At 37.5% G+C, this 56,954-nt stretch overlaps 1 protein-coding gene across 1 annotated transcript; it reads left to right on the top strand.

Moving 5' to 3' along the window:
* Window positions 1-2,671: 2,671 nt before the first annotated feature.
* On the top strand, window positions 2,672-56,342 carry KLHL2 (kelch like family member 2). Its single transcript, XM_014878553.2, has 15 exons — window positions 2,672-2,848; window positions 5,807-5,932; window positions 10,111-10,217; window positions 14,690-14,811; window positions 36,770-36,932; window positions 43,429-43,538; window positions 44,914-45,030; window positions 46,018-46,167; window positions 47,055-47,172; window positions 47,771-47,968; window positions 48,727-48,828; window positions 49,744-49,872; window positions 54,174-54,314; window positions 54,461-54,604; window positions 55,230-56,342. The coding sequence occupies exons 1-15, from the start codon at window positions 2,826-2,828 to the stop codon at window positions 55,256-55,258; spliced, it is 1,779 nt and encodes a 592-aa protein (XP_014734039.1). The 5' UTR covers window positions 2,672-2,825; the 3' UTR covers window positions 55,259-56,342.
* Window positions 56,343-56,954: the final 612 nt, after the last annotated feature.

The raw sequence follows: 56,954 nt of genomic DNA, 5'->3' as shown, positions 1-56,954 counted from the left end.
CTACTTTCAACACTGCAAGAAAATGAGAGAAGTCACAGGTTGGAAATGCTTAATGTTCACTTAAGAATAAATGTTTGTGCTGGTTTTGGCTGGGGTGGAGTTAATTTTCTTCACAGTGGCTGGTATGGAGCTGTGTTTTGGATTTGTGCTGAACACAGTGGTGAAAACATAGAGATGTTCTTGTTATTGCTGAGCAGGGCTTACACAGAGCCAAGGCCATTTCTGCTTTTCATATGGCCAGGCTGGTGAGGAGACTGGGGGTACACGGGAGACTGGGAGGAGACACAGCCAGGACAGGTGACCCTGGCTGAATGTCCCAAAGGGACATTCCCACACCATGTGACATCATGCTCCGTGTATAAAGTGGGGGGAAGGAAAAAGGGGAGGATATATGGAATGATGGTGTTTGTCTGCCCAAGTAACCCTTGCATGTGATGGGGCCCTGTTCTCCTGGAGATGGCTGAACACCTGCCTGCCCATGGGAAGCAGGGAATTAATTCCTTGATTTGCTTTGCTTGTGTGTCTTAATCTCAATCCACAAGTTCTCTACCTTTTAGCCTTCTGATTTTGTCCCCAGTCCTACTGTTAGGGGAGTGAGTGAGTGGTTGCCTGGAGCTTGGCTGCTGGCTGGGGTTAAACCACAACAGCAACATTGCTAAACAGTTCTGCTGTGTTAGCATGGAGCAGAATCTGCAGCTGCCTATCTACTTGTAGGATCTATATGCAAAGAGGTACAACTCTTACAGCTTCCAAACTAGCTCACAAGTTTACAATGGTCTCGTGTGGACCCTTAAACACAAAGCAGTAGAATTCACTCAGGTGTTACGGATCAGTAGAAGTTGGGATCCTTGTCTTACAAAGTGACATGTCCAGGAGTTTATTCTAAACTATAGAAACCTGGAAGTGTGATTTGACAGTCATCATCCACTCTCGGATCTACCCAGGCCACATCTGCTTATGAACTCAGACCTCCGTCATTCTATGCTACACGGAGCCAGCTGAATTTTAAACCTCCATTTCAGAGAACATTATTTCTGGCTGGCTCCTTTGCAGCCGACTTCCCAGCAAGCAGGCTTTGTTGTGTATTTAAACCTTTAGCAAGTACCTTGTCTTCTCCAATACAACCCAGAGGCAAATCTAGTTGTCTCTTGAGAAGAGACAAATTCAGTAGTTACAAAGCACAGACTTCATAAAAACAGGCACTGCCAATTGTGATTATTTAATTTAGAAAAACCTCCAGTGGTAACTTACTGAAAAAATTTTTGAAGTGTTCCCAAATCAAACATCACTGTAGTGAAAGAGGATTGGTAAACTGAGAAAACTAAAATGGCATTTTCCAAGTGAGAAGTATTATAGGAGATTAGCAAAAATGAAAATAACAGATTAAAATACATTTAATTTTAGTAGCCCGTGATTCTATTAAAAACACTGGTGAAAGCTTTCAGTATTCATCTTTAACAGTCTTCATCCAAAACACACCTGCCATTTTGTTTTGTGTCTTACTTGAAATATGCTGCCCTCAAACTCTTCTCACTCTGAGAAAAATAGTGTTGGTCAGATATTAGTAGAATTATTAGTTTAGACATACTATTCCAATTTAAAACATTTTACTCCAGTGAAGAAGCATTTTCATTTTACAGACACAATCAGATTTAAATACCTGAATTGTATTCAGCCTGCTAAACCCATTTTCCACTACACAATCTTCAGTGATTTGGAAGTAATTTGCAGAGGTTTAAATACAGTGAATTCTTTAGTGCCCCAAGTCAGAAGTTGCTAAATGTAGTATTCTTGATCATTACTTGAATTAGTGTTGCTTTCAAAGACACGTTTGAAATAGATCCCTGTTCGTTTTACTTTTTGCTATTTTGCATCATAGAGGTTACGTCAGCAAACATTAAAACACAACTCAAGGACTTAATGAATCAGGAACGTCTGCAAAACACAGGAGGCCAGCTGTTTTCAGCGGCAGTGTTCCTGCTGGACAAATAAAAACGGATGAGATCCAGCAGGTCACAGCGAGCTAGAGCCTGTTCAACTCCTCCGTCCCGACGCACTTTTGCTCTTCCCTTCGGCCCCTGCTCGAGCAGAAACCACCTGCATGAGCGGGTGTCGGGCCAGCTCCTCGGCTGGCCTGCCAAGAACATGCCCATGTACATCATGGCGTGTACGTGCTGGTGGATTTTCTCACTAAAGAGACCTAGGACCGCTTTCATTTATTTTTCTTCCCCGTGGGACAGAGCACCTGTGTGTCCCCACGCGATCGCCCCAAGCCATCCTCAGTGGTGCTGAGGACACGCTGACCCGGGCGCTCCGGGACGTGTGGCTGCCCAGAGCAGCTCCGGGTGTCGCTCTCTGGCCCTGCCCTGAGCCGCCACTTTCCTGGGAAGCGGGAGACGCGCACTTGGGGGGCGAGACTCTGGCTCATCCCACTCGGAGGCCACGCTTCTTTCACCAAAGACAGCGGCGTCTCCGCCTCCTCTTCCTAAAGTCCGAGGGCCGAGGCTGTCCCACCTCCATGGGGGAATGGTCCGGCGAAGCAGCCCCTGTCCACCGCAGGTCCCGCAGCCCGGGCCGCCACCGCAGGACACACCGCACGGGCCGGGCCCCGCCGCGCCTGCGCAGAGCGGCCCGGCCCCGCCGCGCCCTCCCGCGGGCGGGCACCCGGAAGCGGCTGCGCCGGCGGCTCCCGGCGGCGGCGGCGGGGGCTCGGCCGGGCGGGCGCAGCCGCTCCCCGCACCAGCGGCGGGGCAGCGCAGCTGGCATGGTGCTGGCGGCAGCTCGCCGCGCCCGCGTTGCACGGAGGAAGCCCGAGCGGAACCGCGATGGAGATGCTGCTGCCGCCCGTGTGAGTGCGGCGGCGGCGGCGGCGGCGGCGGCGGCGGCGGCGGGGCGGGCGGGGAGGCAGCCGTGCGCCTGGAGCCCGCCGGGACGGCGGTGCGGAGCGCAGCGCTGTGCGGTCCGTGGGCTGGGGCGGCGGGGCGGGCCCGGCCGCGCAGCAGCGAACGGAGGTGCCGCGGCGCTCCGCAGCCCGGCCGGCCCCGCCGGGCCCCTCGGCACCGGGGAGAGCGGTGCCTGCGCACGGAGGACACTCGGAACCGGCCGCGGGGCAGCGCCGGCGGGAGGGTCGTGGCGGTGACCTGGTGGCGGAATCGGTGCCCGGCGGGCCGGCGCTCCCCTGGGCAGCGCGGCCGCCCGGCTCGGAGATGCCCGGTTGTGCTGGTGTGGGTGCCGGCCGCGGGCACCGTGTGGCGGGGGGAGCGGGCGGGGGCTCCCGCGGGCGGGCAGCACTGCCGGCACCCCCGCCCCGCCGCCTTCCCGTGTGCCTTCCAGCTTGTGGGGACAGGCGGGATTTTTCTCCCTCCTCCCCCTCACTCCTTCTGCTTCCTCCATATGTGGTCCCAAATTACTCCTTGTTTGACTCAGCAGTCGTGCTTATCTCACTCCCGGTTTTCTGGTTATTTAGTTAAGCATCTTTTTTAGTGCCAGTGCCCAGGCAATGCACTCCAGGCAACCATCTCCAGCTGCACCTCAGCTGGCCTCCTCAGTCCTTTCACAGGCTCCGGTTCGGTTCTACTTCATCCTGGGCCTTCGGTAGGTAGATTTCAGGCACGTGTGGGTGAGGTTCTTGAGAACAAACCGAAGGAAACCAGTTGCAGAGCGCTCTGACCCAACTGGTGAAATGGTAAGAGCGAGCCAGTACTTCAGGCAGACTGGCACTTGCCAAAACAGAGGCATATGACTGATGGTTTTGTAGGGTTCATTACCTTAAAACAAAGTCACCCTTTGTGACAAACTAATTCAGCAAATTAATTTGCACTTCATGTGAATTCCCCCATCTAATCCAGGTTGCTTGGCAGCTCTTTATGGACAACTTGATGATCACTTTTTTCCTTTCATAGCTGTATTTGATGTGTACATAGCCTGTATACGTATGCAGATAAATCAGACAGCAGTAAATAAGACATCAGTATCTGATGCATTGCTTTGGGGTGTAGAAAGTTGCAATGAAAGTGTTCTGTCTTGGACTTGATAGATCAGTAGTATAATTAAAAGCTGGGTCTCTTCCTTATAGGTCTTTGGTGTTTTGAATGCTTTCTGCAGTTATTGATTTCTTTCTATAATTTTTTGGAATTCTGATCACAACATATGCCACATAATGTAGAAAAGTAACCTTTAGTCTAAAGGAGTTTGCTAGATAGAATGTCTTTTTTTTTTTTTTTTTTTAACCTCTAAGAAGTAGCATATGTATGTGCTGAATAGCATATAACTTGTTTGTGGTTTTTTTTGATTGATACAGAATTCCTGTCTGTTATTTGTCCTTTCTCAGCAATGAATTGTATAATTTTCAAAATTGAACAGGAAACTTTTAATTCATACCAGTTTCATGGTACACTGTAGTAAGCTGGTAGTAGTTAGTGTTCTTTGGATGAATGTTACCTGGTTAGATTTATGGAGACTTCTTACATTCCTTTGTTGCTTGATACAAATTTGTGTTGCTTTGCTCCAAAATTTTGTAGCGAGGTTTGGGATAATGAAAAATAAAGCCATCTTCTTGGCTTTGCACTATTGTAGTACACAGAACTCAGAGTTCTAGGTTAAAGTCTTAAATTATTGTTGGATTTTTCTTTTAGGCTTTATTAGACGTGCCCAATTAAAAAGTTTCAGGTATAGTAGAAGAGAGGTTGCAATTATGTGAGTCACGGAGTATATTCAGTTTGACTGTGCTTACCTAATGGTTGAATTTTCATTTGAAATCAAGTTGTTGATGTATCAGGGTTTGTGGCCCCACCAAATGACTTCAGTGCCTTCGCTTATTTCCAGCTTAGAGGTTCAGGAACACAGTTACAATACTGTAGAATAAAGCATCACTGATGCTAAGCAGTTTCTAAGTGCTATAGCAACACAGTTTGCTTTGCAAGAACAACATTGTGACTGTCAACAGGAAGCTCATTGATTTGGTTTGGCATGAAATATCAGCTTGCTGTTTGGACAGTCTGAGTGGCTGAGGAGTGTATATGATAATTTTTTACAGAAGTTAGTGTCTGTAGAACTTGGGTATGTCCTACTGAAAGAATTAATTATAGCTAGAAGTAATGATTTTTCACACTGCCTAGTTCTTCTCTTGCTATTTGGAGTGGGGTTTTGAGAGTGAGAAAAATTAGAGGCTGGTCACTTATGTACGTTATGGTTTTCAAAACATTGAGTGAATCTACAAAACTAGACAATTTTTCTGTCACTTGTGTCTTATGCTGCAGCTAGGGAAAGCCTGGATAATTACAGTAGTCACTGTACACTCCTTCCTGTCAGAGCAGAACTAGGAGCTGTGTGAAACAGTAACTAAGGTCTGGTAGAAGTGCAGAGAGGAGCTCTTACCTGACAGAGAGTAAAGGCATTAAGAGACTGGGGTGACGGTTGCTGCATTCTGCCATTGATCTGTATGAGCACTAGGTGAAAAGTTCCCAAAACTCTAATTCTGCCCTCGCTTTGGAGCTTATTGGAAATGTTCTAGAATATTTCTCCACTAAATAAAACAATATTCACAAAGCGTCTTCATGTTTTCTGTAGTGGAGGTTATTGTTAGCCTCTGTCAATGTAACTAGCATTAGTCACCAGCTTACTACTTCCACAGGAATTCTACCTATTCCTCTACACCTTTGGTAATAGGGAAACCAAAATTGCTTGGAGTAAAGAAGTTTCAAGGGCAAATCTTCTTCTCCCCAAGATGAAGGTGAACGAAATAAGAAGTGAGAGCACTGGAGATTAGACAGAAGTATTAACTTTATTTTTTCCTCTTTCTTTCCAGATGTACCAAACTTTGCCATCAGAAGCCCTTGGATCTGAAAGATGATAACACTGAAATTCACTGTCCTATTACAGTAAATCCATGGCACATGAAGAAAGCTTTTAAAGTTATGAATGAATTAAGAAGGTATTACTTCACTGTATACACCTGCCTGGAGTTCATAGTTTTTACTTTCATTTGCATTTGTTAAGTTAATAATAATAGTTTGTTTATTAAGAACATGCAATTTCAGAAGTATAACTGAGAAGGATTAAATATACTGTGAAGTGATAGCTGAATGATAGCCATGTGAGGATAGCTGTAATGTATGCAGTGTGTTTTTGTGCCTCATAAGTTAGTCAAAACTAGTTTTATGAGACTTGAAAAATATGTACCAGTTGTACTTAAGGAGTTACAGCTACTGATCCACTCTTGTACGTATCCTGGATAGATGAAAAATAACTCTGGTTGAGCCTTAGGCTCTTTGTGTGCCTGTTGTTGATTTTCATGATAGGCTGTGAACCAGAAAAATGTTAAAATTTTTTAGTCTGGAGGCATAGGTCACAGTATAAACCAACTGACTGTACAATTTCTTAGTTATCATTTGCTTGTCCCCCGAGAGAAATTGATGAATTCCCAAATAAAATGTTGAAAGTAACTTTTCTCAATAAAGTTTCATAAGACTTTTAGGGATAATACCATCAGTTTCAGTGAAACTGGGAGGTTGGTGCTAATGGTGTTCTTAGCATCCATATTGATTTGTATTTTACATATGAGTAGGTGAAGTGATGTTGAAAACTGTGACAGCTGGTAATTAGAGCTCACAACTGAGCTGTGGAAATCAGGACTCATAGCTATCACTGATAGTAATTTAGTGCTATAACTTACAGCAACAATGGAGAAATTAAATAAATAAAAATACTTCTCTAGCAGAGACAGTACTGGAGGCTGTGAAAAGCCTGTAGTTCTTTGTTATTTCCCATATAAAATGGAAAATTGGAGTGGCTTCACCAAAAAGAAACACAGCAACTGATACCTTTTTAAAATATGCCGCTGCCTTTGACCTTTGCTGTTCCATATAGGTAAATCTTTAAAACTGTGTGCTGGATAGACTGACACTTGTTGCTTCACCTAAGTTATGCCCTTGGCTTTTTCAAGCGTCCCAGTAACCAGATGCTGTGTCTCAAGGAGCATAATAGTGCCTGGCTAGAGCCAGTAGCAATGACTTCCTAAGGATGAGCAAGAGTTTACGTGGAGTAAGTTTCCCAGAATTAATCTTAACAATAGTTTCAGAAGTCAGAAATAGTCAGAAGTCAGAAACCTGCATTTTGCTGTGTTGCAAGTAAAAGATTCACCGTCTTCCAGCAGAGTGCATTTTTGAAACCCATGGATTATTTTCAGAATATACTTTAGTTTCCATGGTTACCTAAATTCAAATTGCTGTAGAAGCAATTTGAGCAATTTTGCCTTGCATACATAAATACTTAAAGTTTGAACAGGAGCTGTGCCATATAACCTTAACTAGTTCTCATTTAATAAGGTAGTTGATACAACAATATTTACAATTTAAGCTGAGTACATTAAGATGGTAAGTGGTAATTAAATAAAATTATAACCATTTCTAGTTGCATTCATTTGTTTGAAATAATCAGAAAATCTTAAAATGTTTCAGACTCCATTGCTCTAAATGAAGATCTAATATTAATCCAGTAAATGATATTTTTCCTTTGGAAGCAACTTTAAAAATGTAGTGATTCTCAGTGCTTTTCATTAGTGTAGCACAAACAGGTATTTGCCAGAGGTATACTTTCCAGGAAGTGAATAGCTAGTGAAAAAATCATTTGCTTAAGCATCTAAATACATTTGGTTTTGAATGCTTAAGTCTGTGTGTTTATGTTAAATTTTTGGCTGCTGCCAAGTTGTCTGGCTCTAGTAGCTTGTTAATGAGTTATGTGCCTTCAAATTTTGACAAATTTTAGCAATTTTGTCCTTTGTATTTTTTGTCATTTCATTGCTCACCATCACATCAACACTGAGTAGAAAGATCATTAGGATAGCTAATTAGTTCTTGACATATGACAAAATTACACTCTGATGCCTGTCTTTTCACTTTATTGTAATTTGCTTTTATCACAATGGAATTTGATGTTACCTGTATTTATTAAAATTCTCATTCTTACAAACAAGACTTTATCAACATCTTTTGAAGGTGGGGGTAATGAACTTTGTATGAACCAATGAAGAATAGCCTGCAAGCTGGTACTTGCTCAGTTATTCTTAAATGTATACTTTCTTACCTCTTTTTCTCATTTTCTCTACCATTATGGCGTATCCCCCACAATTCTGTTCATTCAGTCACTCTATGTAAGCAAACTGGTACAATACCACTTCAGAACACAACCTTTTCTAAAATAAATTGATGTGCCCTCATGAAATGAAGATGCTGAGTTGCTGTGGAAGCCACAAGATGCTTGCAGCAGAGTACATGATTAAGTTTTCAAGCTCGTTTGTTTAGCTTGTCAGCTCTGTAGTAATGCAGAGCGTATTCATTCACCTGATGCAGTTCCAGACTAGAGGTGTTACTGTGTCTGTGTACGTGCAGTGTAATTAGTTAACCCTAGTCATGTATTGATGTAATTCTGTTGCTTCTGGCTTCATTGTTATCTTTAGTATTTCTGTGCAACTAAGTATAAAACTTTTTGTTCCAGTTACCAGGAACAATGGAGGTGTCTGATAAAGCTGGGTACCTGATGCCCTTTTATGTGTAGCTTCTGTTTCCGTTTTTTAAATAATAAATGTAATGGTTGTTTCAAGGTCCTGTGAATTGTGTGTTTCATCTGGTACAGTCATTACCTTACATTGTACGTATTATTTGATAATAACCATATTGCAAGCTAAACTTAGGAGATTTACATAATTGCTGTAGGTATTAAGAGCTGAAATCAGAAAGATAATGTTATACTAGGATTGCAGTATTGCCCCAAAGGTTAATTGTGGCCACCAAAAGTTTTGGTGTGTGACTTCTGCAAAGCCACCTTACTTGAGTTTGGGCTCAATAAAAACCAGATGATTGCAGAACTGAGAGATCACAGAATTTTCTCTTGGACTGAGGTGAATATCTGAGCAGTTTGACTGAGAGCTCTAGTTCTGTCCAAGCAAAATGCCAACTGCTCACCTGTCTTTGCTACAACTCAGTGTGGTAGTTGTAAACTATCTAAAAACCTTTAATATGTAATCAGGAATCGTAAAAAAATATGTTTTTGAAAGTACTGAGACTAGAAATCACTGGATTGTTGTACAGCTCTATCTCCATCCCTAAAGAATATGTTCTTTTAAGTCATACTTTCCTCTCTTACCTCGGTTGCCGTGGCTGAGTTTTGTGGATTCCGTACTACCTCCACAGGGACAGTACTAGCATGAACAGGAAATAAAAGGCGACTGTAACTAGGGCTATTTAGATGCTGTGAAATTGCGGCCTTGTGGTGTTGTGATGTGTTTCCTTCCCCCCCCTTCAGTCTAGAAAATTGGATTATAAAGAGTACACAGGGTACAGATTTAAGAGGTATAGCCGATAGCTGTAAACTGTGTTAGAAACACCTGTGTTAGGAATAGTTATAAATGACATGTTACTTTATTGCAACTGAGCAGGGAGGAAGTATGTTACAATCACAAAGGACAAGGATGCAAATGGCTGTAATGAAGATACAAAGTCAGTCAAGATATGAAGCTAACCATAATAAATTCTAAACTGCTCAGGCTGGAAAAAATAATTGCTGTTGTGTGCATGGGCTGAATATGAAAAAATACTTGGAAAACAGTAAATATAGCGAAGATTGAGTAGTGGATTTGAACAATTAAGTAGGCATGAGTTTCCAGTATAATGTCACAGAGGCATCTCAGTTGAAGTTTGGATTTTTGTTGTCTGTAAAGCCTTGTTTCTTACGTAATTTTTTTTTTTTTAGTGCTTGTGTATATTAAATTCTGTTTTTTTCTATCATGGTTGTTCAAAGGGGCCCAGACTTCCAGAGAGAATGTTTATAAATTGGGCTGGTAAAAAATATGGTCATTCAATGCAGAAAACTCTATGCAATGAATCACAATTCAGTTGTTTGATTTTTAGATAGCTTTGTGTACCCAAGAACCATCCGTAATCTGATTGAGTAACAGCCATGTGGTTGTGTAACACATTTAAAAACAATACTTCATCAACATTGTCTGCCTGCCTCTTTTGATGGCATGGGAAAAGAAATTGTGTGTGATATCATATATACTTTTCTGTTGTAGTTCACTTATGTGAAATTGCCTTCTCTGATATTTCTAAATAGTCAAAACTTGCTGTGTGATGTGACGATTGTAGCTGAAGACATGGAAATTGCAGCGCATAGAGTTGTGTTAGCCGCCTGCAGCCCCTACTTCCATGCCATGTTTACAGGTACCAAATATTTCAATACTTACTATATTGTAATCCAGTCTAACTGTATAAAGAATAAAATTGCATTGCTTTTGCTTTTTAGGATCTAATTTGATTTAGAGCATTTTGGATTCTTAATGACTTTTTTTTGCAGTCTAAGTGCATACTGTCAACTTAGGCTTTGTTAGCATGATGAATGCTTAAAAAAGTCTCCTTAACTGAAAAACAAATTAGATGTTAAGTAAGCCAGCAATAGCCAAGCTGTTATACGCTTTAAGCCTCTAGTAATCTCACTTGTCCAAAAGAAGGTTACAATAACTTCCATGTGAATTTTGGAGTAAATTATGTCCTATAGCAGCTACTGCTGCTACATTCTTCAGCCCATGAGTGCTCTGGGCTGCTAGTAGATATGAAAGCTTTCTGTGGCTTTGGCAGCCTATAGCTGGAGTGCATGTTTCAGTTTTTTAGGGTAATTCTTCATGACATATGTACTTTGCATCATTGCCACTACTCTTCTATACAGGCTTGATTCTACTTCTGCTCACTCCATGCTGTCCAAGTTACTACTTTACAGCTAGAGCAGAAATGCAGAGGGCTTGCAAGGCTAAGATAGGTTCAGGTTCATAGGAGCCTCCAGCTGAAATTCCTGTGCTGTGGGTTTAATTTCATCATGGTTATAAATCTTATTGAAATAATGTGAAATTCAGTGCCAAAGTAAAAATGCTACTAAATACATGTTAAAATTAACTTCTGATGTTTTCTCTGTTCCTCTTCAAGTCTTATGCAAGCTTTGTAGTTAATGTCAACTGTCTGAAATTAAAAGATTTCTCTGTAATCCATTGCTTCTGATCACCAGCTCAGATGGAGGTAGAAATGTGACTCTTGGCCTGCCCATTTACAAATAGATTGGTGTTTTAATAATTTTAATTGTATGCAACAAGATGGATGAAATTTGAAATTGAACGGTTGTGTTCTGGGAAAACAGCTGATCATTCTTGATTTTATAGGCAAATATTTTGACATATTCAAGGCCAGAAGTGAAGTAGCTTCTACAACAATATTTTAAAGTTGCTTGTAGAATTAAATATCTCTTCCTCAAGCAGTTCTTTAAGTTTGCATTTGTGGTTGAGACAAACATTCTGGGTGACTGATAAATTCCTTCTTAATTTTTCCTGCTGTCTATAAAATTAGAATTGAAAAAGCTGCTTCTACAGTTCCTTTTTATCACCTTAGTAGCAGAGAAATGCAAGCCTCTTATGTTAGTTCTGTATTGAAGATTAACTGTTGTTGACTATCACATTGAAAATACTCTTTACTCAGAGTATAGCTTTTTATTATGTTTTCTGTGATTAAGACATTTCTGCTTGCCCTGACTGCCCTTTCTGTGAAGAAGTTTATTACCCATTCAGAGTGCCAGTGCAGCAGCATCTGTAGCTGCTCTCCAGGTAGAATTACTGAAATCTTCTCTTCCCTTGCTTCAGTCCCTTTTAAATTTTTTCTTGCTTTATGTCTTTAAATATTGGGGTCCTTTAGCCCAGTGGTGCAGGAGGTGGGAATGCTCACTTGAGTAATGGGTGTGAAGTGTTTAACTAATAGATCTGTGGCAAGGTTTGTGTAGTTGGTGAGCCAAATAGGTAGGAGCTTTAATAGAATTCAGCTGTGGCTTTAAGAGTTAATAACAGATTTTATGCTAGGCTTATAGGTTGCTTACAGCATGGCCCAGCTGTGGTATTGGTGCATTTCAGCCATGCCCCACACAAAAAATCCTAAAGTTAATTGTGATTGTTCTCTCCATGATTCCTGAAATCCATACTTCTTTGGTGGATTTTTATTCTCATCCAGTAATCCACAAGTTCAAATAAGCAAATTTGATCTCCTAACCAGGCACAACCAAAGTGTCTTCCTCCATACAGAATAAAACACAGACTGAAAAGACAGTAAAAAAATTGCACTCTTATGCTTTAGTGTTGCTTCTTGATTAGAAATTAGAAGCTTATATTTAGACACGTGTATTCAGGTTGATTCCATCATTCTCTGAGTCATTAAATATTACTGCAGTGCAGGCTGGGATATAGTATTAACTGGGTTCAAACTCTGCTTTTTTTTTTTCCATTTATACATGTAATGGTAGCCTAATAATTATCAGGAAAGAAAAAGTTACTGTCTTTTAAAGTTAAAAAATATAGTAAGTTAATAAGTAAGTTAGTAATCCAATGAGGAGAGGAGAGAACAAAGTCCCTGCTATTTAATCTATGTTATTAGGAATATTTCTTTCTTCTTATACAGCGGAATGATTTAGAAATATGATTTAAATCTACTTAAATGTTTAGAGGAATTGATTATAAAACATTGGAGAAGGGACTCTTCAGTGGCTGTAGATCGTGACTTCAGACAAGGGTGACCTGAGTTTAATTTACTTTTCTGCTATGGCAGTTACCCTTAGGGATTTACCTGCTCTCTTCACTTCCATTCTCTTGGATTACAAAAGAAGAAAAAAGCCGTCTGTGCATTATTTTGTGAGGATCCATGTAAGCTTTTCAGGTAGCCCCTTTAGTATCTTCAACTCAACTGGTGCTTTGCTGCTGCTTGGGAGGTTGGATCAGTTCAGTGCTTTCTTTCTGTTCACAATATCCTTTCCTGTCATTAAGAACTCTGTGGAGACATGATGGTGCTGCTTCTCAGTCATAAACTGAGTTCTTCAGCAGGTTGAATTCTAGACTGCCACTGCCTGCTGAAAGCATCTCTGGTTTCCTCTATCAAACAGATATGGGTTGATCTAGAATTGTAGTAAGATTGCACGTCTGGTTCATGTGAAAGTTGGAAGCAGGTATTTTATGGGTTAATTTTGTTGGGTGTTTTGTTATTGTTGTTTGGGTGTGGGGTGTTTTTTTTGTTGTTGGTTTTTTTTCTTGTTTAAGTTTTTTTTTATATTCGGGGCCTGATTTTTAAACAGAGAAGGTGCCTATCTATGATTCTAAAAGCCTTGACACAAAATCCGAAAACAAATCTAATGTGCTTGCAGAATATCAAAATCTGCTCTCCCACACACACAATTTTCCCAAAGGACCACCTCCACAGCAGCTTGCATAATAAATAAGTTGCAGCTTACATGCTCTGAAGATCAATAGGTTTAATCTGTGTCAATCTAGAAGTAGAAACTTGAAATACAGGGCCCTGCAGGGAAGGTGCTCCAGTCATCATTCAAAGGTGTAGGGGAATGTTTCAGAATCACAAGTGAAAGGATAAAGTTCTGTGGGGCCTGGATTTTGCTGGTTTTTATGTGGGTAGATGGTCTTTTGAACCACCTGCCACTTAAAGGGTTGATTTGCAGTGCCATTCTTTACCCTTCAGCTCAAAAAAAGGTATGGTGCCATGAATAGTGGTAACAGATTTCTCAGTGATGATCCCTTTTCTGAAAGCACTGGGTAAAATGCATTGTTTGACACTAACCCTGGAGATCAGAGGGTAACAAGCAATGAAAATATGTATGACTTCATAAGAAAATATCAGCAATGGCTAGCATGTTCTTGTTCACTTCTCCATCCTGTCTGCTTTTCTTGTTGTATACATTAAATTTATTATATCACCAATACCCTTATCTCTAGGAAAAGAAATTATGTCCAACATAGAAGATTAAGAAAATAATGTACTCAGAGATTAGGATATACTCATCCAAATTAAAATTTTATATATCTTCCAACTCAACTTTTGTAGTTCATGTTTTGTTCCTCAGTAAAAGTCAGTGCAAGAGGTTTTAAAGGTCTGAAATGACCTGGTCTGGAAGTCATGAAGAAGGTTTTAGTCATTACTTCAAAATATACATTTGGAAAATTATTTCACCCATAAAGAAAATACTGCACTTTGAGAAACATCATGCTTTGGAAGGTGGAAATTATTTTGCAGGCCTTTCTATGAAGATTGGTTGTGGCATATGGCCAACATGTCAGCCTCCACAAAATGAGATCCAACAAGTTTTCCCTTGCTTACCATTTTGTCTTAGCTTGAGTTTGAGCTGTTAAATTGGATCTGTAAAAGAGGTGAAATCACTTAGGGAATAATAAGTAGGCAAGCAAAGAAATATGTATGTTAATTCTTCTGTGGAGATATAACTTTTCTTACTTAAATAAATTTATTCCAGACTGTGATATGGTCTTACAATTAAGAAGTTAATAAACTAGAGTATTTTAATATCTTGCTTTCCCAGCAAAATGTTTTTGTATGCATTTGAAGTGTCTTATTTAAGTCTGATAGCAATATTTTCCTGCTACTGTACCTGCACTAGAAGTATTAACCCAGGTAGCATTTGCATGATGGTAACAAAAAAATCTTCTTTCCTCACTGGAGGAAGGAAGGAAAGAAAGAAATTAAATTATTAGTATTGAAGTTTTTCTACTATCACAACTATTCATACACAAGATTGCTGCTGCTATTAAACTTCTACATTTATGCTGTATTTCCATCTTATTTACTTGACTAATAAACTGTGTTTGTAGGTGAGATGAGTGAAAGCCGAGCAAAAAAAGTACGAATAAAGGAAGTTGATGGCTGGACTCTAAGGATGCTTATTGATTATATTTACACTGCTGAAATTCAAGTTACAGAAGAAAATGTGCAGGTAAGAGTGAGAATATTTTCTGCAACAAATGAGATGCAATGTGCAGAGTCATTTATTTTGTCATTGTGGTTCAGCTTTGACATGGGAAATCTCATCTGTAAACTGGAACATTTCAGACCTTGTGCTTACAAAGCAAGTAGTCATGCTGCTCAAATTCTGGGTCAAATTCAAAGACAATTCAAGTAAATGAAGAGTTAGTTGACTTTAGTGGGCTTTGCAACCAAACTTTATGTAACGCAATAAAATAGGTGGTGTACTCTGCCAAAAATTAATGCTGTCAGCCACCTCTACCACCCCTTCTCTAATATTTAAGTGAAATTTATATATGCAACGTAGATTTATTCCTAAATGTGAAACCATGTTGTCCAATTAAGCTGTCCTATTTATTTTTTCCCTGTTAGCCTGCACAACAAAGTACTTTTTCCTGTTCAATCTCTGTAACTTGCCAGTGACCAACTGTGCAGAAATTTTTAGCTACTGCTTTACTGCTTTTTTTTTAATTAAATCAATCCATATCTATCGTAAAGGTTTTGTCCATCCCACACAGAGCTAATAAGTTTTTCCAATTGGCTGTGCCTTAAGATGAAGCTTCAATTAGAATAAAACAAACACAAGCTTAGAAAACATAGCCACTTGCATTTAATATTTTCTAAATGCAGATGGACTTAAGATAGACAGAGTAGATTTTCCTTCCAGTATCTTTTGAGATTTGTCCTAGAGGTTTGATAAGTTTAAAACTAGTTGCATCAGGGGTGATGCATTTAATTCTCATGTTTTTCTTCATACTCCTATGCTCTTCTTTGTACTCTTGCCAAATGCCAAATAACTGGTTATTAGCAGTTATTTCGCTGCTTTAGCAGGGTGCAAAACCATGTTACTGTATTTGACATTGAAAACTTCTGCTGCAACTATGTATTCTGAAATTAATTGCTTTTACTGGACATAAGGCTGAAATTTATAGCATTTTATTGGCTGCTGAATCCGATGGGGATGCTGCTTGTTTTAGCCATGCTTGATTGAATGCTGCCTGAAATGAGACATGCTGCCATCTTGAAACAAAATATCCTGCTACAAAAACTTCCATATCCTAGGTCATGTCATAAGTCATTCTGCAAGAATAATTTATTGTCTTTCTTAACGACTTCATACTCAAGAATCTTCCTTTTTAAGGAATTGTTCTGGTCTGATGATGAATGTACATAGTGAAAAAAAAATGACTGAAATTCCGTTGTATTTTACCAATCTGGTGGTTGCCCAAACCTCTGTATTGCTGTGGAAGACCTTGAGCAAATCCGGAGCTGTCAGAGATTCCCTAACAGACCTATTGCTGCTTGCTCATTCTGGCTTTCCATCCGTAATGTAGGATATTCTGTCTTGCTGACAGAGCTTAACAACCCTAATCTTGTACATTCAATCCATAACATTGGAATGAACTTAACAGGCAGTCCTACTGTATTTTGGCTGTAGGTGCTGCCTAGGAGGAGGCATTATCACCTATTCTTGGCAATTCTGACTCTTCCATGTTAATGGGGAGGAAAAGCTTAAATTTTTTCCTCATACATGAGTCGTTGAAGGCCCGAAATCCACAGGTTTAACACTCATGAGTCTGATAGGGCTTTAATTTTCATGGCTCCAGGGTATATGTCTGAAGATAGATATCTGATGATGCTGGGGATGTTAGTATAAATAATGTGGCTTGGATTACAGGTTTGTGGTTACATGAGCAGTGAGAAGAAAGTCAGGCTTCTAAGTTGGGTTTTGATTTTTTTCCAATATAGTTGCACTTCACTGTTGATGGTGAATATACTTGTAATATGATTGTATTGAGTGTAAACTTATAGTTGTATTGAATGTAAACTTCTTCTTACTTTGTCACTTTCATCCTTTTTGCATTATTAATACTAGATATGTAGAGTTTATTTGCATTACAACAGAAATAAACACTATGGATAAAAATAACTATGCTGATGCAAATTCTTTTTCTTAAGCTTTGAAAGCCAAGATGGGAAAATTGTTTCTGCGACTTTCTGGAAACTTAGAAACCTAGTGCAGATTTTCAGGCTTTAGTTAAAAATGTGGTCTCTCCATAAGCATTTGCATGCTATTGAGATTAATTTTAGCTCTCCATTTCTTGTCTATGTGACCTAGAAGATATTGTAAAATTTTGGTAGTGGTTAGGAATTTATCTTGTAGGAATGCAGAAGCTTGAAAACCTAAGATGCCATTTTATATTTGGATTAATGTGTTGAACTGGAGCATCAGCTTTTAAGTAGCTGCTTATGATTCTTATTCTGGTACCCTTTTTGGGATTTCAAGTGTACTATTCCGTCTCTTCAGGTTATACATAGTAAGAATAGGTATTGAATTAATTTTTAATATGTGATACAGTGTTTGAAGAGAATGCGCAAGCTTCATGTTTAAGTAATGTAGAATTGCCAAGTAGTTCTTGGTATTAAAATAACTGCATTGTATATTTATGAAAACTAATTATAAAGGAATGCATAATCGTAGCCCAGCTCATTGGTCTTTCTCAAGGGGCAGGTTAACTCTGAACTTCTTTCCTTAGAATCTTGCTTGATCTAGATGTGGACAGGAGAGTGCTTCCTGACTGTGCCTTTGCAGCTTCTTAGTGAGAGCTGTCCATTTTTTTCTCCCCACTGTCCTCTTCTTACTTATATATGTTTTAGGGCAGGTGTGGAGGTAGAAAAATCAGATATAAGTCAGTGATTGAGGAGAAAACTACATTCATTTAGCCCCTAAACTGGCAACATGGGAGGCCCTCATCACTGGATGTTATCACTACATTAGTTAAATACAAAAGAACACTTGTTTTCTTCATTTCTTGGTTCAATAGGATCCCCCCAGCCTGCAACAATAAGACAGCTGGTATATAAATGTGTACATAGCTTTAGTGTTTGTCCTTCATTTAGAACAAGTTATTTTATAATTTATCTCTAGTGGTACTCACTTTGCATGATGCCATACCAGTGTTTTTGCTGTATTTACATATCAAGTCACATTTTTCTGCATTCTTAACTCTTTGCTTTTCCTTTTTTTTTTTTTTTTTTTTTTTTAGGAATTAAATGAGATGTCAGACTTAGTGCAATATCTCATTCTTCATATTTTAAGAAGGAAAGATCCTTCTTAAGTTAATGTTTTCAGAAGGCAAATCAACTTTCTTGCATATCAAATTTTTTTGATATTCATATAGGTATTAACTACATGCAGTGCACAATGTGGGAGAGTTGGTTACTATAAGAAGCTCATGCGTGAGTAACTCTCCCACACTATGCGTATGCATTGCAGCCCCTTTTTAGTCAGCTGTACACCTCGGGCCTCTCCTGAGCACAAATATATTGGGGGAGAATTTCCTGCAGTTGTTGGAAGGCTGTGGATTTGTTATAGGCTTTAGAGGTCAGTCTGATACAGGCTGAGTGGAATGTGATTTGAATAAACACAAGTTAGGTGATTGGGTTCCTTTCTGATTCCCTGCTACAGGTCTCTGTTCCTACAGGTATCTGTTGTGCTGATACAACTATTTGCTGGACTGTTTTATAAAGCAGATCACTGAACTCAAAAAAACATCTGACAGCATAACACTGTATCTCCACTTCCACCCCACATGGGTTTTTGGGGGACTTTTCAGTTATTCTTAACTTGGATCTCAGCCCTGTCAGTTGTTTTCACCCAATACTTGGAGTAAGTGTATTGAAGTGTATTGAGGGAACATGCACTAGTGTTGGGAGTAGATGTTTCCCTGCAGCCTGGGGCAAACATTACATGTAGCTTCACTTTGCTGCTACTGCTGTCTTGCTTTTGAACAAGATGAGTGCATGAGAGATAGTAGAAGAGAAAATCACAAAAAAAATGTATTTTTACAAATTTATAACTCTGTTCTAGCATGTTTTTTCCTTTAAAGGATGTTTGGACAATCATGAAGTCCAGAATCCTGAATAGGGTCATTTTCAAGAAGTATAATTTTTCTGCTCATTTTCTGAAATTATTCAAGAACAACGTTTGCATAGTAATAAATTTATTATGAACAGTGATATGTATGCATTTTTCTTTCTAACTGTTACAGTTCATGCAAATTGCCATAAAAAATGCAACATAGATGCTTCTATTTGTATGGTGTCATAGGGTGTGGGCATGAGTTGACAGCGCATTTGATTTAAGGTGCTGTCAAAACAAGGTCCGAAAAAGCAGCTGATTTCCCCGAGAAATCCTCAAAAAAGAAGTTCCTAATATTGTCCCAGCTATTTACTAACGTAGACATTCTACAATACCATGTTTGGTAGTACAGGCTTTGACTATTCATGCTGCATCTCATCACCTCTACCTGATCAATGTTGCAGAGTTGTTGGATCCTGAAAACCCTCAAGGTTGAAAATGAGCCTGTACTTCACATCAAAACCCAGAGAAGTCCCACAGCCTAAGAAAACAGATGTGTGCTTTTTAAGATGGTCAGCTTCTGAATTGTATTTGTGACATGACCCACAAGCATTGGGTCATGCCATAAGTTGGACTGAGGGTATGTTAAAAGGAGCACACAGAAGAAGGAATGTGACGTTACAGGGAATAGCGTAAAAGATAATTGCTACTGAGCTCTCTAAAGTGAAACAGTGACTGAATCTATCTAGACTTGGCAGAACATATTTAATCTAACAATGGAAACTGGATAATAATCCTTAGGTGATTTATTCCATTTACTTTAATAGTTTTTCTTGTTCAAAAGGTTGGTAGTATCTGACTTAAATGTTCCTGGTCTATATTAGACTAATTGATGGTACTTCCTTCTGTCATCTTGTAAAGCAACCTGTTGCTGTGTTGCCGCAATAATCTCATGTATTGAATGACTGTTCTTATTCATGTACTATAATTTTTTTCTTTAGGCTAAACATCATAGAATGTTCTTTGGAGACAGAAGTTTCTAAATCTTTTACCAGTCTTCTTGCTTTTCTAGACTTTTTCCATTTTACCTTTATCTACATATCTAACATGCAATGGCCAAATTGGTCTATTAAGGCCTTGTTACTGCAGACAAGAATGAAACTATTAATCTTGTAAATAAAAAAATACATTGTTTGATTCTTTATGTCATCGATTTTCTGGTAACAAGACATTGATTCTAGTAGTCACTATATGTTTGTGCTGGTAGAGAGAGTAAGAATGAGAACATGAAAGTAGTCATCATAGCGCGGGAGAAAGACATTGTGGCACCTCTTCATTTTGATAAAAGCCATTTTGAGGGATTTGTTGTTTTAAACATTTATGATTATTAGCATAATACTTCTAATGAACCAAAACTGCAGCAAGTGGAAGTCATTTTCTGATTTAATAATAGTAGAGTGTCTTTCAGTAAGTTTAGTGGGCAAGACTTCAGGGTCACACCAGGAATTTTCTGTTAGGAAGAGATGCTAATTTGCAAGTCTGTTTCCAGAGTACAACCACATGTTAAAATTGGTTTTAATAAAAAAAAAAAAAAGAAGAAATTAATGATTTTCATTTTGGGAGATGTTTAATTATATTTAAAAATTCACCAATAACAGAAAAAATAGCCCGCTGAAAACCTTGTAAAATGATACCTGGTTTAGGGTGGAAGGGCAGGAGAGAAGCAAGATATGTACAAGTCATGTTAAAACTGAAAGAAAAACATAGAATAGAGCATTACACAACATAGAATGCAAAATAATGAACAGTCCAGACTTTTATATGTTGAAGAGGACAAAAACCCCCAACAAACCATCAAGGAGTAGATATTAATTTCAAGAAAATGTAGTAGAACTATGTATGATCAGTAAGATGAAGTCCATGCAAACATAGGGTCTGCATTTACCATGCGTAATCTTCACTGAATACTAATTTAAACTAAGGGCAAAAATAAAATTCTGTGCAGCATGAAGCATTCCTTATTTGCTCTTCTGCTAAGTACTAGAGTAAACTCAGATAAAAATATGCAGAATAAATTGTTCTATTATACTTAGAATTGGTGTGTTTATCATGAACCCTGTGCAGTTTTATGTGGGTAGGATATGAAATAACCTGTTTAGAGGCTACCAGTTTGTTCTGAAACTTGTATTACCAGAATGTCAGATTTGATAATGGAGTTATTTTTTTTCCTCACACCTTTGTCTCATGATGGTGTCAGATTTTCTCCTTCAGTACCCTTTCTACTAAGGGTCAGGTACACCAGTTTGCAAGAGTTTAATTAAAAAGAGAGTTCAGGATCATGAGGGAATATCCATTTTAACAACTTACCATTGCACATCAATTAAACAACAGCAGCTAGCTGTGTGTGCTTTTAGCTTGAAGAAAATACAGAATGACTTAATATAAGCCAGTTTATAAGACTGTTGTCTTTATTTAATATTTGCTACAGTCTTTGAGCACATACGTGATCAAATTAACAAAGTTTGTATTCCAGTAATATTCAGAGCCATATTATCTTTGTATCTGAGCTGAGAGTCAAAATACTCCTAGGAATATTGTGATACTTGTCAAACTTTATCCTTGAAAACAATTGTTTTGTGTATATGAACAGGTGACCAAATTGAGCATCTTTATATGAGTTAGCAACACTGTGATGTGTGAAGAGCATAAAGCATGTGTTTTGGAACTGGTTTCATTGTAGATATCTAACTTGGAATGTTTCTCAAGAGTTTGTGAGGCCTGCCAATGAAGTATACCTTTGAACCCTACAGAACTTCTCTTTTCCCTTATTGGATCAAAAAGATGTCCCTCCCTTTCAAAGAGGTATATCCAAAGCAGTATATTTTCTTTATGAATATAGGGAGTTTTCTTGTTAACTGGGGTAGATTTTTCCTTTTTAGAATCCAAGGCTGACTTTACAGAGGTTCTTTACAAATGTCTGATTGGGCATTGTGAGAGGAGGTTGTTGAATTCAGTACTTGAACTGAGACATGCATTCTGTGTCCTGAAAGTATGCTTGCTGCTGTGTAAGTGGGTGGAAGAGATAAAAGAAATATTTATTCAACTGAACTGAATCTTGTGAAGCTTTCACTGAATCTCATAATGCAGTAGGTTCTGTTTCAAATATAAAATACATATTTTATATATGAAACTGGTTTGAGAGAAGGTAGTGCTGAAATTGCTTCTATGGGAATTGGCTGTTCTCCTCCAGAGAAGCTAAGGAAGAGATGTGTGGAAAAAAATGCCACACTTAGAAAGCTAAAAGGGAGGGAAGGAATAAGTCTGATCTTGATGCATTGACAGATGTGCCTCTAGCCACCTCTTCTTTAAAAAACTTTTGGTGATCAGGGAAAGTGAAACAGCTTAAATAGAAGTATATCTTGAGAAGAGTGGGTGCTGGCAGGCTGGATCTAGGCAATTACATCCCTAGTGGTCATGATTAACACCTTGCATGTCACCAAGAAACCAACAGATACTTAATATGGGTCCGGTATGTCCTCAGTTGTGCACTCTGTTGAAATGCGGGGCTCCTAAAGAAGAGTTTATTCTAAATTAGCAGCAATCACTGAATTGTTTTCAAATAGATGGTGATGTTCTAGACAGTGCAGTTTGGTGATGACAGCATGGGTCATGATAGCAGTTTTTCTTGCTAGAAGCAGTCACAGCATTCTAGTAGATGCAAGTAACTTTAGAAAACTGTTAATGCTGTACCACAGGCTAATCAGGTTAGCATTTCTGAAGTTTGCTGAGTGGTTGTTGATAAAGGCCTTTTATTTACTTGCATTTTCATCTATTTACTAACCACAGTTTCCTGAGGAAAGCATTTAAAACTCATCGCTATATTATTTATTAATTGAATGGAATTTTGAGGTATGTTTTAAGCAGTGGGTTGTCATTATGCCTGTCCCCCCCATCCCCACTGGTTCTTTGTACAGATTTCCTCTTGCATCTCCACAGTGGCTAGACAGTCATTCCATCTTGGTTTAGCTTCCAAAGTCTTTCCTGCAGTACATGGCTGCTTACATGTTAGGTGCTAGAGACAGAGTATTGGACCATATGAATACTCCTCTGAGCTGATTTATTGCTAAAGTCTCCAAGCTTCTAAAGAAGAATGCAGTTAGGTCGGATAATACCAATCCTGTTGACGATAACAGGATTGTGGGTTTTTTTCATTTCTTTTTAGAGTTAATTTTTTTTAAGTAAATGAGTGTAAGTTGTTTCTCTTACTGTTCCTAAAAAAGTGAAGCAATATTGCACTGATTTCCCTGTCAATAGCTTCAGTAGATTTTTTCAAAAAAAGAAAATACCTTTTACTTTAACATAAACTTTGTTGATAGCATCTTTAGAGGTGAAATCTGTGAATTTCTATTTCCTGTGACTTAAATTTAACTTGCCAGAAACTCTCAGCATAGTATGCCAGTGCAGCACATGTTCTTTTAGACAGACTGGTAGGCCAAATCTTTATTAAAACTGTACAGCTGTGTTTTAAGCTGCTCATATAGTTTTTTGCCTTTTTTTTTGTTTGTTTGTTTGCTTGTTTGTTCGTGTTTTTTTTTTTTTTTTTAATGAGCTGATACTGAATTCTGATTCCCAAATAATCTCCTATAAAATTTTTGGACAGATTTGGCTTCCTGCCTTGAATATATATAATGAGTAAGGTGCTGATTATTGAGCCCTGAGGTGACAGGTTACAATCCTGCTTGTTTCTGAGATAATTAAAGGATTTGTCATGGGCTTTGGTTTCCTTATCTTTCGTATTGTGGCTTTTTCTAGCCTCAGATTAATCTTGGAACCACCATATTTCCACCATCATATTTCATTTTACTATCACTTTTTGCTTTGCTTTCATGAAGACCTAAAACGTTCTGTCCATAAACTCAATTCTTTTTTTCTTGATAGGTTTTAGCCAATTGCACAAATTCTTGAAAGCATTTTCTTTTTCAAAAAATGTTTTATGTAATCGAGCTAGTAGACTGTCAAAAACTATTGGCGTTTGGTGATCTTATTTCCCTGACACAGATATTATTAAAGCTTTAGGAGGAGATGGAGTTCTTTATTAGATCGTCTTATAGAGCCTTATCAAAAATAAACAAGCCTTTGGCCTTTCTGCTCAAATCCATTGTGGCTGTGGTGGCATACATACTAAATTATGAAAGCTTTGGCAAATTCTGAAGTTGTATTCAGAGTCATTAAGGTTAAAATGCTGTATAAAACTGGTGCATCCTAATAAGTTAATGATTAAAACAGGATTAATTGATGTTTTAAAATTCTGATGTGTGTTAAAACTACATGGGAATCCAAACTTTCCCTTTTATTCTTTCATGACAGCACAGTTCTAATAATATTAGGGGCTTGCTGACACTGCAGAGAGGTACTTAAATCCAAGCTGACATGAGTTTCATTACAAACCCTATTCATAGAAACATGTTTAGGTCTTACTGGACAAGAACTTAATGTTGGACTAAACAGCCTTAGAATGTACTCTTTGGCCGTGTGCAGAAAGACTACCACTGTATTTTGCTATTTTATGTATTTTATACTTAAGGCTTCAAGCTTACCTCCTTTTGAACTATTTTTGTATTTATGACAACAGCTTTGAGGATTTTAATAATATGAGGGCACAACTAATATGTGGCATAGCTGGAGGAGAGACAGTGGTACACTCCTTGAATTAATATGCATTGTAAGACATGTCAGGCAACAGTAAATGATCTCATTTTTTTCCAGTGAAATAATCCTAGTAGGCATTCTTCATTTGCTTATATATGCTTGCCTGTCAGGAGAATGAGTGTAGGAGGGAAGGGAAAAGAGGAGCGCGATCTTTTTACAGACATATTTTATTACAAATATAAGCTTCATTAATTTGCACTTTCAATGAGTAAGCTTCACCTAAGAGCTGCTGACCAAAATACTAAGCAAACAGCTGTGGTGGAAAATTTAATGTTTTCTTCTCTGACAATTTTAAATGCATTTCAAATGTATTTTTCTCTTTTTTTTTCATAGCATATCTTTTGTGATTTTAGTTATTATATATGTGCAAAGTAGAACTGCCTGGTTTTTGAGGGCACATTATTATTATGTGCACTGTAGAATAGCTATGGTTGCTATATTGTCACTCTCCTGTGTTTGTTTTTAACTGAGGAACTGGGCTTTTGATGTGGCTGAAGATGTATCCCAAAGCCTCACACTTATTTAATAGAGGTTTGATGCTCTCTTAAAGGATTTCTGTTTCTGATCTGGCTTTCTTGGTGTCACAGGAGGAAATCACACTATGTGCTCAGCATGAGGAAAGCATTAAGGGTTGCTGAAACTGGTAGCCTGATAACAACTAGGTGACTGCAGCTCCATATCTCCAAGCTCCAGCCTGGTAGTGAGCTGAGCATATCTTTGCAGTAGGTACATGCACAATCACATGTGTACAGTACACACTGCCAGCCCCACAGACCAATGCAGGCAGCAACACTCGCCTGATGTCTTGATTCTCTCTTGAGCTGGGCTGTCTTCCTAAGGAGTCTCTTGGACATGTTTATTAAATATTTTTTGTTAAGACAAATTGAATAAGTACAGTTCATACTACTTCATTTAGGGATAAAATTCTTTCCCATGTGGTCCCCTGGATTATAGAGGACGGTGAAATTCATGGGGTAAGTAGCAAAAGAAGTTTGCAGAGAAAGCAATTGCTGTGTCTGTACAGCTGTTGCTGTGGTTAAGGCAGATGGAAAAATGGTGGCAGGACCACCAGAACCAGGAGAAACAGATGTTGCACAGATATGGGAAATACTCTCTCCTGAGGTATTCACTTTTTAATGTTCTTGCCTTTTTTTTCTTGCCTTTCTGCAGATATCTTACTGCTATTTCTCTCTGCCCTCCAAATTATGTTTTTAAATTTTTTTCTTTTGGTTGGCTGAATGGGGATCCAAGAACTTTTTTTCAAGAAGAAAATTGGGTAGGCAGAAGGGTATGAGCCTTGTTAAGACTGAAAAGATGAACCTGAATGGACATTTGACATAGGTGCCAAAGAGAAATACATCAGGGAGAAACAGACCTGAGAATGAGTAGCAGAGAGAAAATTAATCTAAAATGTGGATCAAAACGTATGAGGAGTTAATTAAAATTGTCCCAAGGCTGTAAAAGACTGCCTTGGACTATGAAGTGCCACTGTGTGTAGGAGGCGGAGAGTCATACTTCTTCCAGAGAGAGACTGTTGTCTTGTGGACTGAATCACAGATTTCCCCTGTCTCAAAATCTCTACCTTCAGAAGATGTTTGGGTGTTCTGGTTTTTGTGTTTTGGTCTTGATTTGTTGGGGGGTTTTTTGTTGTTTTTTTTGTTTTGTGGGAGGTGGAATGTAGGTTGAGGTTTATGAAACTGCTTGTTTCTGCTTATTTGGAAGAGACTTGTGGGCAAAGGCGGTGAAGAGGCTTGTAGCTTGGCTATGTCAGCATGGTCTAAGCAAGAGCCAAGGAATGAATCAGAAACTCTTGGAGGAGGTGATGGGGTGAGAGAGAAGTGGGGTTGAGGCAGGAGTGTGTTACAGAAGAGATACTGATCTGTAATCCTGCATTTCAGAAGCATGTGATTCTGATTACTGTGGGAGGCGAATGGGAAGTCACCGAGGGATTTAAACAGGCATGTTTAATTTAAATGATAAAAAGAATAAAACACTTTTACTCAGCACTGCAGCTCTAAATATAACATCTATTCGTTTCCTGCATATTGTTTCTTTAATGAGTGATTTAGAAGAACTTGTGGGCTGTCAGAGCTAGGCACGAGAAAGGTGCCAAAAACTAATTAAGGTAAAAAGTCCCAGTTACGCCAACAGACTGTGCAAGGTGCATCCTCTTACAGATCAAGGACAGGCTTAGAGAGAGGATCAAAAGATGAAGTGCAAAAGCAAATGAATGGAAACATCCGATCACTAGAGCAAATAGGATTTTATAGACATATTTTTGTAAAAATAATCCTTGCATACCCACAGAAAAGGAACTTTTAGAGTGGGGTGGCTGAGGCTGTATAAAAATGTGTTCTCTAGCTGGCTATTCCCTGGAATTTCAGCTCATGTTTTAGTAAATCCCCACAATGTCATTAGTGATCCTGAGTATTATAGATACCAACAAGGATTTAGTTTTTGATAGTGGCAGATGAGATAAGGAAAGTTCAAACTTCCCGTATGTTTTAGAATTCTAATTGTGAGTTTTGCATAGCTGCTAAAATCCTCCTGTAATTCTTGGAGTGGTCCAGAAATAAGGCTTTTGCAAGTCAGGTTAGTTATAGTCCTCCCTAAATTGTCACATGATGAGTAATAAATAGATCAAAAATTCCTAGGGAGGAAAGGAACAAATAGGAATAAATAGTTGGGTTTTGCTGTATCAAAGTGATTATAATGTCTCACAGGCTTCCAAAGGACCTATTTCCTTTAGTTTTGAAAAGTAGGTAGCAAAAGATGTAGGTGATGAACTGGTTTAAGTTGTTTTTCAAGATCAGACAAAAATGGAAAATCTCTCTGCTTTCTAGCTAAGCTAGATGTCAGGCTACCATGATCACAGTCCAGAATTAATGTTGGAAAGTGTAAAGTAATGCATGAAAAGAAAAAAGTTGAATTACTCCTACGTATTGCTATGTTTTACATTAACAGCTTTTCCTAGTATAGAATAACATACTGTAGTCACCTTAGAAAAACTTCTGCTATTGTAAAATAGTGCCTTTAAAATGGAGCATAAAAAATGGCACAGCAGTATCTGTATGTCATTGTATAAATCTGCATTATCAGCTGGAACACTGTTGGATGGTCTAAAATGTAACAGGAATAGCATGCTTTGGGGAAAGACTTAAAGCCATTAAAGTCATGGAAAGGCTATCATTTGAGAGAGGAAGGGAATTCAGGCCTTTTCTAGGTTGACTGTGAGTTGACTAAAATAGGACTCTTATTTTTCTTCCAATGTCTCTTTGTTTCAAAAACTCTACATACATTTTTAAAGTGTAAAATGGTGAATTACTAATTTATGCTGAAAGATAACAAGCTTTTCTTTCGAATATCTGAAGTGCACAAAAACATACATGTACATCCATGTAGTTGTTACTGTGTTTAAGGTGAGTGCCTAAATGAATAGAGCACATTGCTGCAAAATGCATGAGTGTGATGCCTAGGATGCCCAAGGTGAGCAGTGCTGCTTTCTAGCTATGCTGGTTGGTTTGGAAATTATTACCTGTAAACCTTGGAAATTATACCTGTGTTACCATTAGATAGGCAATGTTTCAAAGCATTAGCAAAGCAAAGATTAGAAGAGTGTTTCAAAGCAGGTATTTTCACCTCTTTACATCCCTAGTTAGGTGAGACCGTATGAGGTCCAGATCTGGGCTGAGTTCACCTGTTCTAATCTTCTCCATCCTAGGTTTCTTTTCCCCCTTTTCCTCAGAAGAGGGGAAGACAGGGGAAGGGATGGTGCTGGTGGATGCGGAGCAGTGCTGTGAAGCTTTGTTTCAGTAAATACTGGATTTAACCACATACTAGGAAAGGATGGAGGAGCTAGACAAAAACTGTTCTAAAAAAGGCAAAATTTTTGCCATTTCCTTCTGTAGAAGGAAACAGATTTCTTCTCGTGCAGTTGACTAGGGAGACATGTTGGTTTTTCTTTTTAGAAGGCTTGGATTTTACCTATTATTTGAATATTTTTCTGGAAAATGGTGAAATTCTAGACTAGCCTGGAAAATATTTTTAACTCTTCGTTTTATGGGTCAGTTGGGATTGGGATTTCATTGAGAGGTATTGCAGCAACAAGCTCTAAGTATAGTGTGGCCTAAAAGAGTTTACAGACTTGAATAGACTATTTTTGTCCAGAGGATTTGTGGCTGCCCTGTCCCTGAAAGTGTTTAAGGCTGTGTTGTATGGGACTCTGAGCAACTGGGTCTAAGAGAAAGTGTCTGTGCCTATAGCAGGGGAGTTGGAACTAGGTGATCTTAAAGGTCCCTTTCAACCCAGGCCATTCTATGATTCTTAAAAAAAAGAAAAAAAAAGGCAACAGATATGATGACCATTGGGTAAATCAGAAGTAATCAGGACTGAAAACACAAGTTTTGTGATTCTAAAATCTGATGTCTTCATCTTGCGTTGCTAGGATGTGGTTGCCCTTTAGCTAAACATTAATAAAGGTGTGTAAACTGCCTTCTCAGACTGAAAGTTTGTACAATTTTCTGAGCCTTTAAAATCATCACACTGCTAGGCAGTGCTAGATATGCTTCTATGTCAAGTTGGCTGAAAGCAGCTACTTTTGTCTCATCTACGATCTTTACTGTAGACATCCATGTCTTTCTTTCTTTGTATGGCCATAAAGCTACCTGTGGCAAAACCTGAAAAGTAGCCCTTACCAAGTTAAAGTGCAGAGCTTGTTTGCTCAAATGAATGCATGTGTGCTTGTCTGCCTCCCTGTAAAATTCAAGGTGCTTATTATGAGTAAATTAAGTCACTTAAAGAGACTCCACAGTTGACCTCTCATACCTGCAAGCAGGTTCAGGATATGCTACAACACATAAGATGAAATTTTGGAAGCTACATAAAGGCTTCCTTGGAAATGCTTCTGTTTTCTTGATATTGGTTGTGCTTTAAATCATGAAATATATGTACTAAACCTGCATCTGCAAAGAAAAGTCAAATGAGAAGCTGTAGATGCTATTTACTTTGGGAATTTTGGCTCCACATACCTGAATTTTTAAGCACAACATCTAGATTAAAGCATTTATGAAATTTGTCACTAAGCCTAATGTTGTTTTTTTGAGGAAATCCTCTGTGACATTTCTAGAATATAATTATGGTCTGTTGTAGGAAACTGAGTGATAAGTAAAAGATTATCTTAATAAACTACAAAAACATAATTATGGTAAAAGCTTGAAGTAATCAAATGTGTTTTGAGTCCACTGAAGGACCATTTACTGCATATTAGATGTTAATCTTGACATAATTTTTGTATTGAAGATAAGCACCATGCACAGAAATAATTTCTACTTCATGCTATTTCTGTTATCCTTAGTTCTTGGTTTTGTATTACTTTAAGACTTAGTAGTATAGATGCATCTTCTGTAGCAGAGAATGAAATAATAGAGTAAGCAAAGGTTCACAGTCTGCTATCCCAGTTATGCTTCTGTTTGTTTACTGCCCAGGTTTAGGATTTTGCAAATGGCCTTTTAAGCCCTCTCTTTTAAATTACCAGAAAATGCTGAGTTATATTAGGAGAACAAACCTTGTTTGTCACAAGTCAGTCTGTAACGTACAAAAAACCCCAGCAAACCAATTCTTTCCGTCCTCTCTCCCCACCTCTTCAAGGGTTTTTGTATACTTTAGGAAACAGCAGATTTTTAAGCAGATTTTTAACATTTTTGGTTTTGGGTCAACCCTTTACATGTCCAGTTTTAGGCAATCTTTTGAAAACGTTTGTATCACAGTAATCTTTGGTATACCCAAAGAGATTGTATGTGTCAGTGGGGTCTGAGCTGATGAGGTCTGGTGCTGGAGGTTGAGATGCTGCAGTTCAATCCCATGGCTGGAGCTCACTGAAAGCTCAGAGCATCAGCTGATGCAGCAATTCTTTATGTGGGTCAGCCTTTACAGGAAGAAAGCAGACTATGTAGTGTGAGTTATGTTATCCTGCCTACTTAATCTTTTCAGCTTCTTCTAATCCTTTTGCAGGGTAGCTATGTATATGATTTGACTGGGTAGCACTTCTGGTGCCATAATTAAAGAACAAATTGTCCAGTTCCTGAATGACACAATACCAGAAGTAGCTTTGTTTGAGTTAAATTATGCTGTCCCTAAGAAAATATGATGGTGTTTTTATGCAGCTGTGTAATCTGCTAAACACTGAATTAATTAAAGTATGATGAAGGATTCTGAGCTTTCATTTTAGATTACTTACTATACACATACTTAAATTCAGTGGCCAAACTTCAAATCAAGAACCTTGTTCCTATAAAATCAAAATGTCTACATTTTTTTTCACTGAAAGAAAAATCTAAAATTCTAACTAAAATTATTTTAGGTTCATGACGTTTTACTCCAAGTGAGAGAATGTTTCATTTCTATTGCAAATATCTTTTAAGAGAAGAAAAGGATATGAAATGCTAAGCTTATGACTGTTAACAAAAATAATCATCAGACTAGGAAATCAATCTGTCTCTCTTGCATGAAAGCTTATGCCAAAATGCACTTTCATGAGGTGGTCAAGGCATTGTTCTGGTAGAGAAGATGTAGCCAAGGTGTATCTGAAGCCAAGCAAGGCTGCATGGTTCACCCTTGTAGACCAGATGGATACCCCTCATTATAGCATATTACTTAAATAAGTGACTCTTCTGCAATTTCATTTGCTTCAAGAATCTCGTTTCTGCACTTCAGCAACCATTAACTGCATCCCACATCCCTCCCAAAATTTCCACAACTCCCCCCTTCAAAAACACCCCAAGAAAACAATAGAAAACCCACCTCTGTACCTTATATTTTTTAAAAATAATTAGTTCTTTCAGACTAATCTTCTAAGGTGCTGTCTCTTCAAAAGCTGCTTTTGAGCAAATTGGTATCTTCCTATGAATTGCATGTCACTAACTGGACTCTTAAGTAGAGATTATGATGCAAGTTAAAAACCAGATATGTAAAACAGTTACTTTTCCCTTATCTTCCATTTTGATTTGTCACACTGATTTCCAAGCTGGGAGCTGCTTTGTATTTTGTAGATCATGTCAATCATTTAAAATACTACATTTTCATGATTATTCAATCATTTTCTACTGAAGTGGTGCTCTACCAATTTGTATCTAGTACAAGGAGAATTTGAAGGAATAGGACTGTTTCATGATCTGATTCCTTCCTGTGATACTATGAAACTGCCACCTGCACCTGATTTTTAGTTGCATGGGGCTCATTAAGCTAAAGGAAAAATTAATACATCCATATCTTCATTTTGCAATAGCCTTGAGGATGTTAAGATATCCAGAAAGTATACTTCCTAGGCTACGTGACATCATGTTCTAACCTTGCAGCTCATGCATATCTTTAATTCCAATGAAGCCTCTTATTTTTGTATTTTAACACTGGAACACCACGCTTAACATGCACATGTTGTTCATACATAAATTAAAGCAGGGTTGAATTTTCCAAAATTGAAACTTCCACATTTTATCCCATAGATGCCTTAAAATATTTGTGTCTATTTTAGTGTTTTTGTATGCGTGCTTCTAGATAGCATAATTTCAATGCCATGCTGAATTTCACTAGAATTTAGACTACACGTCAGTTACAAACCACAGTTTTAATTACGGCACAGATGCATGTAGATGAGAGTAAAAAAATAAGATAATTTAGATTATATTTAACCACTATGTTAATTTCCTTCTTCCCTGTGCTATGATAATGTAAACAGCAAATGGAGGAGCTTAGTTTGCTGAAATGGTTATTTAAAACTTAGAAATAAATGTTAAACCTTAATCTGTTTCCTCCAGATTTCTTTATTACAGGCATTAACATAACTGCTGTTCTCTGAAATTTATTTCATTTTAATGTTGTAACTGAAAATATACAATATCTGTGATTAGCGAGGATGTAACTTGCTCTTCTGTGTGCTTCTATGTTGTATTGTAGTGTGTTTGGATTCTTATGCATCTACTTTCCTAGATTAGTGTCTTTCCTAATGTTTCAGATCCATTTTCTTTCCTCACCATGAAATAATGTATAGAATTTTTCTATTTTAGACAGCACATTATTCAATTCTCTTGGCATACAGTGCTCTGATTTTTATCTTGAAAAGTTCTTCAGTGTTCTGAGAAATGTTGTGTTTGTTTGTTATGGGATCTTGTTTTCAAAACCTGCAATATGATCTTTCATTATTTTCCTGTTGATATTTTACTGATCTTAATGTGGTTTTGGTGGGTATTAATTTGAATTTGAGCAAATATTCCTGGCAGAAATTTTAAGATGATGACGAGAAAATTTGAAAGAAGTAGAGAAGAAAATATTGTCTTAAGCATCTTCATATGTCAGGTATCACAATATGGTGTGTCTAAGAGAAACAGTACAGAAAGGAGCACAAAGAGGACAGCTTGGATGGATATAAAATTACTAAATTAGCAGACAGAAAGCTTTAATCAATTAAATTTTACTTTTTATTGAGCTTTTAAAAAGTATGTTGAAAGGCCTGTTCCCTGAATTTTTAATATCTCCCAGGAATTGAGATTCTGTAGTTGGTTGGGGGCATCCTGTTCTGCGGCTTAACCAACCTCATGATTTAAAAAATACCCAACAAAACACAACACAAAACAGAGAAAGCAACCAAACTCCTCTTTTCCTGGTCAGATTTTCCTATGCTCCTTCTTTTCCTTGTCCTATGGCTATGCATCTTAAAGGACAGTCTGGCTTACTCTTCTCTACCCTCACATTAGGTAGTTGTGGACTGTAATAAGGTCTCACTTTTTTTTTTTCTTTTATGGCTGAACAAACTCAGTTTTCTTAGCTTTTCCTTGTAGTATCACATGCTCCGGCCCTCTAATCATCCTGGTGGCTCCTTCCACTGGACTTGTTCACCCATTCTCCACTAGCAGGGCAGTAGCTAAAACCTTGTGACCAAGAAGTGGTACCAATCAAAGGGCTGTGCCTGGCAGGTCATCTAGCAGCCCTCAGGCAGGATGAACACTCTTGTCTGGGATGGAGGCACTCCAGGGCAGCTGCTCTGACCAGCTTCTTCTGGATATGAGAAGGGGTTTAATGTTTGCCATGAATTTTACTGTTGTGAAGATACTTGGTACTACATAGTGTTATGTTTTGATTTAGTAGAGACATACTGCAATATGCTGAAACCAAAACACAAGCATGACATAGCAGTTGAAATATATGTTTAGATCAATATACAAAAGTGATTCCCATTACTGATCTATATATGCCCACTGTCAGGATGGTGGGCATCTCCAGTTCACCAGGAAGGAATATGTGGGCTAAAGCCCTCTCAAGCCTAGTGCTCTTGTGAGAGTGCTTCTGTCGGTTTTTTGATTTCACACTTTTTGTGGGACTGAGACCTGTCATATGTAACTTCTCCCCCTGCTGGCCTGGCTAGCTGGGGGAGACTTTATATGCTAGTAATTATTTTAGAAAAGGCTGTTTGCATAACCTGCTGACTTATTGCTACAGCCATATATCTAAAGGAAAAGTTACCCTCCAGTCCCCCTTACGTGGAGATAAATTTGACTTTCTTTATGCTGCTAGGTGCTCATTCTTGTATTTCTTCCCCAAGTTCATCACCCTTGCCCATCTCCCGAATCTTCTTTCCTTGTAGAGGTTTGTTCATCAGTCAGGCAGGCTGTATCTCTTTGGGACTGTTGTAGATGTGTTCCTGGTGAGCTGGTGGGCCTTTGAGAACCTGGAGAGGTGCCTGCTTGTACCAGCTGCTCCTCATATCCAAGCTCAACACATGTTTCAATCAGGTGAGGTGAGTGTGTCCAGCTGTACAAAGATGAAGAGTCATAATGCTGTCAGGAAAAAAATGAGGGAGAAAAGCTTCCAGCATCATTAGTACCCTCAGCCCCTGACATACTCCAGGCAGCTACCTGAAGGGCCCCAAGAGAGGGCAGCAGCCTCATTTACCAGGTTCATGATCTAGTTGAGTGGTTGTGAAGGGCTTGAATCTACTCCAGTGAAAACATGGACCCAACTTCCAGGCCTTAAGCAGATCCCTCCTGACTATGCAGGTGACATTGCAGGTGGATTTTAAAACAAATACTTGCGGCTGGTCACAGTCCTTTTTGTCTCAGTGGGGTTGGAAAGATGTATTTGGCATGATGGGTGCACAGAGTTTTGGGAATAGGCATGTCACTGCAGGAAGGAGAAGCTAAAAGAAATAACCAGGGAAGAGTCTTCATAGGCTCGTAAGGGTTAAATCATTTGCTCTAGGAAAACTAGCAGGCATTCCGAGATTCATCATCACAATTTTGATAAAAAGGAAGAGAATACATAATTTCTTATTTGCCATCTGTAATAATAATCTGTTCAGTTTTCTTTGATTATTAAAAAAAATAGCCATGATGAGAATATATTTTCATAGAACAAGAAATGTGAGATTTTTTTTCACCTCTGCATTTCTTGCAGTACAAAGCAGTATGCGCATTACAGTATTTTTGATCTTTAAAGGAAAGTTATGATACCCTCTACTGGTTATTTTTGGAAATAAATCTGAGCTATAACTGACCAATTTAGAGTCAGCCGCAGTTAAACTTAATCTGTATCACAATTTTAATGTGGTTTCTTTTTTTCTTTTCTTTTTTTTCTTATGGATTTGTGAGGAGTTTGGGTTGTTATGGTACTTCTTCTCCTTTATTTCTTTCCCTGGCTTTAGCAGAGTAAATCTGACTGTGATGGAACTGTGTTTTTGAATGCAGGTTGTTATGGCTTTCAGACCAACAATTCTATAGGTACAAATGAAAATAGCTAGATGTTATCACAGCTCTTGTTGCCTAGTAACCAAAGCCCAACGTGTAATTCAGCAAGATAAATTTGATGCACTTTACCTCTCTTTTCCTTTTTATCAGCAGAATATAAAATACGTTTAGACTTGAATGTTTTGTTTTCTGATTACTAAAATATATTGAAATCTTTAACTTTGCAAGCTCAGTTATAGTGATCTCAGAACTGATGTAAATTTCCCATAATGAAGAGTGATCTGATTCTTGTAACATTCCTTTACTTCTCATATAAGTAGCTGTGAATACAAATATTAAATTATTTTCTCCATGCCATTCTCATATTTTACCTTTCCATTTTGTATTCTGATTTGATGATGATTTTACATATTTTTCTACTGGATCCATTTATGCAGTCGAGGTTTGTTCTCAGAATTATTTGCTCAACTATACTGATAATATGCCTTAAATTATCAAGGACTGTCCTTGAATTAGTTACTGAGTTTGTGAGCAGGTATGAAATGTTTGCTTCATTGGGACGAGTTGTGTAAACAAATACTTACTGTAGTAGATTTCTAGCATTGATTTTTGCTGTGTAAGTTAATGATTATATCTTATCATAGAATTATCTATCAAATGAATTTATCTACTCACCATTATAACTAATCATATTGTTGTCTGGTAATATAAATTGTATTAGTAATATTATCTTAATCTTTGCATAAACATACACTAAAGTATAATGATTTCACTGTACTCCTTCAACCTTATAATTAATAACCTTTAAGCTTAGTAAGGTTGTTTTGAATTGTGTGACACTGACTTTTATGCTTATTATATCTTTTCCACTTACTCTGTTAGACTTATTAAATATTTTCAAGAATTTTCTAAGATTTAAACTATTTTTAAAGTATTTTGCTTAGCAGTAGTCTGTGTATCTCAGTGTAATTGCATTTGCATCTTTTCCTCATTTCTCTTTCATTAACAGTAGATATTCAAATCGAGCTTTTGTTAAATGTATGATCCTTCATTTTTCCTGCCTATATTGATTGCCAGACTTGAATTATCATTCTTCCAAGAAGGTCACAGACTTCTGGTGAAGCTGAATTCTGTCCTTACTGGAATCTCTTGCATAAAGATGCTTATTTTTGATGCTAGCAAAAATATGGTACAGTGTCCAGTGCTTGCATGCAAATAAGATTTACATATTCTATTATGGTCTAGAAGACTTTCTTTTAAAAATAGCCAACATTGAAGGCTTGGAAATGAGATGTAATTATGAAATGCTGGGAAATATAAGAAGGGAACTTGTGAATGAATATTGGGAAGAGTTTAAATAGAGCATGAATTACAGTTTGTGGAATGACTTCCCCAGTGAACACAATGGTAGAGATGTTGCTTGTTATTCTAAATGGTATCTGTAGGCAGGTAAAATCGTGCTCGTGCTGGGTTTTAACTTCTTCAGTTGCATAATGCTGAAATCTTCCTCTTTGTTTTAGTCTTGGTTTTTTAATGGTTTATTTTATTTTCTTAATATTTACAATACTCTTGCATAACATCAGAATTGCATGGGGACGTTAACCAGCTGTTACTTCTCTTTTCAGGTACTGCTCCCAGCAGCTGGTCTCTTGCAACTGCAGGATGTGAAGAGGACTTGCTGTGAATTTTTGGAATCCCAGCTTCATCCTATCAACTGCCTGGGGATTCGTGCTTTTGCTGACATGCATGCATGCACAGATCTCTTGAGCAAGGCCAACACATATGCAGGCAAGCTATCATTAGTAGAGCACACAGCTTGATATCTGTCAGTGTGGGAGGGTTCCATGCCACCCAACCCCACCCAGAGGAGCCCGAGTTTTATCCATGGTATTGCAGACATGTATCTCGTGATGAAAACTATATTTGATCTGAATGTCTTCAAGAGAAATAAAATGTGCTCGCTGGCCCATAGTTTAAGCTGAATGGAACAGCATCTTCACAGACTATTCTGACTCTGCAGAGTCCAAGCCATTCTAATCCAGAAGGAAGCTAGCTTCCTGTCTAAAATTTTGCACCGTCACTTAGGGGAGAAAATCAGGAAAGAAGAATTAAAATTCTGACAACTATTGCAAGTCGAAGTATGTAGGAATTACATGGGGGAAGAAATAAAAATAACTTATTAGGAGGAGGGGTAATCCCTGCACTAGTGAAGAAGCAAGAAATCAACTTATCTTGTTATCAACTTATCTTCCGAAAATCCTGCTCATCTAGCCAAAGTCTTGAAATTTCCTACTATAAAGGGTACCTATAGTCTCATCCACTTGAGTCTTGTATTTCATCTGTCTCTCCAGCTCTCCTATTTTCATGCTTGGTACTAACCTTGTCTTTCCTCTGTAACCAAACAACCTTCCATTTCCATCAAATTTCCCCCAAAAGCTTCCCTTATTGTCATCATATTCTTGGACTACTGCTGGCCTTTATGACAAGCTGCCAGCTCAACTCCTACTTAGTATTTGCTGTGTCTGTGGGGTGGATTTTAAATCAATGCACAGTCTGTTCTTCTCTTTAGATAAATATGCTGTGTATAATCAGGGTGCACAGTCAGGTCCACTCTCTGCTCTGCCTTCCTCTTCCTAGCACTGTCAGGCTTAGAACAAGAGCAATAGAAAAAAGAGAATTAAAAATTAAATGTCCTGATAAGGCTGTAGAAAAAACAATACATAAGACTGCATTGCTTTTCATAACTCTCCTAAAATATAGTGGCCAATTAGCATAATTAACAATTAGTACAGAGTTAAAATTGAAGATTTTCCTGAAATAGAGCAGTAAGTGCTTCAACTCAGGTCCAAAGAATACGCTTTTTATGGCCTTGAATAAATTTAGATGTCGGCCAGGCAAGGACTTTGATGAATGCTTTCAGTTGTCTTCATTCCTAGAAATTCTGTTTTGTGCTGCTTTTTTAAACTCACAGGAGATTATAGTATGTCTTTCAAGAATGATTGATATATCAATTAAAAAAATTCAAAAGCTTTTCTGATTGTTTTTGAAAGTGCTAGCTTTTGTAATGCCTACCTTACTTAAGAAGTTGTGATGTGTACATGACTGAGTGACCCTGATGTTTCTATTTAGACATCCATGCAAAAGGTTTTAATTTAAATCCTTTTGTCTTTGAGTAAAACAATTTTAAATCCAAAAAGCTATTAAATTTTTGACCTTTTGTGCAATAGGAAACAAGACATACATTTATTAACTAGAGTTAATGTTCAGATATTTAATGTTTTAGGGAGCATGTTTTGATACAGCTGTTGCTTAATTTTGACTTTTAAATTATTTTTCCAACTTCTGTTCTGACTGGGCCTTATTTACTTCTAAACTAAACCTCTAAACTACTTCAGTTACTTCTAAACAATCTTTGTTCAGTTTAGTAGTTGAAGTTAATATTTGTATAGATTACTTTCTAGAAATTTAAATTCTAAGACCTTGTCAAGACCTTGAGTGCAGTATTGGTTAAATGTGTTTTGAGAGCACAGGAATTGTGTCCACCTGTTAACTGTCCTTCCTTGGGCCATTTTGTTCAGGTATCCTTTGCTGTGCTTAGAGAATGTCTGCAAGCAGAACACAGACAAGTGAAAAGAGGAGGGAAGGTATTTGCTGGTCCTAGTTAGGCCATGCAAGATACTAGGCTGAGCACCAGAATGCTCAGTACTCCTGATAAAATGATTCAAGGAGGAAGCATTAGCCTTCATTTCTCCTTGGAATTGGCTGGTCATCAATCTTGCTGAATTTTTGTCTGCTGACTCTCTGATTTCCTTTCTTACAGTTCTCTACCTTTTCAGGTCAATGTTTTTCCTCTTGAATTTTCAGGCTACTTACTTCCTGTATCTCAGCCATCATAGCTTCTTTTTTCCTCCTATTCTTATCTCAAATGGCTCTTTGTACTTTGTCACAGCTTTCTTACAACTGAAAAAAATCTCAAAAATCTGAGCCAAAAAAAATGGCTGTGCCGTTTTAGAGTTAAGCTTTGTAGCTCAGGCAGCTTAACTCCTAGAGCACACATTTTGGGATTAAGGCTCCAGAAATTAGAATGAGTACAGAAAAGGATTATTAGATTGAAAAAAGCAGTGAAAATATTTCCCTGCTAGACAAAATGAAAAGTATTTTGCTTTGTAACTTCTCCCAGTCTTTATTTTGGTACACTTGCTATTTTAGATCTAGATAAAAAGAGGCAGCAAGATAGTTCTGCTAGTAGACAATGATAATATAGAAACAATTGGATGCCAATGGATCAGAAGTTATTAGAAAAGTGAACTAGAACTTCCTTCCAGTGGGAATGAAAATACAACTTCCATTAAAACTGGAGCTTCATATTCCTGTGGTGAGTTGGTCCTTTGCAGCAGAGAGCAAGATTTCTAGGGGAGTCATTTATATGCACCTGTGATCTGAATATAGTAGACAATTGGTACAGATTACTTAGAATGAGCTTCTGTTGCAATTGAACTTGGAGATGCCACCTGTCTCCAGATGTTCCAGAAAGCAGTCCTGCTCTGGGTCTTGTTACACTTGCACAGTCAGAGACTGTGTACAGCTGAGGCCTCTCATCCTTCTTTTGTGAGGATTCCTAGGAAGAGAATGTGGCATGAGCACTGCTAGTCTGTCTTCAGTTTTGGACTGGGATATGTCTTTCGTAATGTTAAAGGATGTTCACAAAGTAACAATTTTCCCTGAGAAAGTGAGTGCAGTATATCGGTGTTTTAATGTTTTGTACAACCTGAAGATAAATGGAGCCTTTTAATGAAGAGGGGTGTGCCATCTTAGACCTGAGAGAACCTTGCTCAGTGCTTATGTCCTGACACATTTCTTAGTTTCAATCAAAGAATAATAATGTATTTCACCACTGCATAGGGCAGTTTGGGCATTGGAAACTTTGGGAGACCTCTGGCAGAGGTGTCCTTTGAGATTTGGAATGGTGAACCTTTTTGGCTTTTAGCACTGTGCTGACATGTTGAAGGTTCTTTTTGGGAATCCTAGTGTGTGTTGTGATGCAAGAATTGCTGCATTGTATTTGACTGTGAGATAACAGCATACTTGATTCTGGTGCTCTTAGTCTAAAACTTGAGCCCTGGCAAGACTTGGGAGCGTGCAAGTCTTCTGTAGAATATTCTTGTGTACATCCGTATGCCTGGCATGGAAAGGATGGAGTTGCCAGAATCATTCCTATGATTCTATTCTGAGGAGCAATGTCTGTTGCTACGCTGCTGTTGCCTTGGCTGTTGTGAATTTCATGGTGTTCTAAAAACCAGTTATTTAAGCATAAAATTGACAAATAAATCAGATTTTTTTGAAAAGATGTTATTCTGCAGTTTTAGCTTCTGCTGGTTCTCCAACTGACAGAGCTTGTGTCTATCCCTCTGCTACAAAGCTGGGATTCCTGTTTGACCAGTGCCTTAAAATAGGCCAAAAGTAAAAGCCTTTCATAACAAGCCAAAAAAAATCTCAATGTGACAATGTGAATTAATGCATAAATGTTTAAAGCATAAAATGTCCTGTGCAGGTTTCAGATGTAGCTTTCCTTCCTATGTAATTGGAAAATACAAAGTTAATGTCAATATCTGTATAGCTAGACTTGTGTGCCTTTTGGATAGAAGAGGTGTCAAGTGCTTTTTGCTGCATGATACATGATACATAGCTCCAGACTCAGAAAAACAAATACCAACAAGCAGTACATTTACAGCTCCTATTTTCTTTCTATGCTCTCCACTCTGGCATTTTTTATTGTAATTCCCAGACATTTTTGTTACTAGCCCCTTTTGTGTTGGTAAAGACTTCCTTTTCGTTTGTCGCACTCTACTGGCACAGGGCAGACAAGGACAGATCTTTAGCTATTCAGATAGAAAATGACTCAGTTGCAAAAATGTGAAAATTTGTTTTTCATATGCAATTGGAACAGATATTTTAGAAATGTCCTAAAATTAATTTTTTTTTAAGACAGAATTTAGTCTTGATAATAAAGAAGTAGGACTCTACTTGCTTAGGAAGTGGGAATTTAAAAGCTAAGCCTCTGCAGGTTCTAAGCCAGCTTGTTTCCAGGCTGCCAGACTCTGGAGCCAGCTGGCTTCAATTTCTGGGTAAAGAGGGAAGAAATGGGGCAGGATTCCAGTACAAATTTGCCAAAGATGCATACTGTGTGGAAAATTCTGATTTGGGAAAAAATAATTATTTTATTCTCTCATGGAAACTTCCATCTGGGTAGTTCTCTCTTTGCTTCTCTAAGAGATGTTCATAAAGAAAGAAGTATATTCCCTAATGCAATAAATAGAAAACAAGATAATTTGAGGTTTTACAGGGGACAGTTGCATGAAATATTTAATCAGTTAAGCATAAGTTTCATCGTGTTTGTGTTCATGTCTCCAGATTATCAAAGCTTTCAGGATGGGAGCAGTAATATGAGATAATACAAATCCAAACCCAGAAGGCAAAAAAATCCACACACCTCCAGTACTATTTTTCATTGTTATTGGGAAAAGAGGATCTAAGTGTGATTTCTTGAAATTTAAGTACTGAATCATGTTATTTTGAAGATGCTGATATCCTTCTTGCTAAAAGGATGAAAAAAGTTTAATGGCATATATGTAATTTTTATATATAATGAAGCCTTCTGTCTTCAACACTTCAACCACCATTACATAAATTGCCATTGGTGGATTTAATTGATTTTACATTTCCTTGGTCTTTTTCAGAAAAGAATTTTGAAACTTTACTTTGAAAATTCTCAACTTTCACCTCTCCTGGTTTAGAGGGTTAATCTTTTCCTACTTAGTGCATGATATAAATCTAAAACAACTTTTAAAAAGCAAGACTTTTGTATGTGAGTCTATAAAATCAACCAGGTATTTCTAATTTATGAAATATATCTTGTTGTATTTCTCAAGGAAAGATGAACAGTCCTTTAGAACCTCAGATTTGTTTGAGAGTTGGATGCATATTGCTTCCCTTTTCTGCTTGCTTCTGAACTCAGCTTCTCAGTACAGTCAGGCATACTGGTTTGTGTCACTGTCACCTGAAATTTGGAGTTTATCGTAAAAATAATCTATACAAATTACCTTTCTCAATTTCTATTTGCAAACAATAAAACTCATCAGGTACTTAGCTTGAGAAATTGCATACTTGTCTGAAAAGCAAACAGATGCAAGAAGATTTGTAGAGTGGAAAAGTAATGGGGATGTTATAAAAATCAATAGTATTTCCTCTCGTCCTTTCTTTCCCATTGCCCGAAGTACTGCAGAAAATACTACCTGTCCATCATAAGAGAATGCTGCAGAATTAGAGGGACTTGTACCAGTGATGATTGCATCTAAAACAGCTCTTTTCTGCAAAATTGAACTGAAAAGTTAGACTTCTTAAGTTTAAGCATTCAGCATTCTTTAACTTTTTTTAACAGCTTAGACAACTTTCTCAAGTATGGAGTTTTAGTTACAGTAGCATTAATAGAGTGATTGAAAGGCTATAAGATGTTTTTTGGTATGTTTGCTGGCCTCTTTTTATTCATTGTAATTTTGAGAGAATTCTTAACTTCTTAGTAACAGTTGCCCCTTCTAATTTCTGTTAAGAATAGCAGAAGAAAGGGAAAAATAATTAAACTGAATGGACCTACTTTTTAAGCAAAATAATCCCATAAAAAGCAATTTTAAGGAAGGGAGGGGACAACTGAATAACTGAATGACAACTTGGAAACATTAATTTTTTTCAGTTTTATTTGAGGTTTAAAAATATTAGGAAATCTACATACCTTCTGCACATTGTACAGATTGCAATATGCAATATTTTATGACCTTGGAGAAGCTCTGAGAGATGCAACAGGACTTGTTGTATGACCTTGCTGGTTGGTTCTAAAGAATCAACCATTGTTCATATCGAACTACAAATTTAAAATATGCTTGTCAACAACATACAGAGTATACAGACTCTGGAGTCTTTTTTCTGTATTTTTGTGTAGAGATTAAGCAAAATGAGACTTAGGTAATTCTCAAGGACGATTACTGAGATGAAGCAACCATCTGATAATTGCTATAATACTTTTAGTATAATGTGTTTTAATATTTCAGTTAAAGAATCTTTAAATATAAAAATTTGTGAGACCAAATTTTAATCTATAGAAGAGGTTTTAAGTCAATGTATTGCTTCTAGATAGGGCAAAACAGCATGCATATTGAATCATTTTCGTGCTTGTTACACATGTGGAGACATGTTGCACTCTGTGTTAGCATATTTCTTTTCCTCCAAACAGAACAGCACTTTTCTGATGTCGTACTTAGTGAAGAATACCTCAATCTTGGTGTAGAGCAGGTGTGCAGTCTCATATCCAGTGACAAACTCACAATTGCCTCAGAGGAGAAGGTAAGACAATCTGTATCCCATTATTCTTTTTATCCTTTTATGTGACAAAGCAAGCTTGCTCCTGCTGATCTTTTGCACTTTTTTTGGATGTATTCTGTGTTTCCTTGGGGCAATTAGGCAGGTATTGTGCTCAAGTTTAAAGGACTTTTCCCAAAAGTGTTGTCAGTCTGATGTTGAAAATTAGTCTCAACTCTTGAAAATCCTAAAACTATATAAAATCACATTACTCTTTGTCTTTTGGGAAAAAAACTCAACAAAAAAAGAAAGCTACATTAAATGGAAATTTTTTCTCATTTTCAAGCAGAACAACCAGAACATATGCTGAGTCACATCCACAGGAGTTTGGTTTACCAAGGGATAAATAATTCCAAGTTTGAAGAGCAGTTATATACCATTTACTAACTTTAACATCAGCAGCCCCACAAAGGTATTAAAGCTGTGTGTGTATAAGTGAATTGTTTAACCTAACTGAACACATGTGGGTTGCACAAGAGATGACATGGCAGCTTGGTATTACCTAACCAGAGTTTAATGTGTGTTGGCTCACCTTTAGTCTAGATCTCAATCTTTCAAAGCCATTTTTGAAACTGTGTTCTTCAGCCAGCTCAGGCCGTCACTGTAAACCTCTAATGGTTTTCAGGTTGTGGATGTATTCATTTTGAACTTTTAAAATTCAATTATGATCTATTTGAAATATGTTGGTTTTCTTTTTTCCGAGAAGTTTATAGTTGTACTCAAATGAGACTGAATTGTGTTCAAAAGCATGTTAAAAGCTTTTTGAAACTTTGAATCTAAGAACTATCCGTTTAAGCAGCAACTATCAAAGCTATATTGTTGTTCCTGTAACACCCCGAAGGTCTGGATCTGTCACTTAAATACACGTGATGCTCCTTTTGTGGAGTGTAATTAAGGTTTTAATGCTCTAGTGAATGATGAGCTACTGTGCATGGAGGCAAAACCAGGATTGGGATCACTTGTCCTACTAAGATTCAGTGATGGTAAGTCATTTGAACGGTCATGTGGCAGGTCAGTTCTCCAAGAAAGGAAGAAAAGTATGAGGACTGTAATATTCCTGCTGCTGTGTTGTTGTTTGCCCAGTTTTCAGTATCAGTGAAGTCACTATGTGCATTTTGTCAACGTAGCACAGCTATCCTTGAAACACCAGTAGAGGAGTAGATATAAAAAAGGGACCAGATAATGCACCTTCATAATGCTGTAGCTGGTAAATATGGAAATAATGGGAGCAGTAACCACTGTCATCTGTTCTTATGTCAGGAGTTTTAATATAAGCAAACTGTTTTTTGGAGGCACACTGATTTTTTTCATGCTAATGAACTTGTAAGTCACGGAACTTGATTTGTTTGTTTTCTGGAAGGTATTTGAAGCAGTGATTGCCTGGGTAAACCATGACAAAGATGTAAGGCAGGAGTTAATGGCACGTCTGATGGAGCATGTTCGGCTGCCTTTGCTTTCCCGGGAGTATTTAGTTCAGGTAAGCAAAAAAAAAATACTAATTATTCTGCACGTGAATATTTCTGTTCATTGTTTTAATGCCAGATAATTTTAAATTTAAACAACAGGGTCATTAGTATGCTAATGATAGTAAAAGTAAACAAACAGCCACTACCACATACTTGTGTGCACATACACAGACCGAGGTGAGGGATTGCCACAGTAGAGGATGACTTACATAAGTAATTTATCTGTTTGGCTGACTGCATGACCCCACCAGGAATCTGAACAATGCAATTTGCTGAGATCAGGCTAGGTTTCATTTGTAATGCCATCTTTTGATAAAGGATTTGTTCTCATAAGTGAATTTTCAACTTCAGAATTATATCTGTTGTTTAAGCTGATTAGGAATTAATGACAAAGGAAGCATTCTTTTACCTGGTTCAGATAAAATACATTCTTTCAGATTTTATAAGATCATTTGGATATTTTGGTGTCAGGTCAAACATTTAAGATTGACAATACGAATTCAGTATTAACACTGGATAGTAGCTATTAGTAGGTTGGTAGATGTTTATTTTTAAAATTCTGGTTTTGTGATGCAAATCTCCAAATTGTATGGGATTTGGGGTTTTTTTTTGCTGTTGTGTTCTTTTGTGGTTTTTGTTGTTGCAGCGTGGCTTACTAGTTTGTTAAGTTATTCTCCGCTACTCCTGCTTTAAAATATTCTCTACTGTCTGTATTTAAAAAATCAAGAAATGTGCCTAATTGTAAGAAAAGTGATTTACCTTGCCTATCACTGTTTTTTCCACTTGCTCATTAACAATCAGCATATTTTGATTTTTTTTTTTTAGTGACTGCACATTTCCAACACAAATTTGTGTCCTACTGGCTAAATTAGAATCTTAAAAATTATATTAATCTGCATTTGTGTGATAGATCATAGGCTTTATTACACTTTGGATTGTAATTTCTGTTTTACTTCCTTAACATGCTCAGACCTTGTTAAACTTCTATTAATAAACAGAGAGTTGAAGAAGAAATACTGGTTAAGAACAGCAGTGCTTGTAAAGATTACCTCATTGAAGCTATGAAGTATCACTTGCTACCAACTGAGCAACGGGCATTGATGAAAAGCACACGGACAAAATTGAGAACACCCGCTAGCCTTCCAAAAGTAAGACCCTTGTTTTTCCAGTGTATTTAGTATTTCAAACTGCATTTTAAAAACTTTCATGAGAGCGTGACTGTGTCTTGGGGTATTCCTGTAAAAAATTTGTACCAGAATTATTTATCATAAAAATATCACAAGTGATTACCTTTACAGTCCATCCTACTTACGATATAGATATTTTAGCCTCCCACCTACACGGAGAATCACCACTACCTGCCCTCTCAGAAAACATTTTTCAATAAGTGTTTCAGCTTTTGGGAAATATACAGTTATGGAGAAGTAAGCCTCTTAAAAACAAACAAAGAACAAAAATGCCAAACCAAAGAATGACTAAAGCTTCTGCGTTGAGATTTTTTTATTTAATCTTTAGTTCATTTTAGCAAAAAACAAACATTAGATCCTTTCTCCTTTAGAACAAAGTAAAGAAGTTTTTTTGTTGTGAAAATGGCAATAATGGAATAGGAGATTCAATTCAGCAGACTTAGCACATTTTTCTTAGAAGAACAAGATAAGGCTGATATGTGATGGATGGTCATAGTTTCATTACACATCATAGATGGTGAATTTTCATACCTGAGATCACAGTAGGATATGAAGATACAGCAGGGTCTCCCTCTTTCATGGGAGCTTTACTGAGACTTTGATTGCTTCCTGCTTTTCTACCCTTGGTATTTCTTCAGAACAAAATAACTACAAATTACATTTGTTTAAAAAAATACCTAACACGTAATTTTGCCAGGTTCTCAAGACTCAAATTTCTATAGGAGAGCCATCCTTTAATTACTTATTGTACAGAAGCTTGCTTTATTTTTTAATGCTTTTTGGATCTTTCAGGCGCTCTCATATATGTGAATAACTAACAGTTATTTTTATTATTACCTCCCTGTTAGTTGATGATGGTAGTTGGGGGACAGGCACCGAAGGCAATTCGCAGTGTTGAATGCTATGATTTTAAAGAAGAACGCTGGCACCAGGTAGCTGAATTACCTTCCAGAAGATGTAGAGCAGGTAAGGATGCCTGATTTTTTGTTGTGGTTGGTAATACTTCAGAATTTAGGCATTGTATGTTCTCTGGAACAGTGATTGAAATATTTATCTCGGAAATGCTAAACCTTGACTTTACTGATCATTTGAACTACTTGCTACTCTGGAACGATACAACTTTGATCAATTGTGCTTAATTTGTGCTTCAGTTTGCAATCTGTAGGATAAACTGCTTTACTACCTCCCAGAGAAACAAGGTATAAATAAATTTAAATATTAATGCATTGTAATAATGACTAATTTTGCTATTAGAATACCCCAATATTATTATATAAAGAATGTGAAGAAGTGATCATCCACTATTAAAAACATGAACATGTGATCTTAAAGCAGCTGAGCGATTTAAGCAAGAAGAAATACAGCAAGCATGATATTCAGGAATTTGCACTGTTAGTAGCAAAGAGAAATTCTAGTGCTTAATCTGAATGAAGTGACTGCCAAAAGCACAACAATGTAGTGAATACTGTAATTTGTGACAAGTATCTGCATACTTAGTACAGAATACAGTTAATTGGCAGAGAGACTGAAACACTCATCTTTCCTTCCCATTTCACTGCTCTAGGAATGGTGTACATGGGAGGCATGGTTTATGCTGTTGGTGGTTTCAATGGCTCTTTGAGAGTCCGTACAGTAGATTCCTATGATCCAGTGAAGGACCAGTGGACAAGTGTTGCTAACATGCAAGACAGGAGAAGCACACTGGGAGCAGCTGTATTAAATGGCCTTCTGTACGCTGTGGGAGGATTTGATGGGAGTACAGGTATGTTTGCCTTAAACACTTCTGAATAGCTTTGACTACTTTTAACATAATTGTATCAAATTTTAATGCCTCTTTTTGCTGGTACTTGTGGTGAAACCAAGCATGAGGGTAGCCTGGCATCTTGTGATGTGGAATATGCTTAAGTGGTCACATCCCCCGACCTCAACAGTGGACTGTTTGCTCCTAAGAGTTCAGGGTTAAAGACTAGTGAATTTTGGCAAGTTTGCTTCCAGTATTCCTTTTACAGTCAGAGTCCTTACCTTGTGGAAGATATGAGGTGTCAAATTATCTGGTCTGTTTTGTCTTGTTTACATAAGAAATTTGTTTCTGTGTTTTCATGTAGTGTAAATAAGATTATAAATGGCTTTTTCTGATCTGTGAGGAAGCTTTAGACATACATTGTTCATTCTCTACTTAGATGTATTTAAAAATTACTGCAGAAGTCTTTTTTTGCTGAATAACTATTATAGAAGCATATATAGGAGAATGTATGTGAGTTAATTAAAAAGAAAGGAAAAAATCCAGGGAAGAATTTTTCACAGCTCCACAAAAGTTTTCAGTAATTTGCCCATTTTCAGATACAAACAATGGGTTGATTGTAAATGCCTATCTAAAGGACAAAAAGTTGTGCTTTTTGTTCAGTATTTAACAATCCTTAAAATGAAATAATTTGAATTTTGAGATATGAAGAGTTTCCTGAAAGCTGGACAGTATGTTGCACCTAGATTTATAGACAAAATGTTATATTGTTTTCATAGGTTTGTCGTCAGTTGAAGTTTACAACTTAAAGACTAACGAGTGGTTTCATGTAGCTCCAATGAACACAAGAAGAAGTAGTGTTGGCGTAGGTGTTGTTGGAGGTAAGTTGACAAATGATATTAAAAATAATGGAGGGGGATGCAATCATTTACCCTACTAGTTTTTCTTACTTTTGAAAACATACTTCAGATTTATGTTTTTGCTCAACCATGTAATTCAAATGATATGAACAATATGTAATTATTCTACTTGGGTTTGACCAGTTTTTAGCATAGTTGTTTTAAATTTTTTTTCAGAGCTTCAGCTGTACCTGAGGCCAACTGAGGAAAACCTTGCTAAGCTCTAGATTATGTGTGTCAGCAAAGTCAGACAGCTGATGTGATGACCTTACCATTTGGCCTCTAGTGATGTAGCACTGCTGTATTGTCAGCTCTGTTATCTGTGGCTGACCTTGCTGGCTACACGCTGGGGACAATCCCAAGGGCAGTGACAGGAAAACTGCTGACTTTCCAGTCAGCTTAGTGGTGAATAACCTGGATGTCACTTACACAATGAAGGCCTGGCCTGGCTCTTGCATCTTGAAACAGTTTTAGGGGTAGGTTTGTGTTTTAACTGCATAGGGACTACTGCTGTTTCTGATCTGAAAATGCAGACTGTACAAGTGATTTTCATCTAAATTTCTCATATTTCTGGGAAGCCTACTTGTGAGCTTTGGTATGGAACATAGTTGAAATAGCTTGCTTTTGAACAATGCCTAATTAAAGACCTTACCTTTGTATTTCAGCTAGGAAATTTAAAATCTTTTGACTTGCATTGTTGTTGTTAGATACTGGGTGCCTTTTACATCCTAAAAATGACAAGAGCATGCTAACTTAAACTGTTTGCAGTATAGAATCTCAGTAAGTGATTGACACGTACTGATTAGTAGCTAATGAGAGAGCAATGCCTTCCTCTTTTCCGATGTGCCAATCCCTGCATGTGCATTAGCAATTGTCAGGTCCTTTGGTTCCCCCCAGGGAAGCTGTATGCTGTTGGTGGCTATGATGGAGCGTCACGGCAGTGCCTTAGTTCAGTGGAATGCTACGATGCCAATTCCAACGAGTGGAGCTATGTCGCAGAAATGAGCACGAGGAGGAGCGGAGCAGGTGAGTGGATAAGGGTCAGCTATCCTTGCAAAGATGAAAATCCGTGGGTTTAAAATGTATCTAAAATATGAAAGGTAAGCTAAAGTCTGAATCTAATGGAATGTGCCAGTCTTAGATGGCTGATACACAGCAGGTTATAAAAACAAAACTGTTGCACAGGGTAAAATTCAGTCTGTTAAGAGTAAAATCTCTCTTTGTTTTTTCATACTTTCATATTCCTCCTTTTCCCACAATTTCTGATGGTTTTTAACATACAGACTAATACTCAAGGATTGTAATAATCACTATCACCTAAGGTATTAAAAACTATACAGAAGGATGAAAAAATATCTTTTCTACAGAGATCTCTTTGCCAGTTAGGGCTGATTATTCTAACAGCGTTTTCAGGTTGACTTTACGTGTGAACTGTGAGTAGGTTTCCACCTCTTTGGAGGACTTGTTCTGCATTCTGATTCACTGCAGGAAATTTTGTCCTTGTTCATTCCTAAGTTTGTATTACTGGTTTCATCCTATTACTTCCACTTATGTACCCTTTATTTCACCTTCAGTAGTTCCAGTAATTCTTCTCATCACCTGGTGTGTACATCCTCTGTACATGTACAGCCTACTACATGTTATCCTTCCTTATCATTTAGCCAAGGTATATCCATTTATTTCTGTATAACCTTAAAAATCCCTTTTTTTTTTTTGGTGGATTTCTTTTTTCCTTAGAATTCTGAGTGTGTATATTTCTCTTTAAAGACATCTTTAAAAGTGCCCGTAATATTCCACTTTTGTTTAATGAAATGATGCTCCCACAGCTCCAAATTGACTTTAGCATTTTCATTATCTATTAATATTATGGACTTGAATCTCATTTGCTGTTCACTGTCCTCTATTTGTCTTTTGGTATTTCAGGTTTTTTCAACTCGCAGAAGTTGTTTTATTTCTCTAGATGCGTTCCCATGGACTTTTTCAAGTCAAATTCCATATTATTTTCTACTTTTTTTTTTTAGTAGTAAAGTCACTTTTTTTGACAAGTACTTACTGGTGGTTTTTAGCAACACCCTTCCAAGTTTCTACTGGTGATTGCATTAATGTGCCTCATAATGGGAAGAGATATTTCTACAAATAAATCTGAATGGACTTCTAGTATGCTCAGTATATGATTAATAATTACCCCAACTTCTCATCTTACCTTCCATTATTCTTTGTTAACTCTGAACAGTTTTTACCTATAAAATAATGTATAAATGAAGTTCAAATAATTTAAAAAAAAATCTATCAAAGTACTAAATTTGTTACTAAAGTTAAAATAGTCTGCAATACTTCCATCAAAACCTTACAAGATCAGCAAGCTGATAACTCGTATTACTAAAAGTTGTGTTTCGATTGTATTTCTAAACTAAAACTTCGATGTTAATGCAGGAAACATGATACACTGTAACTCAAGAAAACACAGTTGTCTTGTGAAACTACTGGTAACTCAGTCTGTGCTTCTTGGAAGTAAATTCTGAATTAAAAACTGGACAGAGTTGCAGCAAGGGTACTGGAAAATATTCTTGTCTAATATTGACAAGTTTTGAGGAAAATATTTATATAAAATGGGCAATTTACAAGTATCATTATAAAGACAAATAGTGTTGCTGCGTTGTGGCAAAGTTTCATTTTGCAGTCTGCCTGCACCACATTTTGTTTCAGCATTTGGGGTTTATTTTTTGATACTCTGTTTTTGCAAACTGTTGTTGTGCTTGTAGCCTATTTATACAGTAGATGTTTTCAGAATTTTTTAAATGTTGAATTTCTTCTACAATTCTGAAATTTAGTTCCTTAAATATACTAACTACTGGGATCTTCACACCCCTCTCCTCTCTTCCCTTGTCCCCGTGTTTGCTTACTCAACTCTCTTCTGCCTTTGACCTGGTCCACTGATTTAAAAAATGGAGAGGAAAACTAAATGTAGACAGTTATTCCAGATTCACATAATTGAGTAAAATAATCAACATTCTTCTGTGCCATTCTGTTAAATACACGAAAAATGATATTTTTACATGGCAGAGGAGTGGGTGGTAATGTGAAAATCGTGACTATTAATTGAGTTTGGCTGTAGAGGCCAAATATCCAAACCCACCAGAACTGTTTCCACTGGCAATCAGTCCTGGTGGTCTTATGGGGGCTAACTAAAGAGAATTTTGTTCCTGTATTAAACTTTTGGATGTCCAGTCATCTCAAAGAACTTAAGCTCATCTCTTCTGTTCCTACTGCTTCAGCTTCACTCAAAAGCAACTTTTCAGAGGTTAACCCTCTTACTCTTCTTTAGTACCCACTGCTTCTCACTTGATCAATACGGGGACAGATCTGTTTCCAGCAACATATTGGGAGGAGGAACTTCAGATCCAGATATAGGCCATTTGGGAGGGCTGAGAGATATAAGACAGGGTCCTGAAAAATGGGCAGGAAAGAAAAATAACAAAGAAAGGAGAACTCAGAAGACGGCAACAAGAGGATACAGACGGAAGGAGCAAGAAATAAGGTAGGACCTGGAAACTGGGTGTGGGATTAAGGGAAAATGAAGCACCATGGAGGAACCGAGGACATTATTAAAAATAAGGAGCTATGAAAGAAAAAAGTGGCAATGTGGCAGAGGGAGAGGTCTACACACTGAATAGGAAGGCCAGTAACTATTGAAAGCATGGGTGGGGGGATTTATATCACATCCCATATTTAAACTGAAAATCATAGCCCTCTATATTTGTAATGTTTAATTCCACAAAAGACGGATGTTGTACTATTCTATCTAATAAAGTGTGATCAGAGTGGGAGAAAGAAAAGTTGTCATGCTATACTGTGGCATGATAGCTAGAAATGATAGCAATAAAAGAGGAATTAAATTAAATGGGAAGGATATGGGGAAATGCTAGTAGTGAATATCACTGATAAGACACTAAATAGCATGATTTATAAGACTGTCCAATCAAGAAGCTATTTTTCAGATTTACAGTACTAATTAGCTTTCATGTTTCCTTCCTCTCTTCTTTTAATTATTAATATCAGTCTCTTTAATAAGAAAGTTTAGTTGTTTCAGCAGGGGTCAGTTCTCTCCACATATAGAAATGGCTCTTAAATACAAAATTAATTATATGTTTTTAAGGATATTTATTAAGCTGGTTATTGACATCTCGGGGTTCTTTTTTTTTTTTTTCTTTTTTTTTTTTTCTTTTTTTCCCCTTTTTTTTATGACCTCTGGTATTTTTTTTCCTTTGAGGAACTTATCTGATTTTTCACATTCATATTTGTTGTTTCCCTTTAAAAAGATTTTAAGTGGTTCCCTTTCCATGGAATACTTTATGAGCTATATTTGCAAATCTGTATCTCTGCTTTGAATTTCATAGTCTTAAATGTGGCATTTATAAGATTTCACAGTATACTTTCATAGAAGTGCTTTTTTAGTTGTCTTTATGATCCATCACTCAGAAGTTTTAATGCAAAAAAAACCCTACGTTTCTGAAATTTATTATGTTTGGTTTCTAATAATGCATTATAAAGGGAGGAATAAATAAACAGGCCTTTCTTTCTGCTTCCCCCATTTCCATATTTTCAATATATGCAGCCCAAATAGCAAGTATTTAGAAGTAGCTTTACTCACGCCTTTATTCCAAGCTCACAGATTGATAAACTTTTGTTGTAAAGTAAAGGAGACCTTAGGATTAAAGGACATCCTTTAATATCCTTTTGGATATTTTGATAACTGAAGCTTGGTTCAAAGACGCTTGGTGTTCTTCAAATCCCAGAGAAGGTACTCACTGCTAACTGTTTACTTCTGTTCCATCTGTTGACAAGGTATTCCAACACTTCAGTCAAAACATCCCTATTGTATAATGTCTATCCATTCAGCTTTTATCTTCTGTACTGTGCAGTTTCTACTTTCTAAAAGTTCATTTACACTATATCATCGTCAGATTTCTGTTATGCTGGCTGAGCACATTGTCTCATTTATTGTCACTTCTAATTAGTCCTAAATTTCAACAAGCTTCATTTTCCCGCACTTCATTTTTCATCCAAAATTTTCTAATCTTCTGTTGCAGAACAGCTCTGGTGTTTGTATGCTGTGATATGGTAGATGGGCATGCAAGGCATTTTATCAGAGTCTTGCTGTAGTTACTGTCTCTCTGCTTTAATGCATCCTGACCCAAATGTTTTCTGAAATAGTTCCCAACATTGACTTAACGAAGGATTTATGTTAGCTGACATATTTGTTATTTCTCCTTTGTATCATTCAAGCAATTCTCTGGTTAATTCTGTGTATTTTCATATGTTTGCAGGTGTTGGTGTGTTAAACAATTTATTGTATGCAGTAGGTGGTCATGATGGTCCTTTGGTGAGAAAAAGTGTTGAAGTGTTTGACCCCATTGCCAGTACCTGGAAGCAGGTTGCAGACATGAACATGTGCAGAAGGAATGCAGGTATGTTCAACAATGACTAAAATTGTGCCAATGTCGATTGTGAATGACACGTATCTGGATTTCTGCTACTTTCATAAAAAACGTGCTTTTGAGGGGGTATGTAAATCAATTACCAATTTTCAATCTGGTTTCCTGCCCTTTTTTAGGTGTTTGTGCTGTAAATGGTCTCTTGTATGTAGTTGGAGGAGATGACGGTTCCTGTAATTTATCAACAGTGGAGTATTATAATCCAACAACTGATAAATGGACAGTTGTGTCATCTTGTATGAGCACAGGAAGGAGCTATGCAGGTAAGGCATATAGATATTTTTAATAGACTTTTTAAGCATAACATTTTACAAAGCATCCAAACAGAGTCTTGTCTAAGGTAAAACCTAAGATAATAACATATGTTATTGTATTGTACATTTTGAATGATGACTTCAAATAATTATTCAGTACAAGGAAAAGAAAAAGGGGATTAAAGTGTATTCAAGAAGGATTTAGCAAATAAATGGTGAATCAGAAAGATGATTCTGGTATGAATCAGTTTTTATAACAAAAAATGTGTCTCAATCTAAGGGGTCCAATTTCAAAATTCTTTGGGATTTGATATTTAAAATATGAGCTGTTTCAGGAATCTTTTCCTTCAATAACTGTAGTTTTTCAAATGAGTTATTTAAGTGAGTGTTAAGGATATATTTTCTGGATAGGAAAATTAAGCTTGATTAGTCGCAGGTTTTTCCAAGTCACAGAAACTTTCAGAACTTTGCACTGATTTAGACAGCTTTGTGTCAAAAAGAAATAAGGGAAAAATATGTATATTGTTGCTGGTGCACAGTTAAATGCTAATTGCAATGTATCATATTATTTTTTTTTCTTGATTAAAAAAAAATGCTGCCTAAAGATTTATCCCTTTTTTTCGCCTCCCTCTAGGTGTTACAGTTATTGACAAACCATTATGATCAGTAAAGGGATTTTCAACTTGATTATGCACTAGAAGCAGTCTTCTACAAGCGTATTTGAAGTGACTGAGTATCTAAGCACTTCTCTACTTGTAGCTGCACCTTGAGTCACAGTGGAAGATGTGACTGTCTACAATTACAGATGACAGATGATGAAGATTATTCTAGGTAGAAGCAATTCGTAGGATTATTCTGCGGTTGAGCAGAAGCTGATTGAACTTTTGAAGTCTGGTGGACCATTTTTTTTTATTGCAAGGTCTTCAAAAAAAACCCAACACTTTCATAAGGACCGACTTCTGTCAGTCATGACTGAGAAACGGATTGTGAGTGAAGAATGGTGTGTATTCTGGTGAAAGTAAATTTTTGTCTTATTTTTTCCAGAGACTAATAAATATATTTAAGGAAATGAACTGTCAGTCTTCATTGTAGGTATTGAATTCCACCTCAGTAATTCAAACTGGCATGGGGAAAATTTGTTTCCTTTTATAAAACTTTTGTTACATAACTATAATATGTGCATATGTTTGTGTGAGCATAAGTTGCTCTCTCTTGAAACTCTACAAAACCGGATTTTACTATTTATAATATGGCACAGTACTTTGAATATGTCAGTACTATGTTGTAAAACAGAGATGTATTTTTTGATATGTAACAATGCTTAACACTAATTCCCGCTGAAGGAGATCAGAGACAGTATAACACTTCTTGAGCAGGTGTAGTTTCAGTATCTTTTTAATAAAAATGTTGTCTGTACTTACGTTTTTTTTCCCTGTTCAATTTTGGTCACGTTTAGATGTTACTTCTTTTTTACCTTTTTATCCAAAAGGTGATTTGGCATGAAAATAACTGAAAATTTATAGTGAATGTATGCAATTGCGTTGAACTTGCATGGTACAAAGGCCTATTTATGCGTGTAATTTCAGCTTCTATTAGCCAATATCTGAATATACTGTATATGGCCATGCTTATAAAGCAGCACATTTTTACTTGTTCTTGGACGGCCTCCTTTTAACATGACCAAAGTTACTGTCATATTTGAGACATTTCTTCAAATAAAAGTTTGTACATTGTTTACTAACGCAAACAGGTCGCTTAAAACTTGTGTTTCTCAATACAAGTCTCAAACCAAGTAATGAGGGAAATCAACCGGGGGGGTGGCGGGGGCAAGGAGCCGGGAGAGGCTGGTGTTGTAGAGCTCTGAATGCCAAGGAATGGAGAGTTACCAAGGTTTAGGAACCAGACACGTGAACATCACTGTTTTGCCGCAGGTGTGTTTCTGAAAGCTGTGGTTGTCCATGAGTGCAGGAATGGCCACCACTGGCTTCCCGTGAAAGCGTCTGAGCTGTGACATTGGTGACAGGCCTGGGAGTCACGTAGGCGCCCGAATTCCATGTGCGGTGTGACGCACGGCGGGGCGAGGCAGGGGCTTTGAACGGGAACTTTTTATTTGAATGGCACACCTTCATCCGCATGGCACCACCCCGTGAATGCGGCTGTGAGCCGCTGCTGCCATGACAACACCGCCGCCTGTGTACTTCCAATTTTTCCATTATCGCGGGAGCAGGGAGCGGGCGCGGGCACCTGCAGGGATGACACCGCATCCGCCCGCAGCTGCATCGCTCCTGCAGGTGAGCGCTCTGAGCGCGGTGACGGAACGCGGCAGCGGACAGCGGCACCCAGCCCCGCCGCCCTGCCC

The sequence above is a fragment of the Sturnus vulgaris genome, chromosome 4 (genome assembly GCF_052056855.1).
Source record: "Sturnus vulgaris isolate bStuVul1 chromosome 4, bStuVul1.hap1, whole genome shotgun sequence".
Lineage (NCBI taxonomy): Eukaryota > Metazoa > Chordata > Aves > Passeriformes > Sturnidae > Sturnus > Sturnus vulgaris.
The sequence above is the reverse complement of the archived record's forward strand: the minus strand, read 5'-3'. Positions and strand labels throughout refer to the sequence as shown.

What these genes read in the sequence shown, in the direction of transcription:
- KLHL2 (XM_014878553.2), top strand. Translation starts at nt 2,826, where the DNA reads ATGGAGATGCTGCTGCCGCCCGT. An exon ending in GAGATGCTGCTGCCGCCCGT is followed by an intron (nt 2,849 to 5,806) that starts GTGAGTGCGGCG and finishes CTTTCTTTCCAG; the next exon opens with ATGTACCAAACTTTGCCATC. An exon ending in CATGTGCAGAAGGAATGCAG is followed by an intron (nt 54,315 to 54,460) that starts GTATGTTCAACA and finishes GCCCTTTTTTAG; the next exon opens with GTGTTTGTGCTGTAAATGGT.